This window comes from Onychostoma macrolepis, chromosome 07 (assembly GCF_012432095.1).
Source record: "Onychostoma macrolepis isolate SWU-2019 chromosome 07, ASM1243209v1, whole genome shotgun sequence".
Lineage (NCBI taxonomy): Eukaryota > Metazoa > Chordata > Actinopteri > Cypriniformes > Cyprinidae > Onychostoma > Onychostoma macrolepis.
Genome location: NC_081161.1, coordinates 42,981,743 through 43,053,831, shown reverse-complemented (window position 1 = coordinate 43,053,831; position 72,089 = coordinate 42,981,743). Strand labels below are relative to the sequence as shown.

At 36.4% G+C, this 72,089-nt stretch overlaps 2 protein-coding genes across 6 annotated transcripts in view; both read left to right on the top strand.

The window, feature by feature from the left end:
• Positions 1-22,389, top strand: part of actn3b (actinin alpha 3b) — a 37,734-nt gene extending 15,345 nt beyond the window's left edge. The window contains exons 4-21 of the mRNA XM_058783252.1: positions 587-673; positions 794-881; positions 1,811-1,889; positions 2,397-2,478; positions 4,645-4,730; positions 5,005-5,097; positions 6,395-6,625; positions 6,867-7,014; positions 8,286-8,436; positions 9,389-9,497; positions 9,660-9,800; positions 13,241-13,423; positions 13,523-13,657; positions 14,671-14,850; positions 16,607-16,753; positions 16,826-16,891; positions 18,212-18,370; positions 20,121-22,389. Of these exons, the coding sequence (XP_058639235.1) occupies positions 587-673; positions 794-881; positions 1,811-1,889; positions 2,397-2,478; positions 4,645-4,730; positions 5,005-5,097; positions 6,395-6,625; positions 6,867-7,014; positions 8,286-8,436; positions 9,389-9,497; positions 9,660-9,800; positions 13,241-13,423; positions 13,523-13,657; positions 14,671-14,850; positions 16,607-16,753; positions 16,826-16,891; positions 18,212-18,370; positions 20,121-20,279 (2,324 nt within the window). The 3' untranslated portion in view covers positions 20,280-22,389. The remainder of the gene's footprint in view (positions 1-586; positions 674-793; positions 882-1,810; positions 1,890-2,396; positions 2,479-4,644; positions 4,731-5,004; positions 5,098-6,394; positions 6,626-6,866; positions 7,015-8,285; positions 8,437-9,388; positions 9,498-9,659; positions 9,801-13,240; positions 13,424-13,522; positions 13,658-14,670; positions 14,851-16,606; positions 16,754-16,825; positions 16,892-18,211; positions 18,371-20,120) is intronic.
• Positions 22,390-30,084: 7,695 nt separating this feature from the next.
• gal3st3 (galactose-3-O-sulfotransferase 3) lies at positions 30,085-68,637 on the top strand. 5 transcript variants are annotated; one of them, XM_058783298.1, is made up of 3 exons: positions 30,085-30,184; positions 61,906-62,003; positions 64,008-68,637. In XM_058783298.1, the coding sequence occupies exons 2-3, from the start codon at positions 61,921-61,923 to the stop codon at positions 65,257-65,259; spliced, it is 1,335 nt and encodes a 444-aa protein (XP_058639281.1). In that variant the 5' UTR covers positions 30,085-30,184; positions 61,906-61,920; the 3' UTR covers positions 65,260-68,637. The 5 variants fall into 5 exon arrangements, with proteins under 5 accessions (XP_058639281.1, XP_058639278.1, XP_058639279.1 ...); XM_058783295.1 differs by lacking the exon at positions 30,085-30,184 and adding an exon at positions 39,466-39,707; XM_058783296.1 differs by lacking the exon at positions 30,085-30,184 and adding an exon at positions 44,152-44,278.
• The last annotated feature ends 3,452 nt before the right edge of the window (positions 68,638-72,089 follow it).

Sequence of the window (72,089 nt, the reverse complement as noted above, 5' to 3'; positions counted from 1 at the left end):
TTTTAAAATGGTTTACCTTCTAATTAGAATAAATTTAAATATTTCAAACTGACAGACAACTACCAACTAACAAAATATTTGTAAACTGTAAACTGCAACTATTTATGTAAATATATATATATATATATATATGTGTGTGTGTGTGTGTGTGTGTCTATCTATCTATCTATCTATCTATCTATCTATCTATCTATCTATATATATATATATATATATATATATATGTGTGTGTGTGTGTGTGTGTGTGTGTGTGTATATATCACACACATACATATACACATATACACACACACACACACACACACACACACATATATATATATATATATATATATATATCACACACACATACATATACACATATACACACACACACACACACACACACACACACACATATATATATATATATCACACACACATATATACACACACACACACACACACACACACACATATATATATATATATATAATATATATATATATATGTATGTGTGTGTATATATGTATGTGTATGTGTAAGTATGTACACATATTATAATGTTATTTTAACTTTATCCAAAATTCTGTCTCTTGCTCTGCAGAAATTGTTGATGGCAATGTGAAAATGACTCTTGGAATGATCTGGACCATCATTCTCCGTTTCGCTATCCAGGACATTTCTGTGGAGGGTACGAACACACATTTGCATTGTGTCAGAGACATTGACGACACGACGTGACTGATCATGTTACTAATTAAACACTCATTATCGCTTCATACGGATGGTTTTCTGCTGTGTGACTCCACAGAGACGTCTGCTAAAGAGGGTCTGCTGCTGTGGTGTCAGAGGAAGACGGCCCCCTACAGGAACGTCAACGTACAGAACTTCCACATCAGGTGAGAGACACGACAGACAGTCAAACCTGAACACAAAGTTCAAATGGATGGAAAGTTCAGGACAGCGTTTATTTGAAATAAAATCTTTTGTAACATTATAAATGTATTTGCTGTCACTTTCAGAGAAGTGAATGCATCCTTAATTAGATTAGATGTAAATATTTAAAACTAATACTATTCACTATACTATAACTAAACGTGACAATACTTTTTTAACCAAATATAATAAACATAGGTTTTCAAAGCTCTTTGTGTTTTCTTTATGCTATCTTTGCCCTGTCAGTAACATCTACAATTCAATTGAACTCACATTTGTTTAAAAACATTCTTTATTGTACTTGTAGCATTTTCAGTTCTGATACCAAATACTGTCAACAGCAACATTGGCAATATTTATTATTATTATTATTATTAGTATGATTTATTACAAGTACTAATATATATATTTGGAAATTTTTGTTAAATTGTGAAAACTAATTTTTAAGGTCATCATTTACAATATTTAAAAGACTGGAAATAATCAGAATTTATTTATTAACAACATTATATTTTTCAGTAATTTTGATTTTTAAACAGTCTTTAAGTTAAATTTAGTTTAATTTAATAACAATTCCCAAAAATTATTTAAAAATTTTAATTGTTTTCATATTGCTTTGCAATTGGCATCACGTTTATTTATTTATTTAACTTCAAATCAGCATTAGTTTTCATGCTAAAAAAATACTTACATGACTGGTAAAAAACCCCACAGATTTTTCATTGTTAGTTCTTTTGAACTAATGCATTTAACTAATGTTAAGAAATGGAAACTTATTGTAAAGTATTCCCATTTTCATTATTTATTTATTGAATTTTTGTTTGTTTTGATCAGTCCTCTTTATATAGCAGCATAGTCAGGTTTCCTAATATGCTTTCTGTGTTGTTGTCAGCTGGAAGGACGGCCTCGCTCTGTGTGCCCTCATCCACAGACACAGACCAGACCTCATCGATTACTCTAAACTCAGAAAGGTGCTCTTTATCCACCAGTTTGCCTTCAAATACTTTACAATTATTCCCTGTGTGGATTTCACAAGGTTTTTTTTTTTTACATTTAATCATCAAAAGGTTTATCCTTGATTCCAAAGCTCTTGTTTTATCCAATCAGATTATGATTTTGCAGGCTTAAATGACTGATTCAGAAATCTCAAATTAATCATTATATAACTGATAGATCTGCTTGGAATCTGTTCCAAACATCTATGATTGTTCTCTCCATTTTGCTTGAATGGCTTAAAATAATTAATGTTAATGAAATTTCAGATATGACTACAAGAAAATGCTATTATTTATAACATCAGGAAAATTTGTAGAAGCTAATATAAGGCACTGTCTACAAACAGTGTACAATATAAGGCCCGAACTCTTACAAGTGACAGTATGTCTGTAATGCCCTTTAAAAAAAAGTCACAGAGGAGCTAAATGCACGATATTGTTGGGAAGTGCAATAGAGTGAATGATTTTGTCGGTCCTCTGAAGGACGACCCTATTGGAAACCTGAACACTGCGTTTGAGGTGGCAGAGAAATACCTGGACATCCCGAAGATGCTGGACGCTGAAGGTGAGTGAAAGATCGCCTCTGAAATCAATCCTGTTCATCAGGAGGAGATCCTGTAACACACAATATGGCAGATTAACATCACCTTTCATTTATAAGAGCCAGTCATCTTTTTTTAGTTTAATGCACAGGGTTGGGCTTTAAATGACAATTAATATTCAGTAATATTATCATTTCAACTGCACTGATAATATTGGATGTGAGCAAAATATGAACTGAATTGAGCTGAATAATGACACTAACTTATAACATCAAGGGCCAGATTTACTAAACAGGGCAAATTAGCGTTAGAGCGCAGTTCCATAACAGCGCCGATGGGAAGCCAGGGGGAAATTTTGCAGGTGATTTACTAATAATGTGCACATTAAAGAACACAGATGCAGCAAGATCATTTTCATAATGACCAGCGCAATAAACCAAATTACCGCCTGCTTTAAGACAAGTTTTTTTGGGCGTTAAATAATGGCGCAAATGCCAATAATTTGGTGAGCGCAAACGTTAGTAAATCGCGATGTGTGATTCAGCTGAATACTCTCCTCCCATAAATTTTGCGTCTGAAAGGGAAACTCCTACACAGGGCCGTTTCTAGCCATTTTGACGCCCTAGGCGAAATCCCTATTAACCCCCCCATCTATCTATCTATCTATCTATATATATATATATAAATGATTTCTCTTTCAGACACACATTTAATTGTCGAATTAATTGATTCAGCATTTCGACACTTCCGTAATGCATTAAATTTGACAAAGCGGTTTAAGTATGTATTGATCTTAATTGTATTGATTTTAATTGGCTGTAAAAGTTTTATATGGGAATATTACACAACACACTGAACCTTTAACTATGCATTGGCGCAAAAACGCACACCTTTTAGACCAGTTTCACATGAAACATGATTTCTCGACTGGCACAAATACTGCCTAAACAAAATACTGATTTTGTGCACTTTTTATGTACCAATATTTTAAATTGGCCTTTTAACTTGCATGGCAAAAAAAAAAAAAAAAAGCCTTATCTTGCCAAAACACGGGCAGAACCCATTGATCTAATGGCATTGTTGAGCGCTCCAAATCCAAACTTTGCATGCAACAATCAGAGGTAGCAATTGACAGCTCTCTGATCCAATGGCATACAGGCATCACCAGAATGACAGTACTCTAGCCCAATGATGTTGGGGGATCCAGTGGGGGCGGCAGTCATTTTTCTGTGCCACTCTTGATCACAACCCTGTTAAAATGTAGCGGCAGTACATGCGCTCATTGGCGCCCCTCCAGCTGGTGGCGCTCTAGGCGACCGCCTAGCTTGCCTATGCCTAGAAACGGTACTGCTCCTACATGTGTATATTCAATAAGGGCAGGAGCGAAAATAACTGTCCATGCCTGTTCAGCGCAAATTCTTCACTGCGCGTCTTTAGTAAAACCTGACAGTACAATTTTAACACCAAAAGACAGTTTGCGCTGGCACAAGCTCTTAGTAAAACTGGCCCCAATACTGTTATTCAACTTAACTAAATTAACACTGAACCGAATTGAGTTGAATAATGAAATATTGCCTTCTGCAATAGAGCTGCTTTACAGTTTAAATAGAATTTGTTTGATAATTGATAAACTTTAATGAATTGAATCAACACTGAACTGTATTGAGCTTAAGATAAATACTATTGGATTCTGTAAAGCTGTTTTAGAGTTGAAATTGAATTTGTTTAATAATTGATGAATTTTACAACATTAACACTGTTATTGAACTGAATTAAATCAATATCAAACTAAACTGAGTTGAATAATGACACTCTTGTCCTCTGTAGAGCTGCTTTACAGTGTAATTAGAATTTTTTTCATAATTGAGTTACTAAATAAACGCTGAACTACATTGAGCTGAAAACTGAATATACTGTTATCTTCTGTAGAGCTGCTTCAGAGCTGAAATTGAACTTGTTTCATATAGGATAAATGATTTTACAACATTAACACTGTTATTTTCCTGTTTCGTCACATTTTGTACTGTATTGTAAATATGACCTAAGATTAAAATTTGTGGTGTTACCAATCTCATCTTGACAAACAGATTGTTGAATTTTCATAGAAAATTGGCCACAATGACCGCAGACCTGCTGGAAAGGGCCTTTGCTTGAACTCAACTTGATTCTATGTTTCTTTTTGTCCTCAGACATCGTCAACACCCCTAAACCTGATGAGAAAGCCATCATGACCTATGTGTCCTGCTTTTACCATGCTTTCGCCGGTGCCGAGCAGGTAAAATTCGCCTCAAATCAGATTTAGATTCAATTTCCCAAACTAATGTTTCTTTTCATTATTACAGTGTAAGATGTATAAACTGGGATCAGTTTGTGTAAATGATTGAAGGAAATTGATTTGAGTAATGCACTGAGCTTCCAGACGCTCTCCAGTGTAACGCAGAGTAAATGAACATGTAAATGAAGTGAGGAGACTTGGATGCAGGCGCATTAACTCTAAACTGAATTTGTTATGGCACTAAATGAGCTGATTGTTTTCTCCGTATCTCCAGGCTGAGACCGCGGCTAACAGGATCTGTAAGGTTCTGGCTGTGAACCAGGAGAACGAACGGCTGATGGAGGAGTATGAGAAACTGGCCAGTGAGGTGAGAGTTTTTCGGACATTAACAGCAGAAGCCAGTGGGATTTTTGCTGAAAATAATGTCTGTGACCAACAGAAGTTTATGATTCTTATACACTTTAATCATCATGATGATATTCACAAACAAACACAACTTCAATTTTGAAGAGTAAATACAACTGGAAGAAGTAAAATGCTAAACATTAGTTTGCAAGAGCAGAATCATAAACACAACAAATACTGTGAAAGTGAGTAGATGAGTTTAGCTGTTTGGCTTGATAATGTTTAATGTCTCCAAAAACCATTAAAAACCCCCCACTGACTTCAGGACGATAGAACTGGAGGTGCTAAAATGTTACGTCTCTGGGTTTTAGGACTCGGACCTTAAATACGCATTACACACAAATATTGGTTGAAATAGTCCATTTTAATAAATGTATCTGTTTTATATTAATAATTTTCAATACTCTGTTAAGAAACAACTTAAACCAGCCTAACCAGTCAGCAAACAGCTCACCACTTTAGGCTGGTTTAAGCTGTTGTTTTCAGTCAGATACTAAGTTTTTCTGGTGGTTTAACCAGTGCTAGCATTGCTAAATGGCTGTAGCCTGCTGAAATGAACAGCATTAATGCACTTTAAATAAAGGTGTTTGCCAAATGCATAAATGTAAACTATATCTACAGTTCCCATACAGCAAACAAACAAACAAAAGAAAAACTAATATATTTAAAAAATATACCAAAATGGGCAAATGTTTGATAACATGTTTCAAAATATATTTGTGTAAATAATATATTTTCTACTAATATTTATTTGTTGGCTTTTTTTTTTTAAATATATTTTAAATTTACAACAAAAATTGTAAAGCATTTAAAAATTTAATTTGCCCTATATTTTGAATCCAAGAAAATACATTCACATTTCACATTTGAATAAAAATTGTATTTGTTGTCTATAACGTGAACATTGAAAAATTAAACATTAATGAATCATTTTGATCTCTAGTGGGCTACTCCATCCACATTTGCATTTAGAAAATTAATTTTCTTGCCACTGAAATACATTTTGAAGTATTTAACGTTATTGTTTAGAACGTACATTTAACATATATTTTGACCAGAATTTTTTTTCTTTTTTTTTTTGATGTATGGGTTGACATTTTCCTTTAATCTGGAGTCAGTGTTTTTGAGCAAATGATGCAGACAATACAGCATAATCTTCTCACTAGGGTTTGGTAACAGCCCTAATTTTGTTCCCTCTAAGACCTACATCATGCCCATCAGTCCATCTCTCCGTCTCTAACTGCTCCACCTCTCTGTAGTTGTTGGAGTGGATCCGTCGCACCATCCCGTGGCTGGAGAACCGTGCGGCGGAGCAGACCATGCGTGCCATGCAGCAGAAGCTGGAGGATTTCCGCGACTACAGGCGCGTCCACAAGCCTCCACGCGTTCAGGAGAAATGCCAGCTGGAGATCAACTTCAACACCCTGCAGACCAAACTCCGCCTGAGCAACCGCCCGGCCTTCATGCCCTCTGAGGGCAAGATGGTGTCGGTAAGTCGCGCAAAACATCTGAAAAGTTGTGTTTCCCCCTCCGGTTGTTTTTTGACCCTTATGAAGCATCTTCTGCACATTGGTCCTCCTAAGAATAGATCTCAAATTGGTAGAAAACGACTTGTAACTTGACTCTATGAACAACAAACTGCACTCCTTAGAAATTCAGCCAATCAGATCAATTGACTGCGATTTGACTAATTGGTTCTGATACAGAAACTGTCTGTTTGTTTGTCTGCAGGATATTGCTAACGCATGGAAAGGTCTAGAGCAGGTAGAGAAGGGTTATGAGGAATGGCTCCTCACCGAGATCCGTCGTCTGGAGAGACTCGATCATCTGGCGGAGAAGTTCAAGCAGAAATGCGCCCTGCATGAGTCCTGGACCACAGGTAAACATACTTAGTGTACACAAGAGCTTAAACATAACGCATAATGTGTTAGCATTCCCATTCCCAAAAATACAAGTTGATTTCACACTTTTAAGAGTCTTACAAAAAAAAGAATCGGTCACTAGTAAAACATCTACCATTGTACTACAAAATATGTTTAATTTTATGCTGCATACACTGCTATTTAAAAAAAATTTGAGCTCTTGACACCAACCTGACTAAATATGTGGTCAAATTAATGCAAATGAACACAACTTTTATGAATTCTGAAACCTAAATACAATCGACAGAAGTAAAAAGCTAAAGTTAGGCTATAAACAAACTACAAGAAGGTCACACAGGTTTTTTCCACCACCAATCTTCCGGCAACTCTTTACTTAAAAGATAGAATAATTTGAAAAAGCATGCATATAAAAAGTGGACTATTGAGTTGATGAATTTTACTGTGCACACGAAAGATTTCCCCACACAGATTTCACTGGTTTAAACTTAACTCATATATAGGATGTCTACAATACCTGGAGAAAGTTATGCGTTAGCATTCCCATTCCCAAAAATACATTTCACACTTTTAAGAACCTTACAATAAATAATCAGTTGTTGGTAAAACATCTGCCATTGATTTTTATGTTGCATACATTGCTATTTTGCTACATTGGCATTAAATCTGAGTTCTTGACACCAATTTGCCTTAATGCGCCATAACATTTATCATTGTTGAGCCAATTTTTGCAGTCGAAATCCAGCAATTTCAATCAAAATCCAAACGATTTGGAATTTCATGTGAGAGGCAAAAGATTTCGTATCGGGCGTTTATGATTCTTACATGTTCTGTGCATCAAGATCTTCATAAATGAACCACTATTTGAATTTTGAAGTCTAAATACAATTGGCAGAAGTAAACATCTAAAGTTAGGCTATAAACAAACTACATCACGGTCACATGTCAGCATCACCTACACTAAGCTCCCAATGACCTTCAATCTGTTTCTTAAATCTATAAGATGGAAAGTTTAAGTTAAAGTAGTTTGCAAGAGTGTGAGTATAAAAATGAGGCTGTAAAAGTGCACTCGTGTTTTAATGCAAATTTGCACAAATCCAACAAAAAACCAACCAACCAACCAACAGAAAGCTGCTTGTAAACTCTCTGTGAGCCGAGCTTCATATATATCTATGCTATTGTCAACAGACCTTTACAGCAAAATGCACATTCACACATTTCAGAAAGCACGGCCATGGTTGCTTTTCTGATTTGACGTCTCTGTTTGCAGGAAAGGAGCACCTGCTGTCTCAGAAGGACTATGAGACGGCCTCTCTGATGGAGATCAGGGCTCTGATGAGGAAGCACGAGGCGTTTGAGAGCGACCTGGCCGCCCACCAGGACCGAGTGGAGCAGATCGCAGCCATCGCTCAAGAGCTGAAGTAAGAAACACAGAACGCTTCACTGGGTGCACCTCACAAAACCTACTGAAATCAAGTCCGGGATCATATTTCACTGCAAAATCAAAAACATTTTTTGTATAAAAACAAAAAAGCCTATTTTTTTTTTTATTTATTTATTTTTTTTTTTTGATTTGCAACATATAGCTGTAGAAATAAGCATTGAGAGTGAAAGAAACTCAAAAATAAAATGTTCCATCGTGATAACTGATCATTTATTTAAAATAATAATAATAATTTTAAAAAATCTATAATTAAGTATTCTAAGTATACTTGGCTTGTGTTTACATACAACTATAATAAAACAACTATTAAACTAGTAGTTTACTGACAGTATACTTCAAAATGTATTTTAACATGGACTAGATGTTTATAACTTGTGTGTATAAGTTCCCTTGTAGTATAGTTCACAGAATAGTTTCAGTACTAAAGAAAAACTAAAATTTTACCACTGGTTAAAGTTCACTACTGGAACACTTAAAAGTATACTTTTATAAACTAAACAGTAGGCCAATTTAGTCTGAAGAAGTATCAGAATAGTGCACTTATAAGTTTGCTACTAGTACATTCATATTAGTATACTTCCTACATTCTTAGAAAAAAAGGTACAAAAGCTGGTGCCTTTTCCAAAAGGTACAAATATGTACATTTAGGAACTAATATGTACACTTTAGAATCTAAATGGTGCATATTAGTATCTAAAGTTTAGATACTAATATGCACTATTTAGGGTTAAATAAGGTACAAGGTGTACCTTTTGAAAGGGTACCAGCTTAGTGACAACTTTTGTACCTTTTTTTTCTGAGAGTGTATGGTATACTACTTTAATTTTGAAGATAAAACCTGGACATTTTCATGAGGTTCAACATTTAAAACACCAGGATTTATGCAGGAACTCCATACGGTGCTCAGATGTGTTTATCTCTCTGTGTAGTGAGTTAGACTATCACGATGCTGCTACAGTGAACACCCGCTGCCAGGGCATCTGTGACCAGTGGGACAACCTGGGAACCCTGACCCAGAAGAGAAGAGACGCTCTAGAGGTGCACAAACACTTTACACACTCCAGACAAACTCATGCTGCAGAGTGAAGCCAAATATTAGCTGCCCATAATAAACATGCAACTGGAATACCAGTCATATATGTAAAAAAGTAGCTATATCTTGCATATGACTCAAGCTGATTATTTTCTTTCATCCTCCAGCGTGTAGAAAAACTCTGGGAGACGATTGATCAGCTGTACCTGGAGTTCGCCAAGAGGGCGGCGCCGTTCAACAACTGGATGGACGGAGCCATGGAGGATCTGCAGGACATGTTCATCGTGCACAGCATCGAGGAGATCCAGGTCAGCTGCATGAAGATTTATGAAAAACAAAAATGATTTAAAATATATTTACATATTTTAAATATGTATTATTTAATTATTTTAAGTATTTATATATTATATAATGTAATATATATTAGATTGAGATACACTGAAGAAAAGTACAATTAAGTATTCTAAGAATATTTGGCTTATAGTTGTGATTACTATTATAATAATATAATATAAAAGTATAACAAAGTACAATATAAAAAAGTACTAGTAGTTTAATTCAAAATATACTCTCATAAGCTAAACATATTTGAAATTATATAACTAGTAAGCTAACAGTAAATGTACAACTTTACTTGTTGTATAGTTCTTATAGTTATGGTTCAGTTCACTTAAAAGTATACTTTTAACTAAAAAGTGGGCCAGTTTAGTTCCAAGAAGTACTGAAATAGTGCACTTACAAGTATGCTACTGGTAAATTCATATTAGTATACTTAATACATAAAGTATTCTTGGGAAATATACTTTAACTTCAAATTTACTAAAATTAAATTGATTGATTGATTTTAGAGTAAAATGTGACATGTGACCTGAACAATGTCATGAGGTTCAATAATGAAACTATACATGCAACATAAATTAAGATTTTGTTCCCTCACTTTAGTAAATTGTGGCCAAATTGTATAATTTCTTTCCTTTTTTTGTATTAAATCAAAACAAGGGAATGAATTAGTACAACATGGCCACGATTTACTAAAACGAGGGAACAAAATCTTAATTCATGGCCACAATAAATATATTTTTGTCTGCATGTCATGTAAAATGCTGTACATAGCGAACACAAAACTGCATTAGAAATATTAAATTTCAAATAGTAAAATAAAATAATATTTTTCTCCAGCCATAATTTCTTCAGCAGAAAAGAAACGTCACTTCAGAGGTGGAGAATGCTTTTACTTTTGATGAAAAGGCTTATAAAAGCTTGTTTTGAAAGACGTGCACTGAAAAATTCAGAACAATATGACCTGTTTCATAATAGTATTTATTTCAGTGCCCACATTTACAGGCTGCATTATTCACACTGACTGCGTACGTAAGCTCCGCATTTGCAGGTGCGAGTAGAACTTTAGTGTCTATTTTTGTTGCATGTAATTGAAGCAGAAAACACTGTAATGCACTGCAAACCTATTTATCAACACGGTCTTGTGCAGCGCAGGCTTTTATGAAGCAGCATGAAACTACTCACCCATTATTAGATAAAAGACATGCACATGAACAGCACTTTCTATTCTGAATAACCATTTTATAATTTATGATGTAACCCAGAAAACACTATATTTTCTGTAAAGAGCAGCAGCTCATGCACAGACTGTCTGTGGCAAAGTGGTTTCCTGCTGTTTATGCATTAGCAAATCAAGCCAGTGACTAAGCGATCAATTTCACACTGTTCCTGTTAGTAGCGTAAAAACCTTCTGTTATCGATATTTTCTATATATCTATAAGATTGTTCTCTTTATAATCGCTGAAGCAGCGTGAGCCTATCAGTGATTTGATTTCTGCATTTTTGCCAAAACTCCCATTATAATCAATTAAACAGTTTGTAAACTGCTCAATGATTCTCTTATTTACGTTGCGTTTTACCTGTGTTAGTTACGATGAATGTACTGGTGAGATTGCGTTGCATTAAGGAGATAATTCGCTATGTTTCCATCCACCTGTTTTTATGCACATTTGGGGATATCACATTAAAACGCTAAATGTAAGCGCAGAGATGCGCATGAATCCTAAAAATGTGCATAAAAATATTTGCTCTGAACTGAGTCAAATAATTCTTTATCCGATACGAAAACATGTGTATAAACTATAATGGAAACTCATTTAACAAATAAATTCCTCAGTGCGCATAAAAAAAGTCTTTGCATGATGAGAAATGTTGTTTTGGTCATTTTGAAGCCAAAGTCTGTCATCAAAGTGCTGTTCCCAAACAGCAGTCATCTGCCTCTAAAAGCAAGATAACTTGACCATGTTTATTGCATTCAGTCTGGGCGCTCTGAGGAGCAAGTCATTTAATATATATACAAAATTATTCGCAAATGTTTTAAGCAATATTCCAATTTTTCATATAAATTATTACTTTAGATGGAAACATAACTACAGTGATCATTGTGTGCCCAGTAAACATAACAGTGTTTGGCTGCAACCTTTGATGCGATGGAAGCAGTTCTAAATATATAACGATATAATCAATACTTTTCACCATTAGTTCAGCTTGGCGGCTGTTAAAGTAAAAATGCAGTAAAAGTTTTCAAGAGAGTTCAAGATGTAATGCTCATTTCATATGCACAGATGTTAGCCAATCACAACAATGGGCATTTGCATTAAGTCTCACAGCAGACACGCCCCCTTTAATGGATCATTCAAATCAGAGGCTAAAATCGGGGTAGAAAATGACTATTTATACATAAATTGTGACTGTTTTTGATTAAAAAAAAACATAGTAAGATTATAAATGTGCCTCAGGAAACATTCTAAAATCCCTTAAAAAATATATTTGGTGACCCCTTTAAAGGGGTCCTATTCCCTTTTATGAAGTCTTGATTTGGTTTTTGGGGTGTACTAGAATAGGTTTCCATGCTTGATTGTTACAAAAATGCAATATTGGTCACATATAGACTGGGGTAACTGAGTTACTGTCGCTACTGTATGTCTGACAAGTCATGGCACTCTCACGCCACACATCATGTTCTCACGCAGTGAAAAATACGTCGCGGAGCAAAGAGAAACCTGACAACATGCTGACAAAATCTCAGTTTTTAAATTTGAAATGCAAACAATAAATACTGTTTTATGGATTTTAATTGTGTCATTAATGGCACATGAACCGATCAACTCTTCCTCTTTGCTGGTTATAGCATGAAATAAACATGAATGAATATCAGAGGGTATCTTATTTTAACCACAGAAAGACGTCAATACAAACCATTTTCAAGTTCAAGTCCACCGACATTAATTTACTATCCTGTGGTGCGTTTCTCAAAAGTATCGTTCGCTAACTATGGTCATTAATTCCATAGAACTCTATTGGTGATGACGGAACTTGTGACCATAGGTGCTTTTGGGAAATTTCACAAAAGCATCGCAAGCCCAAGTTGATCTTAGCTCCATTGGTTTCAATGGGTGTACGATGTACTTAAGCTTATGATGCCTTTGGAAAACGCAGTTCTGGCTTTGCCAGGTTTTTTTTTTTGGTGGGCAGGAATTATTTAAAAGAGTGATATTGTGAAGAAGTGCACTGCAGTTCTTGTAAAGTGTTTTCAGTTAAAGAGAATATCTCAGTGTAGAGTGGACTTTGAGCTTTGCAGATCTTTTTATGCTCAAACAGCAACACTAAACACTAAGTACTGTTGAAAAAGTAAAAAAGCATAATAGGACACCATTAACTACACCTTTAATCTCCATTTGTCTTTCAGAGTCTGATCACAGCTCATGATCAGTTCAAGGCCACCCTGCCAGAAGCCGATAAGGAGCGTGTTGCCGTCATGGGCATCCAGAATGAGATCACCAAGATCGCTCAGACCTACGGCATCAAGCTGGTCGGAGTCAATCCCTACACGGTCCTCAGCCCACAGGACATCACCAACAAATGGGAGGCTGTGAGTACAGACACTCAAAGCTCATGGCTAGTCATTTACTTCACTTCTGGATGCACGAAGAGACTCTCATGTGTGTTTCTGATCTGTCGCCCCCTGCAGGTGAAGCAGCTGGTGCCCCACAGAGACCAGATGCTGCAGGAAGAGGTTGCCAGGCAACAGGCCAATGAGAGGCTGCGGCGCTCCTTCGCTGCTCAGTCCAACATCATCGGACCCTGGATTCAGACTAAGATGGAGGTGAGCTTATTCAACACGAAACAATCAGGTGATGGGGTAAAGAACAAGATTTAAGGAAGTTACATGGGTATCAGGGTGGAAAGTTACTAAAAGTCTAAGTCTAATTCGCTTTAATGAACTGATTCATTCAGACAGCTCATGTAAGTGAAAAAATCTGATGCAACATGATGCGAATGAACACTTTTCATATTTTTTATATTTTTCATATTTTTTTATTTTTGATCATATAACCTGTACAGCCATAATAAATTTAATTTAGTCCTGCTGGGGCATTTTTTGCTCCTTTATCTTAAATTTGGGGGCCATTTTGGTTGTGTTTTTGCCTTGAGTCCCATTAATTTCCAAAAACATAATTTTCAAGTTCTGATAAGGGTATCAGTGCAAGGAAGTAACGTTTTTTTCCCCCTTTATTTTGAATGATTTTTATATTTTTGGTTTCATTATAATTTAAGTTAAAGTTCTGGTAATTTTGCGTTGTATTTTTGTCATTTTTATTATTATTATTTATTTTTAATTTCACTTTAATCTCGACAGCCATAATGGATTTAGTTTAGTTGGTCTGGGGCTCTTTTTTTGGCTCCTATATCTTGAATTTGGGGGGCATTTTTGTTCATTTTAGTGGCACTTTGCCTCAAGTCTCCATTAATTTCTGAAAATTTAACTTTCAAGGGAATCAGTTTTGGAAAGTAACTAAAAGTAAAGCATCAATTTAACTAAATGAAAATGCTTCCTTGCCAGGTAGCTTAAATAGAATAAATTAATTTGTAGAGTTGTTTTTTTTTACTGTATTTCAGGTAACGTTTATTTTTAGAAAAATAATTATTTTAATAATTTTAGTTGTAGTTACTAGCTACTTTTAGTTTGATTCCTTTTTAAGTATGAGTATCTTTTAGTTTTCAGCTTGGTTAAGCTTCTTGACATTGCTGATTCCTTTTTTTATTTACAGACTTCTGTTCTTTCTCTTCTAATGCACATTTGTTCACCAGCTCTCTCTGTCGGTTTGCTGTTATTAGGAGATCGGTCACGTGTCGGTGGATATCACCGGCTCTCTGGAAGAACAGATGAATAATCTGAAGCAGTACGAGCAGAACATCATCAACTACAAATCCAACATTGACAAACTGGAGGGAGATCACCAGCTCATTCAGGAGGCGCTCATCTTTGACAACAAACACACCAACTACACCATGGAGGTATTCTGTTACAAACACAGGCTTCATTTTCACAACAATCACAAAATTTAGTTTTGTGTTACATGGGGGACCGGGACTAGTTTCATGCTACCTGTGAATATTTGACAGGCTGGATTTAAATTATAAAATAAATTTTTGTACAGATACACAACTTAAACTCTTCACAAAAGCAAAGCTTTTAAAAAGATACATTGGTCCTTTAGCGGGGTAAGCTGTCACAGTGGGAACCTACCGTGTTATTGACACAAATTCAAGAGGAATGCCTTTATTTAAAATATAGATAATATAGCTAAAGTAAAAAAAAAAAGAAAAAAAAAAAAGAAATTTTCCATAACAGATATGTATTTAATGTTTTTAATGTTATTGATTTTGTTTTTTTTTTAAATAATTATTTAATGATCTTTTAACACAATCGCAAAGAAATCATTTTTTTTATTTCTATATCGTTTTTTTAAATTAACTTTTATTTCCTTTTTAGTTTTATTTATTTTAGTACACCAAGTAAACTGAATTACAGAATTACTGAATTGAATAAAAAAAAAAAAAAAAAAAAAAAGCAGAATTACAATGAGAAATGTTTTTTTTCTGGTTTTAATTTAGTAACCCTGGTAATAGCAAATGAAGGTAAAAGAGTCCAAACACATATGTATTTAAAACCTCTTAACTGTCACCAGTCCCCTCTGTGGGACGCCTAAGTTTACTTCACTATATTACAAATAAATCCTAATCCAATCATGACAAACTATATAGTGCTTTTCACGATGCAAATCATTGCAAAGTAGCTTTACAGAAAATTAAAGTTTCTACATTATATTTAGTAATAGCTTATCAGTGGTGACTATCTTAAATTGATGCCCATATGGCAGAAATGTACGGTAAAAATCAAGCAGTTAGTTAATGTCATGTAATCAAACAGACTGTGAACACTATTAGCAGCAATGATTATATATTGCGATCAAACTTATAGCAAATGTTGGTAGTTTTGTATGTTGTCTGAGGTCTAAGACTCCCAAATGGATATTTTACCACTGCTTTTTGCTACAAATTATGTAGGAACAGTAATAGATTAATTTATGACAAGAGTGCACCTCAAAAATCTACATCATAACAGGAGTTCTACAAAAAATCTTTCTGTTGCCTTTTTCCCTATCACGTTTTAGAAATCATCATAAATTATATATCACTTAAACTTAAAACCTCAAAATTCATCCTGTGAAAGCCATTTTAAAATCATACATTGCATTACCATGGAATTGGTACTTCAAAATCATATTACAAAATGTATTCGTTCATGAATCATAACAGTTTACGTTTAGATAGGGCATTTTCACGTTTATGTTCAAAAATCGGGGTGACAGTTAAAGGGCTAATATGTTTTTAATTTTCTGTTCATTGTTTAAAATACATTTTTAGCTAAATTTAAATAGCAAAACTATAATGAATAAAATAAAAATCTGGAAAGAGCAAACAAGCTAAAGCTAATTTACTTTTTATTTATTTATTTTTTACTATGCATTAATGATTACCCTGGTCTCTCCTATATATTTTAGTGATGTGTTCATAATAATATTTAGTTTAATAATAATAATAAGTTTTATTTGTATAATGCCTTACCCGAAAATAAAACCATTAAACAGAGCTTGCATAACAAATACACAGAACAGTAAGCATTATGAGAGGAATGATGAATGTTCAAGAGCCTGCAACGATTCACGATGGCTCTGTTTCTGGCATCATCCGTCATTGCCTCCTCCAGCACATCCGTGTGGGCTGGGAGCAGCTGCTCACCACCATCGCTCGCACCATCAACGAGGTGGAGAACCAGATCCTGACCCGCGACGCCAAGGGCATCAGCCAGGAGCAGCTCAACGAGTTCAGAGCCTCCTTCAACCACTTCGACAGGGTCAGTGAGACGCACATACACATTCACATCTGACCGTATGCAAGGGGATTCAATATTGTTTTTAACTTGCAGAAGAGAAACGGCATGATGGACCCCGACGACTTCCGCGCATGTCTGATCTCCATGGGTTACGATCTGGTGAGTGACGAGAAAACTCACTGTGACCAAAATCCTTCATCCTCACCAAATTACATACACATACAATTCAAAGGTTTGGAGTCGGTATGATTATTTCATGTTTTTGAACATAGTCTCTTCTGCTCACCAAGGCTGCATTTTTTTAATAAAAACAGGAAAATCAGTGAAATATTATTACAATTTTAAATAATCGTTTTCTATGTGAATATATAGTAAAATGGGTTTCACTTTATTTTGATGGTCCCTTTAAGACATTCTATTGACTATAAGTAATGTTGCACCTACATTTCTACTAACTCTCATTAGATTGTTAGTAGTGTATTAGTTGACTGGTACAGTTAGGGTTAGATTAAGTTGACACGTTCTTCCAAAGTTACTTATAGTCAGTAGAATATCTGTTGGGAGACCAACACAATAAGGAGTTAGTAGATATGAAGCAGACGGTCTACTAATACTCTTATGAGAGTTTGTTGACATGTAGTTGCAACATTACTTAGTGTCAACAGATTGTTCAAAAGGGACCATCGAAATAAAGTGTTACCGTAAAATGTAATTTATTTCTGTGATGCAAAACTGAATTTTCAGCATCATTACTCCAGTCTTCAGTGTCACATGATCCTTCAGAAATCATTCTAGCATGCAGATTTTCTGCTCAAGAAACATTTCTGATTATTATCAAAGTTGAAAACTGTTGTGCTGCTTCACAAATTTGTGGAAACTGTAATACATCTTTTAGGAAAGTTCAAAAGATCAGCATTTATTATTAATTTTTAACATATCTTTTTTTTTTTTTCTGTTACTTTTGCCCAATTTAATAAATCCTTGCTGAATATGCATATTCCTTTTTTTAAAACACTCAATACATTTGAGCAGGAGTTTCAAATTAAGATTTTTTTAAATTCTCAAATATTTTGAACAGAAAATATGAACAGAATAAATACATTTTTGTATATTTTTTGGAAACACTTAAATAAAGGTAAATAAATAAACAAAACATAAATAAATTATTAATTAATGTCCAAAAATGTAAGCCTATCACACATTTGAATATTTTTGTTTTGAACATTAAACAAATTAGTTTGTTAGAATAAATAACAAATTTATATATAAATTGTTATTTTTACATAATTTTTAAAGGCTTTTTTCTTTTTAGTTAAGCATGGCTTTGCAGAAAACCTCTCTTTCATACTGAATCATTTATTTTTTGCTCAAGCCCTATGTCAACCAGGAATAATTTAAATCTCAGTAGGTCCTGTGTTGGACACCAATAAGCACAAAAGTAAATGTGATATCTTAAATCTCATTGGTTGTTTCTGTCAGGGTGAGGTGGAGTTCGCCCGTATCATGACCCTGGTGGACCCCAACAACACTGGTGTGGTGACCTTCCAGGCCTTCATCGACTTCATGACGCGCGAGACCGCTGAAACCGACACTGCCGAACAGGTCATGGCCTCCTTCAAGATCCTGGCCTCCGACAAGGTGAGATCAACGTCCAGTGCTGCTGCTCTTTAATCCATTTGTGTTTGTATGGCAAGCTAACTTAACATTTAAGCCTTTAAATTGTAGTATTTTCATGCTACTAGTACTTTTTTTTAGCTACTAGTATCTATTATTCATTAGATACTAGTTCCTATTTATTAGATACTAGTACTTGTTTCAAGAGTGACTAGTGACTGTTCTGTTATTACTAGTAGTAACACATTTCAAATTTTTGCCATTGACTAGGGATCTGTCATTTACATATCAACTATTCCGTTCTGACTAGTATGTAATCCTATAGTGACTGCTATCTTTTTAAATATTACTAGTTAGGCATTCATTAAATACTAGTACATATATCAACTATTATTACTTTTTATTAGATATTAGTATCTATTTAAAATATATTAATAGTTATTCATTAAGCACTAGTAGCCTACTTATTTATCAGTGTAATTGTTACTAGTAACCATTCTTATCTAACTAGTCACAATTGATTTTTTACTCTTCTTAGGTTATAACTAGTCAGAATTGGCACTGTAGAGGCCAATTAAATATCTTACTAGTAAAATAAAATCGTACTAGTAACATTTGGAATAAGTATTAGTCTCTAATAAATGTGTACTAGTATCTATTCAATAAGTATTAGTTGCTAATCAATAAGTAATAGTATCTCATAATAAGCACCACTATTTAAAAGGTACAAATATCTAGAACTAGTATCTAACAATTAAATACACTAGTTTTTATTTATTAATATACTAGTACCTGTGAACTAGATACTAGTACTTATTGATTAGATACTAGTACTTATTTCAATAGTGACTAGTAACTATTCTATTGTTGCTAGAAACACATTTCACATTGTTGCCATTGACTTCTATGGGGATCTGTCATTTAGATAGCAATTCACTTCTCACTAGTATGTATTCCAATTGTGTATTCCATATTTTTATATACTAGTAGTTATTCATTAGGTAGTAGTACTTTTTTTCTTTTTTCTTTTTTTTTTATAGATATTATTGCCTATTATTATATACTTTAACTGAATAGGTATTAGTATCTTATGAATGTACCAGTATCTTATAAATAAAATAACTAGTAGCTAATGAATAAGTACTAGTATCATTTTAAAAGGTAGTAGTACCCAAAGAATAAGCACTAGCAGCTAATGAATAAGTACTATTAGTTAATGGAATAGATACTTGTATCTACAAATTAAGTACTAGTAGCATGAAAATAGGACTACACATTATTGTAACAGGTGTCCCTGTTACAGTATAATTATACATTTAAGTACTGAGTAATATTAATTAACTACATGTACTTACTATATGGTTAGGATTAGGGTTACTTGCATGTAATTATGCATAATTTATTGTTATTATAATAGTAAGTACATGTAACGTGTAACATGGACACCTTAAAATAAAATGTTACAAAAATAGATACTAGTATGTTTTAAGGGTCAAATGTTAAAATGGCTTGCCATATAAGTATTAGTAACTAATAAATAAGAACTAGTACCTAATGAATAAGTACTAATACCTAATAGAATACATACTAGTATCTAAAAAATAGAATAGATACAAGTAAGTTTTAACGGTTAAATGTTAAAACAACTTGCCATATTGTCTGGGAGAATTCAGAATTAATTACGCTCTGTGTTTATTTGCACACGTGTTAGTACCAATTTTAGTACAAAAACACAGTGAGAGTTGGTGTAAAAATGTCTCTTCTTGTCCTTCAGCCCTACATCACCGTGGAGGAGCTTCGTCGTGAACTCCCACCAGAACAGGCCGAGTACTGCATCAGCCGCATGACAAAGTATGTCGGCCCCGAGGCAGCCCTTGGAGCCCTGGATTACATCTCCTTCTCCAGTGCCCTCTATGGAGAGAGCGATTTATAAACGCTCTGAATGTCTTTCTTTTTCCTCTCTCCTCTCGTTATCTCTAAGCCCCCAAATGTAGCTTTCAATCTACGAGGGAGTCAATAATATCCCTCGTTTCCCCTCTCTGTTTTTCTGTCTGCTAGCTTTAACATTATATTGTACTACATTCACCCTGTAAAGGACGCGTAACGGGGATTTTAATCTTGCGGTCACTCAAATTGTGTCCAATTTGGATGCCAAACCCTCCTATATGCATCTGATATGATGAGTCTAAAGTCAGCATGGAATTAAACCAACCCTATTTATGTTTCTAATTTCACGTTTTTGTGAATGATTCTTCAGTGCAGTTTAGGATCTTTCATTGAAATATAACTTGCTCCGCCTCTAAAACGACTTAAGTTTTCAGAGACAGTCAAAAAGCTGCAGTTACAATGCCCAAGCCCCATTTTCCCTCTCTGTGCCAAATAAAACCTTCCAACACGATAAAAGATATATTAAAAAGTGTGTTTGTTGATGCTAAAGAGTGCTTATGAAGATGCATGCTGCGTTTATTCTACAGACATTAATATGCGAGAGAACCCCCTTTTCGTTAAGTCTGTACTTTATTTTAAGACCCCAAAAGCACTACTGCTGTCCAGTGTCGTCTTAATATGAAACTGTGAGAACAACTGAATAATCTCTACACAGAACATGGTGTCTCTGTATGTTGTGTTGTCATGTTCACCCCTTAATATTGTTTATGATGTACGTCTTCACTGTTATTTGGAGAGTTTGTGCCAAAATTATCAACAAAAGCCAGTAAATGAACTTAAATATGTTATGGCAGAGTGTATGTGTTGTACTGACCGGAAAGGTTTCTGCTAGTCAAAGAGCTAAATGAAAACCAGGTTTGCCTTAAAACCGACTGTAAGCACCAGGTACGTACAAGACAGTATTTTAAGAGTTTTGTTATTCACACACCTGTAATTTAAAAAGTAATAGTTCACTCAAAAAATAAAGTTCTGTCATCATTTACTCACCCTCATGCCATTGGAAACCTTTGTGATATTCTGTATGTCTAAATCAGCTGACCAGGGTCTGTCAAGAAGTCTATGACTCCATATTCTGCTTTGAAGATATAACCGCTTGCGAAAAACAGACCCTAATAAGGCCTGTTCACAAGAAGGATAACTATATTAGCGTCCACACCAAGGGACAATAACAATTATAAGCGCGTGCTTCCTTTTCTAACGCTTTAAATGTTCGCGCGCTTTAACGCTGGGTGGATTCTGATTGGCTATCAATGCTTTTTAACGTTCTGAGAAAGAAAAGAAAAAAGTTCTGAAAAAGTTAACAAATTGGTCCCCTGTGTGTTACCGTTATATTTGTGGTGGGAACGTCCCAATTTTCACTGAAGAATTGTATAAGACTTTATAGTTATTTTGTTTAGACAAGAAAAACATTATGGTTTTGAACGCGAGTAAATGATGACAGTTTTTATTTTAGGGGAACTATTCCTTTAAGAGCAGTGTGTGAGGAGATCGAGGAAGTTTTGGAATGTTCTGGAAGTTTTGGAAGGAGGCAGAAGGTTCTGATACTGCTAAAAAAAAAAAAAAAAAAATAGAAGCCCAATAGAAACCATCACAGAATTCTATTTCCATTAAAATACCATTATAAACCATTAGCTTTTTCCAGTAAAACCATTACAAAATTTCTTTTTGTGGTGTGTTTTGGGCATTTTTCCAATAGGATTTAACATCCCACCAATAGAATCCATCACATACCAGTAGACACCATTATAGTTTCCATTAAAACCAATACAATTCCCATTATAACCATTACATTTTCTATTGTATTTTGGGCAGGGTTCTATTGTTTTTTTCTTCAGCAGGTACCTTCATCCTCAGGCAGGCCTTGACATTATTTAAAAATATGGTCTACTTTCTATTACTATTAAATAATTTCAATTACAGATGTTGTTTGTTGATTATTATCCATCATGATGTGATTTCTGGGTAAAAGTATTTCACTGACCTTTCAGATCGCCTTGTAATCACCTCTCTGTCGTCTTCATTTTCCTCATTCGCTTTTCAAACACAGAGTATTAGAAGTTAAAACGAAAAACCCAGAATAAAACGTCTCAATCGGCTCTTTCTGTATGTGTCGTTTGTTGTCTGTTGGTATGTTCATCTCGGTTGACTCCAGTAGGGGGAGCGTTAGGATGAATTTACAGTAGATAGGCCAGCCGTTCTTCTCAACGGTCAGCTGTGGGTTTCAGGGATTTAAGCCTGGATATTGTTGACAGCTCTCAAATTTTTTATTTCTCTATTTGTCTATCAAAACAGTAAAAAAAATAAATAAAATCACGTTGAGTTTATATATATATATATATATTATATATATATATACACAGTCATGGCCAAAAATATGGACACCCTTGGTAAATATGATCAAAGAAGGCTGAGAAAATTAATCTGCATTGTTAATCCTTTTAATCTTTGATTTTAAAAATTCACAAAAAACTAACATTTCATTGGATAATAAGAATTTAAAGGGAATTTATTTTCTCAAATACACGTTGGACACAATTATTGGCACCCCTAGAAATTCTAATGAGTAAAATGTCTCTGAATTATATTCCCATTCATATTCACAATTTTGAGCACTCCTGGGTGATTATGAACATGAAATTATTCAACCATGGCTTCCTGTTTCACAGAAATATAAAAAGGAGGGGAAAACTAAGCCCAAATTCCAAATTAAATCACCCATCACAATGAGAAAAACCAAAGAATATATTTCTGATGTGCAGCAAAGGATAATTGAACTTCACAAATTAGTGAAGTGGCTTTAAGAAAAGAGCTAGAGCAGTGAAAATTCCCATTTCCACCATCAGGGCAATAATTAAGAATTTCCAATCAACATAAAATGTTACGAAACTGCCTGGAAGTGTGTCTATATCGTCCTAATGCACGGTGAGAAGGAGAGTTTGAATGGCTAAAGACTCCCCAAGGACCACAGCTGGAGAATTGCAGAAAATAGTTAAGTCTCGGAGTCAGAAAACCAGAAAAATTGTCAAACAGCACCTACATCACCACAACCTCGCTCATCCAAAAACAAACTCCAGCATATTGAGTTATCAGACACGACTGGAACTTCAAATGGGACTGACTTCTATGGTCAGATGAAACAAAAAAATGAGCTTTTTAGCAGCAAACAGTACCTCGTGTGTACAATGAAATATACTGCTGTATTTTTGATGTTGTGGGCCTATATTTCTGCTGGTGGTCCTGGACATCTTGTTTAGACACATGGCATCATGGATTCTATCAAATACCAACAGATAAAAAATCAATAAGTGACTGACTCTGTTAGAAATCTTATAATGGGCCATGTTTGGATCTTCCAACCGTACAATAATCCAAACACAAACCCCAAAAACAACACAAAAATGGGTCACTGAGCACAAAACTAAGCTTCTGCTGCCATTCCAGTCCTCTGACCTGAACCCTATAGAAAATGAATGAGGTGAACTGAAGAGGACCAATATTCCCAAGCACCAACATGGAGCTGGGAATCTAAAGGGTCTGGAGTGATTCTGGATGAAGGAATGGTCTCTGATCTCTTGTCAGGTGTTCTCTAACCTCATCAGGCATTATAGGAGAACATTTAGAGCTGTTAAACTGGCAAATAGAGGTTTCAAAAAGTATTGAATAAAAGGGTGCCGCTAATTGTGGCCAATGTGTATTTGAGAAAAACATTTATTTCATAATGATATCCCCCATTTTAAATTCTTATTCTCCAATGAAAGCTTCGATAAAATATCAAAAGGATTAACAATGCCGATTAATTTTCACAGCCGCCTTTGATTATATTTACCAAGGGTGTCAATATTTTTGGCCATAACTGTGTGTGTGTATATATATATATATATATATATATATGCATGTGTATGTATATATATATATATATATATATACATATATATATATTTATTATTATTATTTTTAATTAAGTACAAAATATGAATACAACAATATGGCATTATTTAGTGTACAAAAATAATCTGGAAGGCTCAACACAATGGAACCATGTTAATTCCAGACAAAACATATAACATTCCAAGAAACATAATAAAACATAAAATAAAAAATATATAAAGAAAATATAATTACAAGAAGTTATATAATACAAACAAACAGTTTTAATGCCTTTTGATTTTTCATTTTACTAAGAGCATCTGAAAAGTATTTTAGATCATTTCTAAACACAATAAACAAAGGAGGAGATTTAAAATATCTACATTTATGTATAAAGTATTTTGCTGAATGTAATATTATTAATTTAAATCATACAATCATTGTAAGGTGAGAGTGAAACCATCAGCAACCACACCCCTCTCTACCATCCAGTCCTGCAATGCTAAAAAGACAAATTACATGTAAAAAATATATCTGTATCTTGAGTTTTCATAAATATTCACAAGTCCTGCTATTTTGGTGACGTCACAAGTGTGCATGTGCACTCCTACTTCAGATCTGTTTTTCCAGCCAGGTGTTTTCTGTTAATTGTACCTAATAAAAGAAGTGTATTATTTATTGCATTTAATCTATGAACACCTTGGTCTGATTTATGCACATACCAGCATGCTTTGATTGTAGATAAGGTTATATACTAATGAGAAGCTGACACTGAATCTTGATGTGCTTTATTCGGTAGAGTAACATCTATCAAAGTCCATTTCATTCAATGGTCTAATTGAATTGGGAGGATTCTCGTAGAGAAAGGTCAATAAAAACAAGGTCGGAGTTAATTATACCCTGCAGAAAATAATTTTCTTATCGGCAGAGCAAAATCCAGACTCCAGCGATTTGTTTTCATGTCATGAACTGCTCCATTGTGTCAAAGAGCCCCCAATCCATTCACCGCAGCTTTATGGTACTTCTAGACCCATTGCTGAAATCAACCTGAGTTGAGAGGATTATTTCCAGAGATGTGTGTGCGACCAATCTGAAGAGGATGATGTGTGGGGTGTTTTCATAGATAAGCTGGTTTGAATGGCCCTGGCTGGATGCGAGTTGTGGCCAACACCAGACTGGCCTTCATTATGAAGATTGGCTGCTGGTCTTAATCTAGATTTCCTTTTTCATCTCCAATCCATCTCATTTGGGAGCGACGTAAAGGTTTTATTGATGCGATGGGAATGCTAAGCTGCTCTGTATGTGAACGAGTGTGTCTGGTACAAGCCGTGCTGTGACAGTGAAGGCGGATTGATATTACGCTGCATAATACAGGAGTGTGGCTGCATTCGTAATAACTACTATCACACAACTCATACTATTGCAGTATTTTTTGTATGCATTGAATACCCAGATGATCTACTGCTTTAGCTGAAATGTGCATTATACAGCGAGTGCACAATGCATGAAATTAGGATATGCTTTTTCGTAAATGTCTTGTTTTGATCCCTCTGTCCTCAAATATCATCCTTGCATCATTTCCTTGAGGAAAGGAAATGAGATGCACATCCAGAATCTTGCACACTACATATTTAACATTTGGAATACCATATTGCTAGTCTATTGCTGCCATGCACTCAATATGGCCTTCCGTTTCCAGTGTGAGGAATGAAGATGAAGAAATACGATTATCTCTTATTTGATAATTATTTGATTAGACTTAAAAAGTATTTTTAGACAAAATTGGATCAAAAAAGGACCATTTTTATTTCCGTGACGATAAATGGATGGCACACGCTGAATTAAACATGCAATATAGTGGTCATGTGACATCAGTGTTTGAAATATTTGTATTTGCATACTGTTGCACATACTATTTAAATGTAAGCAAGTTTTCTAAAATATTAAATATGCAAATGATGCATTATCTAATTGAATATGCACTAATTTGCATACATTTCCAGAAGATAGCTTTGAACATTGTAAAAAGCCACAATTCTTGTTTTGCTTGTTGACGTTTTAGATGTAGCTTTTTGCAGAAGGGATTTTCAATTTCTCTTTTTAATCGGTCCATAAATCAGAAAATACTGTCATCAGACAGTATAAATAATGTTAACAGTTTTTATATATAATGTTCCATGAAATCAGGCAAATGATGTAAAAACAAACCTCTCTGTAAAAACCTTCAGAATATAAATTCAAAACTCATTTTGAGAAAACAGCCTTTAAAGATATGCACTGAAAATAAAATTTACAGATGCAAATAGATGCTATTTACACTACTTGCAAATAGTGGCAATTATCTGCACTTCAGTATTGTATTACATTATAAAACAGTACACAATAATAACGTGTCGAGTGCAAATTATAATTTTAATTCTAATTATTAAATGCATGCCACCTTATTGGGACAATAAAGCCCTCCCTACACCTATCCGTAACGGGTGGAACGAGACAAGAGACGTGCGGATCCATTTGCAAGCTTTATTATACAGAGACGTGGTCAAAACACCAGCAAACAACGGCGAGAAGTACACTTGAACCCATCTTTCATACACTAGTACACTCAAGTGTACTACAAGTGGTAGCTAAATAAATTTTTTAAATACGCAGATAGTATGTTAAAAGCGCAGTTTAGTTCATATTCACGGTGTCTCAAAATAGCACAGTTGAGTACACTTAGATGATCTTAAGTTTATCTTAAGAAGTACTAAAGGATAATTTTTAGTATATTAAGTACACTAAGTAATTAGTGTGCGAAAAAAGAGCACTTTAAGTACATTATGGAAGAGTACTTATTTTTCACCTGGGACTATCCTAACCCTACCTGATACTTTATTTTCAACTTTTTGATTATTTCCTTCATTTCTATTGAAAATAAATGCCTTTCCAATGTGATATGAGATTTGATAAGGGAGGAATAAAGTTTGGCAAAAGGTGGATTCAAACTTGGGTCAATCGTGTTTATAAGTACACGCCTTACCATCTACGCCACTAGAACTGATGGTACACAAGTGTCTTTTGTAGTGTTGACCAGCCCAATCACACGTTGGTGGGCGAAGTTAGTGTAGATAGCCTCTGCCAACAAGGCGGGCTATTTGCACTTACTGTATATAGACACTGTATATAAATGTGTATTCTGGATGTTTCTTTACACTAATCTGAAAGAAGACATGGAATTTTATGGAAGTAAAATAGCCCCAATGAATGAATGAATTTGTCTTTTTTCTTCATAGAAAATTCTATTAATTTGATTTAAGATGACAAAGTCAAAAAATAAAATGAAGAATTATATACATGGATGAATCAATCACAATAAGACCTATAATATGCATTAGCAAACTTTTTTTTTTTTTTTTGGCATTCCGACTTGTAAACTCAACACACAGTGCAGCCTCATCTCTGTATTAAAGCCAGAGACTGTATTTTCCTCTCTTTTTCTCTCTCATTTTAATCCCAAAAATGCTGTCATTAGACAATCACAATCAAGTATTTTGGGAGCAGTGTAATACTGAATTATACCATTTTTCCCACGGTTTATTTGATAAATCCTGTGAGAAGCAGTGGCAGATGTGGATGGGTGGAGTCCGAAATGGGACAGAGATACTGATTCATTCAAGTGACTCACACACCTGTCTGATCACTTGTGAGAGCGGCATCTCAGGAGGTTCACAGAATTCTATCAGCAAAGGTAGTTCTGTTCATCTTTAACTAGTTTCTAATCTCACCATCCACATTCATTCTCACCCAGGACTCATACACAAGATCTATTCTTCTGACAACTCGCACTTAAACAAACACACACACACACAGAGAGAGAGAGAGAAGAGAGAGAGAGTCTCACCCAGCCCTCATTGTTGTTAACAGTGCTCTATGTGTGCTGGGATACTTGATCCCACAAGGACAAAGTCACTGCACAGAAATAAAGGGAGAGAAAAAGAGCAGCAGGGGGAGGATAAGAAATACAGCTGAAACCACAGGTGAGGAGCCCTATTTGAATTTTTTTTTTTTTTTTTTTGGACTACAGTATTTGTGCTACATATTAAGATCTGGTGGACAATTAAAATAAATAAATAAATAAAAAAGTTTTTCCAAAAATTGGAAAAAAAGGAAAAAACAAAAAGAAAATGAGCCAAAATATAGAGACCAGAGGTAACACTTTATTTTAGGGTCTAACTAGTTGATTATTAGCATGCATATTACTAGAATATTAGCCATTTAGTAGTACAAATTAAACACATATTAATGCCTTATTCTAAATGACCTTATTCTACATCCCTAATCCTCCCAGTACCCATCTATTAATAAGCAGCAAATTAGGAATTTAATGAGGGAAAAGTCGTAGTTAATAATGAATAAGTGTTCCTTATTCTAAAGTGTTACCTTACAAGGTAACATGCTAAAACCCACAACTTAGACACGGCACATAGCAACACTCAGTGCAGCCACTAGACACCATTTAGAAAATTTAGCAACCATTGAAGCAAATTTTTTTCATTTATTATCATTCCTTATTGCTCTGTAAATACGGATACCTTCTATGGTAATATAACCCTGGTTCACTTTACAAGTAAGTAAGGAAGTAAGTCAAATTTATTAATATAGCACCTTTCACAGACAAAGAGTCACAAAGTGCTTTACAATAAAAATTTTAAATCAAAAAATTTTAAATACCAGCTGTACAAATACCACCAAATATCGCAAAAATTTGCTTCCAGACCATATTGCTAATTAAAGGCTTGTCCAAAAAGATATGTCTTTAGGTGTCTTTTAAAAGATTCAACAGAACACATAGTTCTCAATGACAAGGGGAGAGAGTTCCAAAGCCTTGGAGCCACAACACAGAAAGCACGGTCACCCCTAGTCTTAAGACGTGTTCTGGGAATAGTTAAAAGGTCTAGGTCAGAAGACCTCAAAGACCGGACAGGAGAGTGTGCATGTAATAGATCATGGATATAAGGTGCCTGACCATGCAGGGCTCTATAAGTAATGACCAAAATTTTAAAATGCACTCTAAAACCAATGGGAAGCCAAGGAAGGGCCTTAAGCACAGGGGTAATGTGCAACCTCCTTGTGGTCCCAGTCAGAAGCCTTGCAGCCGCGTTCTGTACAACTTGTAATCGATCCATAGAAGATTTGTTCAAACAAGTGTACAGAACATTGCAATAGTCCAACCGTGTAGAGATAAATGCATGAACAAGCATCTCCATCTCTTTTTTTGAAACCAAAGATCTCATCTTCGCAATGTTCCTAAGATGAAAAAAACATGAACGAACTACAGATTTTACATGACTGTTCAGACACATGGACCTGTCAAAAATGACACCCAGATTCCTTATGTCACTGCTATCAGATGATGATAGACCCCCAACAGCCTGCCTAATCTTAGGAGTAATGTTGTCAGGGGCAATAATCATCACCTCAGTTTTATCATTGTTTAATTGCAGAAAATTGTCCGACATCCACTTATTAATGGATGCCAAACAATTCTGTGTATAATCTGGCACATGCTATCTAAAGAAATAGTGTGACATATGAACAGAGGTGGGAAGTAACGAATTACATTTAGTCGCGTTACTGTAATTGAGCACCTTTTTTGTGTAGTTCTACTTTTTAAAGTAATTTTTAAAATCGGTAATTTTACTTTTTGTTTGAAGTATTGTACTTCGCTACATTTTAAAACACATTAATTACTGAGTAAAAAAAAATAAAAAAATCGCTCCCTGGAAACTACTACAGTAAATAATAGGCAGGAGAACAAATTGGTGCTAAAATCAGAAGAAAGATGCAGACGGACAAGACAGGCATTATGGTGCAGACCCAGCTGAAAACCAAAACCCGTCGTATTCTGCTGAAGTTGAACTCGAAGGAAATGAAGTGAACCCCTGGCCACGTTTATGCAGCGTAAACTGTGTTTGCCTAGGGAGACCGAACTAACAGCTTATAAATATCGACACCAACCCTTCGCACGCATGTAGAGGAAAGGTAAATACTTGCATCGTTGCACTGGTGGTTAAAATGAAGCTTTGGCAGTTTAGCAAAAGGTTTTGCACAAATTAGCCAACAAGACAGTGGTGCAGGGTGTGCAATAATATCGTAATTGTTTTAACGATGTGCGATTTGACATTATCAGTATTTAGCCAAAACCCAAACAAAACACTCCTACAGAGTGCAGTGAAGTCTAGTGGATTAGACTAGTGTGCGCGTGCGCATTTAGAGTGTGTTCTTTCACTGCCTGATTCAGTCTGTTAAAATGCATTTAAAATTATCACGGAATTGAAGATATAGGGGCAGAAAATGTATATTTATGTAATAAACACGAAGAGTGCCGTTTTTCTCCAAAAATCAGCATGATTACATATAGATTTTTTTTTACAACAGTTCAATAAACAAGAAGTTAATTAAGAGACTTGCATTTTAGACACCATATTGCCTGGTTTTGCTCTATTTCGATAACAAAAATAATCCCAAACACAGCCACAGCACTGTTGTCACGAATCCGGTCTATGAACTAGTGATGGGTTGTTCTTGAATGATTCGTTCTTTTTGAACAAATCTTTAATGTGACTCGGGAAGAACGAGTCGTCTCGGAGAGTGATTCGATCAGTCGCGCATGCGCAACATCCTATAGGTTCTGCACTGAATTAGTTCACCTGTTTCGAGTCTTCGGATCTGAGTGTTCGTTCATCACGTGACAGCCCCATACGCGTAACCTATGCAGTCAGAGCCGGAAAGAGAATTGATTAGTTCGTCTCCCGAGTCTTCGGGTTTGAGTCGGAAAATTAGGAAAAACAATAATAGCAGGTCTGCAATACCTGATTAGAAGAGTAAAATCAGAGCGGTACCACACTGTAGGTCTCCATAATTAACAACAGATCATCATTGTTTTCTGTCTCCTCTGAGTAAGATATTTTAGACAAAAACATAGCTGAAATTATTCAAATAACCTCCTTCAAAGGTTTGGGTGTGGTTACCTGGATGATTTACGATTGTTTTTGTTTTGTGATGGTTGTTCATGAGTCCTTTGTTTGTTCTGCACCGTTAAACTGAGCACTGTTCTTCAGAAAAATCCTCCAGGTCCTGCAGATTCTTCAGTGTTACGTACTTGATGTTAAAACGGGATGATACCATAACATTTATATGAGACAATTGTTACTGGGTGTGGTGCGGATCAAAGATGGTACTGAGAAATAGTATTGTGAAGAAAAAGATCTTTACTGGACGCTTTGTAAACAAATACAAATAATATGTACAAAAGGAGAAAGAAATTATGAAATTTAACATCTAACATTTAACATTTTCACATTTAAAGTATCTTTTTATTCAACATTTCATGTCTTATACAGTGAAGAAAATAAGTATTTGAACACCCTGCTATTTTGCAAGTTTTCCCACTTAGAAATCATGGAGGGGTTTGAAATTGTCATCGTAGGTGCATGTCCACTGTGAGAGACATAATCTAAAAAAAAAAATCCAGAAATCACAATGTATGATTTTTTAACTATTTATTTGTATGATACAGCTGCAAATAAGTATTTGAACACCTTAGAAAATCAATGTTAATATTTGGTACAGTAGCCTTTGTTTGCAATTACAGAGGTCAAACGTTTCCTGTAGTTTTTCACCAGGTTTGCACACACTGCAGGACGGATTTTGGCCCACTCCTCCACACAGATCTTCTCTAGATCAGTCAGGTTTCTGGCCTGTCGCTGAGAAACACGGAGTTTGAGCTCCCTTCAAAGATTCTCTATTGGGTTTAGGTCTGGAGACTGGCTAGGCCACGCCAGAACCTTGATATGCTTCTAACAGAGCCACTCCTTGGTTATCCTGGCTGTGTGCTTCGGGTCATTGTCATGTTGGAAGACCCAGCCTCGACCCATCTTCAATGCTCTAACTGAGGGAAGGAGGTTGTTCCCCAAAATCTCGCAATACATGGCCCCGGTCATCCTCTCCTTAATACAGTGCAGTCGCCCTGTCCCATGTGCAGAAAAACACCCCCAAAGCATGATGCTACCACCCCCATGCTTCACAGTAGGGATGGTGTTCTTGGGATGGTATTCATCATTCTTCTTCCTCCAAACACGTTTAGTGGAATTATGACCAAAAAGTTCTATTTTGGTCTCATCTGACCACAAGACTTTCTCCCATGACTCCTCTGGATCATCCAAATGGTCATTGGCAAACTTAAGTCGGGCCTGGACATGTGCTGGTTTAAGCAGGGGAACCTTCCGTGCCATGCATGATTTCAAACCATGACGTCTTAGTGTATTACCAACAGTAACCTTGGAAACGGTGGTCCCAGCTCTTTTCAGGTCATTGACCAGCTCCTCCCGTGTAGTTCTGGGCTGATTTCTCACCTTTCTTAGGATCATTGAGACCCCACGGTGAGATCTTGCATGGAGCCCCAGTCCGAGGGTGATTGACAGTCATGTTTAGCTTCTTCCATTTTCTAATGATTGCTCCAACAGTGGACCTTTTTCACCAAGCTGCTTGGCAATTTCCCGTAGCCCTTTCCAGCCTTGTGGAGGTGTACAATTTTGTCTCTAGTGTCTTTGGACAGCTCTTTGGTCTTGGCCATGTTAGTAGTTGGATTCTTACTGATTGTATGGGCTGGACAGGTGTCTTTATGCAGCTAACGACCTCAAACAGGTGCATCTAATTTAGGATAATAAATGGAGTGGAGGTGGACATTTTAAAGGCAGACTAACAGGTCTTTGAGGGTCAGAATTCTAGCTGATAGACAGGTGTTCAAATACTTATTTGCAGCTGTATCATACAAATAAATAGTTAAAAAAATTTTTTTTTAGATTATGTCTCTCAGAGTGGACATGCACCTACGATGACAATTTCAGACCCCTCCATGATTTCTAAGTGGGAGAACTTGCAAAATAGCAGGGTGTTCAAATACTTATTTTCCTCACTGTATATCAAAACATTATTTCTGCATTTGTAACTGCAGGTTAAGTGCATTCATATCCTGCATTAAACAGTGTGTAAATACATCTAAATGCCACGTCAGATGAAGCTTCTATGTTTCCTCTGCATTGCAAAGATGAATTTTGTTGATACTGATTTAATTTGCCTGGTAACAGCCCAAATGTCTTATTCTAAATAACTGATTCCTTTAACTAAAAACAACTAGTTTGAGATTTATAGGCCTGTCCCAGGGGTGTCAAACTCAGTTTCTGGAGGGCCACAGCCCTGCCGAGTTTAGTTCCAACCCTGCTCCAACACACATACCATGTAGTTTTCAAATAAGCCTAAATGATTAGATTAGCTGGATCAGATGTGTTTAATTAGGGTTATAGCTATACTGTGTAGGGCTGTGGCCCTCCAGGAACTGAGTTTGACACCCTTGGCCTATTCCAGTTTTGCGTCCCTCCCACTGTTAAAATGTAACTATGCAATTTTTACTCTGAGCAAATTTTAAATGAGCTACTTTTTACTTTTACTTGAGTAGATATTTAGACTGGTACTTTTACTTGAGTAAAATATTTTCGTACTCTTTCCACCTCTGCATATTAATGTTGACTTTGTGCCAAACTGCACACACCTCCAGTGATAAAGATGCACAATCAAGAGCGTTTAAAAATGCTGTTTAACTTGCTTCAACCATGGCATTTTGTGGGGCAGAATATTTTACATTAGATTTACATTACATTTACATTTAGTAGACGTTTTATCCAAAGCAACATGCAAATTAGGAAAAACAATAATAGCAGGTCTGCAATACCTGATTAGAAGAGTAAATCAGAGCGGTACCACATTGTTGGTCTCCACAATTAACAACAGATCATCATTGTTTTCTGTCTCCTCTGAGTAAGATATTTTAAACAAAAACATAGCTGAAATTATTCAAATAACCTCCTTCAAAAGTTTGGGTGTGGTTACCTGGATGATTTACGACTGTTTTTGTTTTGTGATGGTTGTTCATGAGTCCTTTGTTTGTTCTGCACCGTTAAACTGAGCGCTGTTCTTCAGAAAAATCCTGCAGGTCCTGCAGATTCTTCAGTGTTACGTACTTGATGTTAAAACGGGATGATACCATAACATTTATATGAGACAATTGTTACTGGGTGTGGTGCGGATCAAAGATGGTACTGAGAAATAGTATTGCCAAGAAAAAGATCTTTACTGGACGCTTTGTAAACAAATACAAATATGTACAAAAGGAGAAAGAAATTATGAAATTTAACAGGGGAAAAAAAACAGAGTGTCACCCAAATTAAAGAAATAAACAAAACAGAACAATCCTTATAACTAACCTCTAAACTGACTAACCAAAAGAAATATGAAAATAAAACCGAACTCTTCAGCGTATACGATGCTCAAACTAAACTCCTTTAAACTACAAACAAATATACAAGGGTGGTGTAACACTCGGAAATCTAATCTAACAAAGTTCAAACTAACCTAATCAAAAACAAGCGAACAGTATTATCACAACAGTTGACTAGGTATTCGAATCATCACTAAGAGACACGTTTGATTAAGTAGTTCTATACGCCAAACTGCATTCTTTACTCTGAACTTGACCCGTAATAGGACTAAAACTCCAACACTGACATCGGCGTTATCTTTCACGAAGGATTCGATATAAGTCAATAGCCAAAGAAAAAATCTATAAATAGAGCAAAGCATAACTCCATAAGGCAAAATACATTAAGGGAGACAATTGGCGTCGACACAAGGCTGCTGATCGCGGTGGAAGCACAAAGTACGCTGGCGTGGCGCATGCACACACAATCAACTCGCGTCCTCAAATACAGCTGGCACTTCAGCAGATGGGCAGAACATAGTGACGTCAGAATGATGATTGACAGTCAAGTCCCCCAATAAACACCAACCTAGAAGTGGAGCAAAAAAGTACAAAAAGACAGGAGAGCTAGAAAAAGAAACAATATACACAAACACAGGTGGAACGTAACACTCCCCCCCTTAAGACAAAACTATATGGATTTTTTTTTTAAAAACATAGTTTTAACAATTCTTACTCCAATCTTCTTTTCTTAAGCTCTTGACAAAGCATCAGCCATTATATTTTCTGAACCCTTCTTGTGTTCAATCATCAGGTGGTAACCTTGGACAACCAACGACCAGCGCATCAGCCGCTGATTCTGGTTATACATACGAGACATCAAAATACTGCAATGCCAACAGTAAAGCTAAGGTTTCCTTCTCGATTGTAGAATAATTCAACTGACTTTTGTTGAACTTCCGTGAGAAGTAACATACAGGATGGTCAATACCGTAGATGTCTTCTAGAATAAGCACTGCGTCCGCACCAACAAAGCTTGCGTCAATCTCCAACTTGAAGGCTTTCTCGTACACTGGTGCTGCAAGGACAGGAACACTACATAACAAAGCCTTAACATTCTCGAAAGCATTCTGACATTCATCTGACCACAAAAATGTGCGCGAAGGACTGATAAGTGACATCAAGGGACTAACAACTGTAGAGAAGTTCTTACAAAAATTCCGGTAATAAACAGCCATCCCTAAAAATTTGTTCTTTACGCGAAGCAGGGACCGGAAACTCCGCAATAGCGCTTACCTTCGCCTCTATAGGTCGCACTTGTCCTTGACCCACTTCCCTACCCAAGTACGTGATGGTGGCTTGACCGTAGTCACATTTGGCAAGATTTAACGTTAAAGCAGCATTCTCGAGGCGTGTAAACACTTCATGAAGAGTTGAAACGTGTTCTGACCAATCTGTAGAGTAAATCACAAGATCATCCAAATAAGCGTTACAATTAGGAACTCCTGCTAGTACGAGGTTAATAAGTCTTTGAAATGTAGCCGGCGCGTTGCACATGCAAAATGCCGTCACGCAATATTGCATAAAATCGTCTGGAGTTACAAACGCAGAAATGTCCGAGGCACGGGCTGTTAAAGGCACCTGCCAGTAGCCTTTTAACAAGTCCAGTTTACTGACAAATTTTGCTGGTCCAAGTGTGTCCACGCAATCCTCCATGCGCAGCAACGGAAAGCAGTCGGGAACGGTCAGTGCATTTATCTTTCGATAGTCTGTACAGAATCTAGTGGATCCATCACTCTTAGTTACAAGTAGACATGAAGAACTCCACGGACTACAACTCGGCTTCGCCAACCCATTTTCGAGCAAATACTCCACCTCGGTTTTCATTACAGAACGTTTCAGAGCGTTAACTCGATAAGCATGCTGCTTCACCGGGACAGCATTACCAACATCGATGTCATGTTTCAGTACAGTGGTACAAGGAACATCGTGAAAAAGTGAATGAAAAGAGCCAATCAACTCATTAATGTCCCGTCACTGAGGATCAGTCAAATGAGATAAGTGAGAATTTAAGTCAGCTAAAATCTCAGAGTTCTTAAACCTAGCGCACTGTTGGTGCGTGTGTCTAATGATTACTCCGTCATCTTCACTATCAGGAGTAACGTCACAAACCAGTGCAATAACCGGTGCATTAGTGACTTCAGGTTGCTTAACCGTTGCAACATCTTTCAACAACGGCTCTCGAGCATGAAACGCCTTCAACATATTCACATGACACACGCGTGATTTCTTTCGGTGATCAGGAGTGCGGATGGCAATCTGTGTTACTCAATTTTTTCAGCACTTCGTACGGTCCCGAAAAACGTGCAGAAAGAGCAGAACCGACAACTGCCAATAAAACCAGCACTTCATCACCTTCTTTAAAATCGCGCAGAACAGATTTACGATCAAAGTGACTCTTCATTGTGAGTTGTACGTTCTTCAACGCCTCTTTTGCCGCAGAACAAGCCTGATGCAGTCGTTCGCGAAACTTACTGACATAATCCAGTACATTCATTTTGACACTTGTCTCCACAGATAACATGTCCTCTTTGAGCATCTTAATTGGACCTCTCACAGAATGACCAAATACCAGATCCGCAGGGCTAAATCCTAAACTGTCCTGTACTGCTTCCCTAACAGCAAATAAGACTTAACTTAGCTTAAAGGTGTACCCTCGTCCCAGTCCTTACCAGTGTCCATACAGTATTTACGAAGCATAGCCTTTAATGTTTGATGGAACCTTTCTAAGGCGCCTTGACTTTCTGGGTGATACGCACTCGAAGTCCTGTGAGAAATTTTCAAGGTTTTTAACACTTGAGCGAAAAGATTTGACATAAAATTTGTACCTCGGTCAGTCTGTATAACTGTGGGCAGTCCAAACAATGAAAAAAAATTTCACCAGCGCCCTAATTACTACAGGCGTTGTGATTTTCCTTAGCGGGATCGCTTCAGGAAAACGCATCGCTGCACACATCATTGTCAGTAAATATTGATTACCAGCTTTTGTTTTGGGCAATGGACCCACACAATCAACAATAACATGCTCAAAGGGTTCCCCCAGAACCGGTATAGGAACCAATGGAGCGCGCGGTATAGTCTGGTTCGGCTTACCCGAGAATTGACAGATCTGACATGTTCTACAGTACTTCGAAACATCAGTTTTTAATCAAGGCCAGAAGAAATGCTTCAATATCCGATGGTATGTTTTTTTAATACCCAGATGTCAAAAGTTTTCCAGCATCTTTTGCATATTTGATCCCTTTCCAGCAGAGACTGTATGATTTTGAGATCCAACTTTTCACACTGAGGACAAATGAGGGACTCAAACACAACTATTAAAAAAGGTTCAAACATTCACTGATGCTCCAGAAGGAAACATGATGCGTTAATGAGCCGGGGGTGAAAAATTGTACTTGTAAGGTAAATTGTACTTAATTTGTCTTCGGGGAAACATGCAAGTATCTTCTGTTGCTTCCGAAGGTCAGTACTAAATGGAAAAAAATGATATTTCAACAAAATAAGAAAAATTTGGACATCTTCATCCTGTTTCAAAACCTAAAACCCCCACAGGTTTCAGGTTTCATACATTGTTCAAATAAGTACAAGCTAGACTGGGAATAAAGAGAAGCAAAAGTTTTTTTTTTTTTTTTAGGATGAAGTAATGCGAGATATATCTTTGTGACTGGTAAAAATCATATATTTATTTTAAAAAGTTAATTGCAGACCCTACTCGGCTCGTGTGCTATCTTACCTCCGTTTTTGGAATGAAAGCTGAGTTTATCCCCTTATTACCCTTAAACATACCCGGGTATGCCACATAACCTGCTTTCTGGAATACCCCCTGGCGTTAAACCACCAAAATATATACAAGGAGGAACATCAATGTTTTAAATGTTTTTTTTTTTTTTTTAAGACAGGTGCCCTTTCATAGAGAAATTTACTAGTTTTTATATAGCAGTTTGTGACACATTGGTTGAAAAACAGCAATATACACTCTTAAAATGAAGGTGCTTCACGATGACATAGAAGAACCTTTTTGTCTAAATGGTTCCATAAAGAACCTTTAACATCTGAAGAACCTTTCTGTTTCACAAAAGGTTCTTAGTGGCAAAAAAGTTCTTCAGATTATAAAAAGGTAAGAAAGAGATGGTTCTTTAAAGAACCTTTGACTGAATGGTTCTTTGTGGAACCAAAAATGGTTCTTCTATGGCATCGCTGTGAAGAACCTTTTAAGCACCTTTATTTTTAAGAGTGTAATTTTTACATTTAGGACAAAATAAGGGTGAGTAACGGATGGATTTCATGTTTGTGGCAAGCTATTTCTTTAAAACCAGGAACATGTCGCCGCATAGATTGATGGCACATTTTCCTCAGAAGTACAAATGTGTCCCTGGAGCAGAAAACCAGTCTTAAGTAGCACGGGTATATTTAGCCATAGCCAACAGTACACTGTATGGGTCCAAATGATTAATTTTTCTTTTATGCCAAAAATCATTAGGATTTTATTAGGATTAGGATTGTAAAGATCATGTTCCATAAAGATATTTTGTAATCTTTCTACCATAAATATATCAAAACTTAATATTTTGATTAGTAATATGCATTGCTACTTGATTTGGACAATTTAAAGGCGATTTTCTCAATATTTTGATTTTTTTTGCACCCTCAGATTCCAGATATTCAAATAGTTGTATCTCGGCCAAATATTGTCCTAAATATTGTGACCCTTATGACTGGTTGTGTGGTCCAGGGTCACAAATAACCAGAAATATGCAAGGGAAAACATCTAAATAATTATTCTGTCAATGAGATGTATTGCGAGATATATCTGACGAGATATAGCTTCGTGACTGGTAAAAATCGGGTTTATTTTCTCAACTCACCAGCCAAAAGTTAACTGCAGACCCTGGTTGGCTCTCCGCTTTTTGATTCGTGCGCGTGCGTCGTGAATACGCGGGCGCGCGAGAGAGGCGGCGCGCGGTGCAGCCAGTCGCGTGAAAACGCCGATGACAGACAGCGGCAACCGATGCGCCGGTATTTATCAACGCTGAGATGACCTACCGAACACCAAAGCGTCTCGCGTCCGCTGATTCTGAGCGCAAATAACCGCGGAGGAGCGAATCTGAAGCGGCTCGGATCGTTGTTTCACTGCGCGGATCGAAAACTACATCCATCCATCCATCAGTCGCGGAGCGTGAGATGACAAAGGTGGGTGAGAATACAACCGGCTACCGTATTGCTTTATCACCATCAGTGGCCTGGATTGACAGCACACCTGTCTCCTGTCACATCCTAATATTAATTCACGGGATAATATGATGCATTTACATTGTTCGGTTCTCATGGTGCGTTTGCAGCAGAAAGCAAACGCGTCGCATCGGCGTCCCCTCATTCACCTTTCTGATTTACAGTGATGACCAGCTGATTTATGGATATTGATTTCATTGATATGCATGCTATAAATAAGGTTTTAAGTGACAGATTTACCTGTGAGGACGTGTTTGGCCAGCCGGTTTCATTCATGATCTACATCGGACATCACCTAGTTGATTTGAATGAATATAATGATGTTTATTAAAATGTTAGTTTTGCATTGAAATAGCCTCTATTGAAAAGGCTTGTTTAGTGTGGTGTGAAAGCTTGTGTTTTTTTTTTTTGTGTGTGTTCAAAAAGTTTCCTATTTAAAGCTGGTATTATGATTCAAAGCTTATTTGGTATAATGGTTTACAAGAGTTCAATTCTGTTGAAACGATTTAGCATTGAAATATATTTAAAAGGCTTGTTTAGTGTGGTGTGAACGCTTGTGTTTTTGTGTTCAAAAAGTTTTTAAGTATTTAAAGCTGCTATGATTCAAAGCTTGATGATATCAATCCATTATCATTTGGTATAATGGTTTACAAGAGTTCAGTTTTGTTGAAAATGAAAAATGGAAAGCTATTCCTTCCTCGAATGCTTTTATCAGTTGCTTTTTTTCCATTTAACATTAACACAAAACTGGTAAGTGTGAAACAGAGTTGTCACTTGTGATTTGCCATTCAAATGGCTTTGAATAGTCACGCCAATCTTTAGCACATCAGGCTTGCGTGGCATGAGCTGATCTGATCTGCTTCATGTTGTTTATCTTTTTCTGTTTGTCCTGCTGTTCCTTATTTCCCCCTTCAGAAAATGATTAATCATTTTTAGCACAGCAGATAATTGCTTGATTTAGAGGCTCAACATCATCTGGTGGAACAAATGCAAGAAATACAGAGAGGTAATAATAAAACAATATAGTTATAAAATCTGAACTAAGAGGAACTGGAATTTGAATCTTAATTGCAGATCTTGATAAAAAAAACATGGCAGTTTAGGTCCCACTTTATATTAGGTGGCCTTAACTACGTTGTACTTGCATTTAAATTAATCATTTAATGCAATGCACTTATTGGGTACATACATGTTTTTACATTGTAATTATATTTAAAAAAAAATACCTGTAATTCTGTAATTAATTTCTGTAATTACATTTATAGTTACACTGTTGACCCATCCCTTACACTTTAACCCACCCTTAAACCTACCCATCCCACCAAACCTGTCCCTAACCGTACCCGTATCCCACCTCAATAGCAGCAAACGTGTTTTGCAATATAATATGAACACAATTCATGATACACGGGGCAACTTTGGGCAATGTTGCTGTCAACGGGCATCCAGGTGAGACAAGGGGCCCATGACCGATCTAAAGTATGCAGATAGAAATATGTTACCCATTCTCAATGGGAAAGTGCCCAAGCAACCTGTCTGAACCCGAAAACAGTTTTCAGCCGCAGAGAGCGTCTGATTATTAAAGGAGTAGTTCACCCAAAAATTTTAATTTGCTCAAAATGTGCTCGCCCTCAGGCCATCCAAGATGTAGATGAGTTTGTTTCTTCATCAGAACAGATTTGGAGAAATGTAGCATTACATCACTTGCTGAGCAATGCATCCTCTGCAGTGAATGGGTGCCGTCAGAATGAGAGTCCAAACAGCTGATAAAAACATCACAGTAATCCACACCACTCCAGTCCATCAGTTAACGTTTTATGAATCTAAAAGCTGCATGTTTGTATTGGTGCTTTTCCACTGCATGGTACGGAACGGTTCGACTCACTTTTGGGGGTTTTTCCACTGGGTACAGTACCTGGTACCTGGTACTTTTTTTAGTACCACCTCGGTTGAGGTTCCAAGCGAACCATACCGTTACCAAAACGTGACATATAAACTCAGCTGATCACTGATTGGCTGAAGAAAATCGTCACTGTCTGCATCATTGAATTTGCGACTCGAGACACAACAGACCTGCTAGATTTAAATCAGCACAGCCAGCGAAGGATCGAACGCAAGCTACTCATCACTTGAAAGTATACGATCAGGCAGGTCATTAGTTAGGATGGATATTATCAATGAGATATTCTGTAAGATGTATAATATGAAAGTTATGGGTATTTCTACACGTTTCATTTAGGTTCCTGCTCATGTTGGTGTGGAAGGAAATGAGAAGGTGGATATTCTGGCTAAACAAACTCTAAGATTAAAGCAAGTAGATTTTCAGGTCCCATTAAGTAAAGCAGAAGCTAAAGTACTCATAAGAACATATGCACAATCAGTATGGCAGGTATATTGGGATGATAATGAAACAGGTAGACATTTATACAATATACAAAAACAAGTTGGTGCTGGGAGGAGGGAGAGCAGGAATCGAAGAGAAGGAAGTATCATAACTCGGATGAGAATAGGTCATACTGGACTTAATAGTACACTATATAAAATTGGAAAACACCCAACTGGGGAATGCATACACTGTAGCCAACAAGAAACAGTTGAGCATGTACTACTCCACTGTAGGAAATATATCAATGAGAGACGTCATCTTATTCGATCATTGAAGAAAGTAAAACATCATGACTTTACTTTATCAGGTCTATTAAGGGAAACAGCTAGTAAGATATATGATGATATTATTAAATTTGTGAAAGAAAGTAAATTATATAAAAGAATATAGCGTTTTGATTGTTTTTCTGTTTATTTATTGTGTTTCATTTTCCAGTTTGTTTATTTGTTTTGCTTGGTTTTTATGTTCATTTATATTTAGCATACAAGCAAATATCATGAACCATACTCCATTCCAGGTGGTGGCGGTAATGCACCAATAAGCTAGGTTGCCAACCGCCAATAAACACCAAAGAAGAAGAAGAAGGATCAAACGCAACTGTTTTGAATGAGCGCACCTTTCTTTTAACAACCAAAAAATGGCTGTTTCGTGGTCTGTTGAGGAAGTACAGACTGTCCTCTCGTTGATAGCCAAGGAGCGGATCCAGCGAGAGCTTAATGGAGCGACGCGGAATGAAAACGTTTTTCAGGAGTCACGGCAGTAGAGGCGGCGCAACTATAACGACACGTGAATAATCCCATCCACTCTAAAGCGGTACTAAGCCGAATTGAGCTGTGCCAAGCCGAGTCGTACCACGCAGTGGAAAAGCGCCATCAGAAACAAATTTATAATTAAGATGTTTTAACTTAAAACCATTGCTTCCGGATAAAATTGCATTCTACAGTGGAAAAAGTTCTCATCTGAATCAGGAGAGAAATATGCACAGATTAAGCACAGTTTACAAGCCAAACAGCTCTAAAAAAAAATTGTGTGTGGATTTTGATGTGAGAGGACAACAGGGGATGGACTTTATTTTGGATTATGGACTCCTACTTTGACCAGAAGCAACGGTTTAAAGTTAAAACACCTCAATGATGGATTTGTTTCTTACAAACACACAGCTTTTCTCTTCACAAGATGTTAATTGATGGACTAGACTGGAGTGGTGTGGATTACTTGTGACCTTATGATGCTAACCCTGGAACAACATATAAAACTTAAAATTTTTTGTAAAGCTGCTTTGCAACGATTGGTATCATGAAAAGCACTATGCAAATAAACAAATTGAATTGAATTGAATTGTGGATTATTGTGATGTTTTATCAGCTGTTTGGACTCTCATTCTGATGGCACCCATTCACTGCAGAGCATCCACCGGTGAGCAAGTGATGTAATGCTACATTTCTCCAAATTTGTTGGCATGAATAAACAAATTCATATACATCTTGGATGGACAAAACTCTGGTTAATAAACACTCTTCATTTTGATTGGTGAATGAAATTGTGCAGCTTTCCATTAGTTTTTACCAGTTGGAGCCACCTTATGAACAACTCTTCCCGAGTAGATTAAACAATGGCCATGTGTTACTTGCCATTTCTTTGTAATTGTGAATTTCACCAGCAAGTGAACAACAAGTGAAAATTGTTTCTACACCAATTTTTTTTTTTTTCCAATGCTGGTTTATGAAAATTTTAATTTACCAAATTGTTTGATGTTGCAGCTTGACTTGGTTAGACTAAACGTAATTACAATCTTGGTGCTTTAATATCGCATTACTACAGTAATATATCTTGATGCAGCTTTGTTTGTGAGAGTCTGATTGCCACTCTCCCTGAAAGTCAATAGGAGAACGTGTGTTCAGCTGAGATCAATTACATGATTCTCTTACATTATTAATAGACCCTTCACCTGGTGCTAATCTAGTCTGACGGTGCAAAGTACGGCGACTCTTTAAAATAACATTTATGCCATAGATTGTGATCTTTATGAGTTGTTAAACATTAGGCCAATAATAATAATTATCAATTGCAATGACACCAATCAATGTGATGTCAAGGCTGCGTTGCCCCTGTATTATTCTTTCATGTTTTCTGGGCACTTGAGAAGGTAAGGTGAGATACGAGACGGTCTGCGGCGCGTCTGGTTGCTCGTCTGCTCTTGTGTTTCTACTGTACTGGAATGTGTTAGCATTTAAAGTGGGAATCTGAATAGATCGCCTGTGATTAAATATTTACCGGTGGCTTCTCCGCTGCTCCACAGAAAATTGAAAGCAGGAAAGTGTGTGTTTTTTGCTTGCATGCATCTGTCTGCCTGCTTGTGTGTGTGTTTGTGGGACTAATTTACTGCACTCATTAAACTCGCCATGTTTTCTCTGCATCCCCTTTGGTTTCCCTGGTCGCAACCTTTTCTGTGACCCTTGCGTTAATTTTCCTCTGAGGATGCTCGCTGCTTTTCTTGTTTGTCTTTTCATCTGTGCCTCGCTCTCGTTCTCATTTTCTTCTGCTTGACTTTTAATGTCCGTTTTGCTTCATCAGGGAGCTGCATGTTTATTAATATGAATCTTATCCTCCTACAGCGTATCTTGTGTTCTCAGTGCAAATCAGTCATGCGTTTGTTGTTCAAACTGAAGGGGAAAAGATATGAATTATAAACCGGACAATAAACGTGGTGTTTTTTTTCCAAGCCACAGTATGGGAAAGAAAAGATTTAAGACTTTTATGGTTTTACTATATAGTTCACTATTGTATGGAAGACAGTTTCCGCCACTGAATAAAAAATAAAACAAGGTAATTGGGACTTTTTTCCCCTCACAATTCTGATTTCTAAGAATTCTGAGATATAAACTTGCAATTATGAGTTATAAAGTCTAATTCTGAGAGAAAAAAGACTATTTTCTTACATTTGATTATATTTCGCAATTCTGAGGAAAAAGGTCAGAATTGCTAGATGTAAGGTTTGCAATTGCAAGGAAAAAAGTCAGAAACTCAGAATTGTGAGAAAGTCGCAGTTACCCTTGTTTCTGTTTATTCAGTGGTGAAAACAGGCTGCCATATTACTGTATTGGACAAAGGTTTTGGATCAGTGTTTTTTTTTTTTTTATATGACCCATGATGCATTAAATTGATCAAAAGTGACATTAAAGGTATTTATTGTGTTACAGAAGATTTTTTTTTTCTTTTCAAATTTTTTGTTTCGTTAACTTTATTTTTTTTTAAAGAAATTAATACTTTTATAAAACTTTTATTCAGCAAAGACCCATTAAACTGATCAAAAGTGACAGTAAAGACATTTAAAATGTTACAAACGATTTCTATCACTATATTACAATTAAATGCTGTTCTTTTGAACTTTCTATTCATCAAAGAATCCTGAATAAATTAACTACGGTTTCCACAAAAATATGAAGCAGCACAACTGTTTTCAACGTTGATAATAATCAGAAATGTTACTTGAGCAGCAAATCAGTATATTAGAATGATTTCTGAAGATCATAAGACACTGAAGACTGGAGTAATGATGCTGAAAATTCAGCTTTGCATCACAGAAATAAATTACATTTTACTATATATTCACATAGATGCAGCCTTTAAGATCATGAGACTCAAAAACATTAAAAGAATCTTACCAACCCCATAGTTTTGAACAGTAGTGTAGTATATTTATCAGTTTGTCCACTACTAAATACATTACTCTGGAAAATGCATGTCAATGTGCCTAACTGTTATTGTTTGTTATAGTCAGTGTAAATATACTGTCAGTCGGTCTGTTATAAGTGATTGATTTAAAACACCTCACATTAGCAGCAACTCACATTGATTTAAGTTTGACATTTAGCTAAGCTAATGATCACCCTGATACACATGCGTTAGCAAACAACACTAATGAGTTAATTACAGATAGCCAATAGCTTTCCAATGAACATTTTCAACATTTTCTGGTTCATTGGTGAAGTACAGACAAGCTTGTTTTGATAGACCGATTAAAGAAAACTGTCCGTCAGTCTTTAGAAGGTTTAATATTTCCCTCTTCTGCCATTGACAAACTTCAGTTGTCATATCAAACGGCTCCACTTTGACCTCAGTGTTACAGCGGACTGAAATTAGCCGCTGTTGTGGTCTCGGTGATATTGCATTTCAAAGCAGCGTTTTTCATCCTGTCATCTCTGTGAATGGAGAAGGGAATCTGTACAGTCACTCCTTGTTTTCTCAGAAACTTCATATGTGCTCGTATGAAAACATCGGAGGCTGAGCTGTTGGTTTAAGTATCGGGAAAATGCAGCTGGTTTTCAGCCAGGGCTTTTTCCGGCTGTCATGCATAGGATTTCTTACATGACTTTACTATGTTTGACGTCTAATTTATTGGGAGTTGGATGTATGTCAGAAATTAAATTTTTTAAAGTATATTATTATATTATTTACTTTTTAAATATTTTGTTATTATTATTATTATTAAATCCAATTATGTGTAAAAAAAGAAAATAAAAATCCTTTGTTTTCAGCCAGGGCTTTTTTCGGCTGTCATGCATTGGATTTCTAACATGACGTTTTGACGTTTGATGTTTAAGTTAGTGAGTCACATTTATCTCACACATGAGAATTTTACAAATTTTATTTATTTTATTTTTAAAATCTTAAATTATATTTTTAAATATTTAAGTTATTATTATTATTATTATTATTAAATCTAATAATGGACTTCAGCCATGGCTTTTTATTATTATCATCCTAGAAATTAGAATTTTCTTGACGATTTTTTTTTATTATTATTCTAAAAATACATAATATTTAATTAAATATATTTTACTATATTCAATATCAATATTTTAAAATATTATTATTATTATTTATTAAATCCAATTATGTGTAATTTTTGGTGGTCTGATTATACATAGGGAGTCAGATCAAATTTGCACATCTAGTTTTAAAGTCATTTGTAACACTGAAAGGTTAAAAGGTTGAGCAATTTGCATTGTGGGATATTCAGTTGTGTACTGAAGATTGTTTTATTTTTGCTTCAGTTAGTTGCATATAAAACAGTTGAATGCTGTGCAAAACTAGTGTGTAGTACGTCATTACAAACATGCCCATAAACACTTTTGTATTGTTGAATTTTATCCTCAGATTTGCGGCGGATGACCGGTTGCTCAGGGGCCGCTGAAGGATTAATTAAATGCTCTTTAGAAAGGGTCTTGACTATCGGTCTGTTACAGATGCTCCTTCCCAGCAACAGATCCCATAACCCCATAAATGTGCGGGTGCAGACACACGGCGGTGCACTGACCCCCTGCGGGTCTCTCGCTGCTCAGACAGCGGGAGTGTAAGTGGATATCAGTGACGCTCGCGTTAAACCCCTCAGACACCTCTTTCATCACTGATGCTGCTGCCAGTGCTGCTTTTTCCTCTTTTTGTGTTCTGCATGCTGCATACAGAAATGCAAATTGACTTGAATGTTAGTATTAGTGTAAACTAGGGGTTCCCAAACTATTTTGTCAGCCGAACCCCTTAGACATAAAATATTTACTTGCAATCCTCTTGATATTTTGTGTTATGTTTAATATTTCAGTAATTTAATGAAAAATTTGTTCAGGGTTTTCTAATGTCAGTTAATGATCACATGATCATGTCATGACATGATCTAATGTCAGTTAATGTTCAACTTTGTTTTTTGTTTTGTTTTTGGTAAGTGCTTTTATTTTGACTTAGTAGCTGGATTTTAAAGTGGACTCAGTCCTCTTTTCAGTTGTGATAGTTGTGAAGTCCACAACAGGTTCTGGTGTTTTAGAAACCCAATCAAGGTGAATAATAATAGTAATAATAATAACAATAACAATAATAATAACAATAACATTATTATTATTACTACTACTACTATTTAATTTGGTTGTGTTCCTAAAACACCAGTGTTAATAATAAATAAAGAAATAAATTCAATCAGTTTTTATTATTATTATTATTATTATTATTATATGTTTTAGGAACCCAAATTTAATAATAATAGTAATCATGATTAATAATAATAATTTTAACTCTAATAGTTAAGACATAAATGCATTACTGTTTTAAGTTACAATTGTACTATAAAAAAAAAAAAAAAACATTTTATAATTATTTTATGTTAAAATATACAATACTAATATTTATGTTTTAAATTCTTCACTTTTAAATGTTCAAACCCTTGAGCTTTTAGCTTTTCAAACCTCAAGCTTTTATTTTGGCAGACTACTGCTGAAATGCTGGATCACGAGCTGCTCGATCACGTGTAAATGAACACAGTGCTGCGCTTCACTCTGAAATGACAAACGCTATATCACTCAATATCCTTAATTAGCTCTTCATCAGCTTACAAACCTCTGTTTATGAAACACTTGAGTAAACAAGTGCACTTCAGCAAAACAGTACTACGTTCCTTTTAGTTCCTTTTAACCTAAACAAGACATGTTTGTGAATGCAAACACTCACAGCGCATTTGACATTTGAAGGAAGCTCTGTCGCCCCCTCGAGCCCTGAGTTTATCTGAAATAATGCACGACTGTGAGCTTATAATGCGTTGTCAAGCAGCACCGTCTGCACTCATGTGCATGTTTCTGGACGTGATGTTCCCGTCGTTCACTCATTGTTCCTCACACACACACACACACACACCTCCTGATCGCTTTCATTTATCTCCCCTCAGCATTACACCAGAGGTTGTGCCATCTGCTCGAGTCCATAAACACGACCGGCGCTAGCGAGGGACGAACAGATCTGCGCTGATTGTTACATCTCGCACAATAATTCAATCTCGTGCTTGGCTCGTCTGGAGCTGGAGGAGCGGATCTGTCTGCCTCTCGGGATGTTTTGGTCTGCGGGGATTTAGTTAGACGAGCGGCAGGGGATTTGAACCCATGACCTGTCGGGATGCTCTTGCCGCTTCGGTCGCTCTGCGCAGGGCACATCAAATCCTGTAGCGGATGCTGGAAATTGATTTGGAAAGGCGCACCTCTCTGAAATCTTTCTAGAGTTGAAGAGTGCAATCTGAAGGAGTAGTTAATCATGCACTTCATGAATAATTATCCTCGTTCTCTATTCATTGTCACTGATGCAAGAAAACAGACTGTTCCCTTATTAACCAGAGGAACATTTTTCACTGTTTTGTGCTGCATAATTAGGAGCGACCTGAGACATTTAGTAGCAAGTCAATGAAATGTCTTTGTGCAAACAATTAAAATCTGCTGTTTTCATAATTATATTCAGTTTGAGATTTGCACGTAAACATGAAGTAGGTCGGAATTAGGTGATTTGTGATTTTTTTTTTTTTTTTTAAATACATATATACACACACACACATACACATATACATATATGGTTGCATGACATTAAAGTAAGCAGATAAAATATTTAATCTCTCTTATATAATCTTACATAATGTTAAGTGTTTTATTTGGACTTTAACTGAACTTTAAAGTGGACTAAAATTTATTATTATTTTACAATTTGTTTGGGTTCTTAAAACATCAGTGTAAATGTATTAATGATGTTTTAATTATAATCTAATAATAATCTAATTATAAAAATTAAGACATATTACTGTTTATAATTACAGTTGTACTATAAAATAAAAATGAACATTTCATAATAATTATGGTTATTTTTAGTTACGAGTTACAATACTAATTTGTTTAAAAATATTAAATTCTTATGAACACATAATAAATCCTATTTATTATCATTCTTGTTTTAAATCATTGTTAAAATGAAGACCGAAATATTACTGTTGAAAAATGTATAATAACGATAAAATCAATCAATAATGAATAAAATAGAAAAATTAATAGAAAATGAATTAATAATAATAAATTACTACTATCAGTTATTATTATTATGTTTTAAGTTACTGTTGAAAAATATATAATTATAAACAAATGTAGAAAATAAACAATGTTTTAACTCATAATAATGAAATATATTATTGTTGTAAAATGAATTTATTATTATTGTAAACATTTTGTTTTGCGGTACAACTTACAGTACTAATATTTATTTTTAATTTCTTCACATTCAACTTTAATTTTGGTGGAATATTGGTGAAATGCAGTAAACTCCTGTCCACAAAAAGGTTGGAAATTATGTGAATGTGTCAATAAAGCGAACATAGCGAATTTTGCAATCACAAATCCATGTTGAAGCTGCAGAGATGGAGTTGGCTGCATTGTCTAACTGTATATTTGCAGCAATAAATTAGTAGGTTTATGCTATGAAGTACAGTATAGAATGCTATTTGTTCTTGTCTTTTGCAACTATAAAAATAGCACAGAGGATTAGCTGAAAAAATGTGTCGTTATTTAAAATAGAAAGGTCAAGCGGTGAATGCTGCGCTACTGTAAATGGTCTCTTTTAAACTGAAATCCTACAAGTCAAGAACACGAGTAAACGTCCAGCTTAGAGCAGGAATTAGTGAAGAGACGTCTGCTCGTCTCTCGGGGGTGTTTGGGGTGGATGATGGGACGGCGGACGCTTCGTGGGGCATCATGACATGTTTGGCCACAAGCTGTGAGGATGTGCTGAGATTTCAGAGAAAGAGATGTGAAGAGAGCTGTTATAAGTGCTGCGAAAACAACTAAAAACCCATTGTTTCTTTGTGTTCTTAAGGTCTGTGCTTCATGTAACTCATATAAGTTGGGTTCAAGCAGCCAGTTGTGAGTGTAACAATAGTCTCCATCTCAGACGACATGCCTGAGGACTGTTCATAAATCTGATTCTAATGTTTGCTTTGTATCTCTAACATGTTTTGTGTTTTGAGTTTTTGTAGTTAAGCCGAGATACATTTATAATATATAATATAGGTGATGTGGCCAAATAACAGTATCGTGTAACTGTACTATATCACAATGTATCTTTTTTTTTTTTTTCTTTTCTTTTCATGACTGGACCATTTATATAGGTTTATAGTGTCTTATTTTTACTTTTACTATTAGGAGTACAAACACTAATAAAGTAGTTCTGTGGTGTAGTAAATACAATAGAAAATCAAATGTAATTCAGACAATAATTTAAAAAAACAAACAAACAAAAAAGTAAAGTAAATTCTATATTGGTACTCAGTTCAAGCTTGTAGAAGTTAAAGCATAAATATAAAAATTATAAAAGTAAAACCTACTCAACTTTTCTGATACTGGTGTTCCCATCATGCACTGGGGCATGAATAATTATGTCCCAGTGCATGCATTTACACTGGCTGTATTTACACTGGTTTATCATTGCTTTTAATAACTTGTGATTTTCTTAGATCTGGAGTTTATTTTCTACTCAAAACTGAACCACAGAATGTCACCTGTATTGTGTATTGAAGGCTCTGTGTTTGAATGCGTGCCGCATTACTAATTATGTAGATAGATGCCTACATGATATCTATTGTATTATTTACTTAGATGTTTCTAAGTAACATACACTTTAAAGGCATGATTTTAATTGTGTGTTATGTTATGTTAAGTAAAGTCAAAATACTGCAAAGTAAGCTTTGACTAAGTAAAAATGACTCATACTGGCCAAGCTAAAGTTTCTTGTTTTCTTTGTTAAATTTACGTAACTTTGGTAAGTAGATTTTTCTTAATTTTATATGTGAACATACATACATAATGCAATATTTACTTAATTTCTTTATGTTCAAGTAGATTGTACAGATAAGTAGCAGTAAAATGTACTTAAAATGTTAGTGCAAATTATGAAGTTTTTTTTCAAGTAAATCCTACAAGTTATTGTTTTTGGGGTTTTTCAGTGTAGAATCTAAAAACATTTTAATCTTTTAAAATCTAATCAAATAGAAGTATAATAATTTAATTTATTTTTTGGCAAGTTAAAACATGAATGAATATGGAACAAGGAAAAATTTGTAATATACTGTACCTTCTAAATAATGTTTTACAAATGTATTATTATTGATTAATAAATTATTTAATTAATAATAATACTTAAATTATTAAAGAACTTTGAGTTTCTTTGTTTTAATTGTTTATTGTTGTTGTTGTTGTTGTTATGTTTATATAATGTCCCTCAGAAATCCTTCAGAAATCATTCTTATGCTGATTAGCTGCTCAAAAAAAAAACTTATTGATGATAAAAGCTGCTGTGATTTTTTTTTTTTGTTGTTGTTGTGAAAATGAATTCTTTGAAAGTTCAAAACAACTGCATTTATTAAATGAATAATATAATCTTTTGTAACATCATACTGTAAATGTCTTTACTGTGACTTGATCGAGTGGCAGCAGTTCTTTTATATTATTTACACATCAGTCAGCAACAATTACCCTCACACACCTGTGGGTGATCGATAGGTGCGTAGGATAAATGACCAAAAACAAGCTAAACATCTAAGCAAAAAAGATATTTCCACATGAGAGGGATATGGAGTGTGATGTGGGCTGTTGTGGTTTAAAACGGCCAAGCATTATTGCAAACATTGATCGTATGCGCTTCAACTGTGGCTCATACATTCAGAGTGGGAGCTGTTTTATAATATTAATTATTTGCACTGATGTCAGACACATCATTTGTTATAAAAGAGTTGTTCTACTTTCACATGAAAAGAGAAAATTATTTATTTGTGAAATACTTAATTCAAAAATGATATTCCCACATGGTTTATATTTCCCCAAATCAATTTGAGTTTGATTAAACCCATACACTGATATCCAGAAGGAACACAGAGGTTTGGTTTCTGAGTCAGAAAAAGACTCTGCAAGTCAAACATCTGCTCATATCTAAATAGAAAGAGTTCATTTTTTAAAAAATCATCAACTTTTAGGTTGCGTGTGTGGGGATGGATGTGGATGTGGACGGTTGGGGGTTTGCTGATGCTCATTTTCAAGCTTCATTTTCCCAGATTGATTTTTTGGGGATTTAGACAATAATGCCGCATCTGATGTGCAGACAGAGAGAGAGAGAAAGGATGTTTCATGCTTTACTGAACTGTGATTAGAGTAAAGTACTCTAGAAGTGCTTTGTGGTGTGATATAGGAAGAAAAACTCTAATGTAATATCTGAGTTTAGAGCCGCACGGTTAGTTTAATTAGTGGCTTCTGTCTCCATTCTCACAGACGTTCTTCACAGTTATTTCTTGTTGAATTCTGTCCAATACTCAAAACGGCTTCCTTTTCTTAAATAGGGACACTTTTAGAGTTTAACGTATTGTTAATAAACTTTAAGCTTTATGGACCGAACGGGTTTAGCATCAGTTGAATCGTCAAATGGCGTTCAAACTCCATTTCAGGACCTTTAGATGATTTGAACAGAATTCGTGTGTTTTAAAGGGATAGTTCACCAAAAAAGGAAAATTCAGTCATCATTTACTCACCATTGACTAGTATGTAAAAGTTTGTTTAAAAGAATACAATATCGGCAGCTAAAGTTGCTAGAACTTAAAATATGTGAGTAACATTCTATGTTTTTCAGATTTAAAAAAAATATGCATTTAAACTTCTATATCCAAGTCCAGTCACTACTGTTACTATTAGATGTTTTCTTTGCCAAATACCAGCAATTAAATCAACGTCATAAAGAATCCTGCGTGCTAATCACATACCACAAAAAATATCACATTTACATTCTCCACATGCTGCAAATTGCAGTCAGAACAAACAGATAGTAACAGTAGGCCCACCCAGACAGGTGAATGTAAACAGTTTAAGCGAGTGTAAAGACTCGTGATGGTAGCAGCTCTCGCTGTTTGCAGACCTTTTCAGCATGGTGCAATAAAAAGTGAGAAATACACTTGCCTTCTGTACAACGCTACATTCCTGTTACTGTAAGCTTGTGAGAATGATGTTGTTATGTCGGGCGTCTCTCAGGACTTGACCCTATATTTGGGATTGAACTTGTAAACTTTGTCCTAGAATCCCAGATTTTTTAAAAGGAATATTCTGTGTTAAATACAAGCTCAATTAAAAAGTATAAATATGCAAATATTATACAGTGTATATATACAGTTCAAGATGTCTTTGTCTTTTTAGCTGTATTTTGTAAGCTAGAAAGGTGTGACGCAGATGTGTGGGATGATTTGAGGTGAAAGAAATTAAAGGTAAATTATGCTTAAACAATTTGTGTGCATTTTGCATGATGTATTCTTCATAATATTGTGTTTTAGCTACAGCAGGACTCATTTGGCGTTGCATGCTCATATAAAAGAAAAGACGCCTCTATAGAAGAGTCCATCTTGACCTGTGCTTAGAAAAGTGTCCATGCATTCACTTTAGAAAAGGCCTGGAAAACAATTTTGACCTGAGTAATGACCTGGAGAGATGTTCATATGGTTTGAGCTGAAAACGCTTTGCGAGGAATATGTTCAGTGGTTTAAATCTTTAGATTTGTTCAGTCATTGCTGTTCTTTGTAAGCTGCTTTGGAAAAAAATATGTGTTGAGAAAATGCTATGACGATGGAATAAGGGAATTATTATTTATATCTTTTGTACCTGCTTAATAAAATAAACCTTTGTCAGGATTGATGTTGCAATGAATTTTACGCAGATTAAACGCTTTCAAAACTGTTTATGGAGTCTTGAATGTTTTTGGAAAAGCCTTTCGTCAGCTGAACAACTGACATGTTCAATCCATTGAACGCACTGTACTCCTCCATCCTCACAGCCGCGCTCCTGTCAGAATGAAGAATGGTTCTAGGTCCTTTCTGCCCGCTTTGTTTTTGTGGTCAACCCTAAGAGCAAAACTGATTAGCGGCAAAGATGCTGTGATTCCTCGAGTTCCTTCTGCCCTCCAGACATCATCGCATGAAGAAACGCAAGTAGAAAGAGAAAAGTCAAGGCAGTAGCCTCATACATAAATGACACTATTCCTACACTCTAAAACTAATTTCAGGAGACCTTTTACCATAGCTTAAATTACTGCATGGTAACAAGTTAAACCTTCTATTGATTTAATTGAACCTTTTAAGTTGCGAACATTATTTTGATCTTTTGGCATAATGTTACAACTTTGTATTGTGTGTAAATTTAATAAAAATTCTTGCATAAATAAAAAAAAAAAAAAAAGTTGCAGAGCTTAATAAAATTTTATAGATAACTGAAAATTGGCCAGTGGGGTTTTAGATCCAAGCGTGCTTTGCATATTTATTTTGAAAATAAATATTGAAAATAAGTGTTATGTGATGTCCTTTTTTTAGTAAAGGGGAAGCCCTGTTAGTGTAGCTTTTATGTTTAACATTTATGAGTTTACGTTGACATTTTTGTGGTTAGTAGCACTCATGAGCCGTGTTTCCACTGTCGGGCCAAAAGCGGGCGTGCTAGTGCGTGCCAGGGCCAGTCGCGTTTCCACTGTCACTACCGGGGCTTGATCGTGCCTCGTCGGGGCTTCCTCAGAGCCAACGGCCGGGGTTTTCTGGCCCGACGAAAACCTTGGGCCAAAGCGGACCAACTGGGACTAGAGGAGTGGTTATGAACAAAGGCGGAGTTTCTCCGCATCTTGAGAGCGTCAGCGCTGCAGATCATTTCATAAAGTTACAGCTATAACACCAGCATTAAAGACTTTTAAAATAATTTTAGCTCAAAACTCACTTTCAGACAGCAGCGAGTGTTTGAAATAACTTGATCCGATGTGGATTATGATCACCAAGGCAGAAATATTTATAAGCGATGCAAAAGACTATGCACGCTAGCCATTAACATTACCATACTAAACATGGTAAATACCACCGCTTGAAGAAATCAGACGTCAGCTTCTCATTCTCTATAACAATCGTGTATTTATTTAGTAACATATTTTATCTGTCATAAGTCTTGTCTCGAGACTTTAGCTCCATGTGTGTCATAAAAATATATAATGTTTTTTGTTCGGTAGCTCCCTCTGCTACTCAGGTCGTATTTTTGAAGAAAAATATAGAAATTATCATTCTTACTTAACGTGATGTATACTGTGACTACAAATAAACAGAAACAGACTCTACTGAATAAGTAGGGTAGGCCTATTTCTCCTCTTTTGTGAAATAGTGGTTCACATTGCTTTATTTCTGTGTGACTAATTTTCAATCCTGATAAATTAATTCATTATCATCAATGTATCACTTAATAGGCTATTGTAAAACATCGATGCTTTTGGATTTAAATCTAACAAAACATGCAAACAAACGGCCGCTTTTATCATGTTCGTTTCGTTATCACGCTAGTTCCAGTGACTTATTTCTGATTAGTTTTCTGATAACTTCTCTTTGTTGATGAAATGATGGGGTTGCGTGACGTTGTTCCAGAGAGGTGTGTAAAAGGCGGGTTTTAGTGAAGCACAGCGGAGCTTCTGGCCCGACGGTGGAAACGCATCGTGATTTTGGGGTCGGTGCTACAGGTCTGAGGCTATTAGCCCCGCCGGCCCGTTTAAAGCACTGGCTCGCACTGGCCCGACAGTGGAAAAGCGGCTATGGTTAAGTTGTAGGTGGCTAAATAATGGTATGCACTACTTTTGATCATATTGAGCAATGACTGTGCTTTGAAAAACAAGAGGGTTTTTTTTTAATACAAAATAAGCGTATACAAATTTTAATAAATAGATTCTTAAATTGCTATGTGTTACATGCCTCCCTAGTCTAGGGTCAGGAAGGGGCTATAACAAGGAAATTTACAAATGCAAGCCAGAGGAAAAAAAAAAAAATTTTAATAGGCAATCAGGAACTCCTGTCTCCTGTCCCAGCACTCCACAAACATCACACAGATTGTTGTAACACTCAGGAAAGATGGTTTATTTGAAAAGTTCAAAGAGGGGAGCAAATAAAGCGTCGGGAGGGGACCAGGCCAAAACATCAAACAGTACTTTCTAAACTCACAAAACAGTAAACTACAGAAGTCTTACCTTTCTCCCTTTCTAACCAAAAACAGGAGAAGACATGGACAAACTGTATCTACATAGTAGCAATATCAAATGGTACACAAATATAACAACAAAATACAATAAATAAAAATAATTACGCCTTGGGATGTAACATATGTTTTAGCATTTAACTGGTTACTCGCTATGGAAGGCATTTAAGCTCCAACCAACCAACAGTGACATAATATCTAAATTCATGTTAAATTGTATTTAGCATGTGCTACGGTAACTGTTAATGTGAACTGGAATTGCTAAGATTAATTGGTTCCAGAGCCACCACTCAATTACACTGAAATGTGTTAATTGTTAAAACAGTCACCCCCCCAAAAAAAACTAAAACAAAGCAGCAGTGCAGTCACATCACTGATGTACATTAGCCTCTGACCAAGTTACTGGAAACCCCTGGATGTGCAATTACACCTACTGAACATAAAACGAGATTACACTCATTAAAACACACGATAAACTCCCATCATACATACCAAGAGAGATTTACCATGTAGCAAGATGCATGGTCGCTCGCCACCAAAGAGCACAGCCACTAGCATGCTGATGACCAAAAAAGACAAACAAATAAAGCCTCTCCTTATAAAAGGCAAAATCCTTTTTGACACTGGGAGAACAACCTGAAAAAGGCCTAACTGCTAAAACACAACAACAGGAGGATGCACCAACCCCATCCCTTGTTCATAATGACGTACTTCCACAAAGGTACCAAGGACGATGCATCCTGAGCAATCAAACCCTTCCCTTTTTACATTCTCAATGCCAACACTGATAGGTTCATATGAGTTAAACCATGTTAACCAATCACAAAAGAGTAGGAACACTGATAGGTTCACAGGCTGGCATGACATCAGCCAATCATACCTGGGCTATACCTTACCTGGCTACATTCGTGCTACAAATTAAGTTCCTCTAACCCAGTGTAGTTTGTTGGTTGAACATGATTTCATTTAGAAGTCATCATAACTTCAAAACACTTGTTTTTAGAGTATATATCTGACCTATCGTGTCCTCTTGGCCACCATCTGTCCCAGACATCTATAACGTTGCATGCCTGGCTGGACGTTGCTCACGACACTGCTGGATTGGTAACACAAGCTTGGCTATATCACAGTAACTCAACGCCTTCTCCAGAGAGCGTCTTTCCACAATTGCACAATAGCACCACTCAGCACCATAGGATCACAGCTTGACTCTCGGTGTTTTCCCCCAAAAGCCACATTTTGATTCCAACAAAATAGCACAGATCGGATTCTAATCTCCTTGCCTTCACCTCGACTCTGGCTTTGTGTGGCTTGAATGACAGGGAATGATGGGGAATCTGTTGCGGTATTACTGGTCTTAATGTACCACTAAAGCAGTGGTCTCAAATGCAATTCCTGGAGGGCCACAGCTCTGCAGAACTTATGCTGCCCTCACGTGCTGTCTGAAATTTCCTATTTCCCACTTATGAAGTCGTGATTACGAGCTTGTTGTATTCAAGTACTTAATTTCGGAAAGAATAAAATGTAGCATCCCATTGGTTGACAATCATATAAACATTCACCACGCTATTCATGCAGTTTGCTGACTGTAACACAGTTCGTAGATCGGGAAGGAGGAGGTGGGAACCGGCGAATATTCAAACACTGGTTTTAATAATAAAATAAACAAACATAAAAGTAAAGCGGCAGCCCCTCACGGACGACTGCCGCACACAAAACACAAATTAAAGTCCAGGCCTGGTCCTCTCTTGTCTTCCACTTTCGTCACTCCTCCTTTTATCCTTCTGGAGCTCCTCCGTGGGACTCGAGACTGGTGAGTGGTGCAGGTGTCGCTCATTATCATTAACTCCACCGGCCTCGCTCCGTTCCCACGGCTCTCGGCCCCGCCCCACTCGTTACACTGACAATTATGGAATTTCGGTCAAATACATACTTATTTCACTGCTTATAAAACATACAATATGCTTCGAATGATCGTTCATATCTAGCCTATAAATACACTACTTTAGCGACAAGACAAAGGGATGTAGTTGTTGTGAGAACAGCATTGACCACAGCAATGGTTGTTCCCTCCACCATGTTTAAAATTTATGACCCACCCAACTCGGAAGCTCTGGTTTCAAAATTATTTCCAAATTTCCCAGTAGTAAATACGACTTGAGAGGCCGTTCACGTCCAATTTCCGATTAGGAAACTCTTATTTACAATAATTCCAATAGCACGTGAAGGCAGCATTACCTCCAACCAGCTCCAAATCACACCTGCTTGGAAGTTTCTCGTAATCCTGAAGTCCTTGATTAGCTGGATCAGGTGTGTTTGATTAGGGTTGGAGCTAAACTGTGCAGAGCTGTGGCCCTCCAGGAATTGAGATTGAGACCAATGCACTAAAGGGATTAGCTGTTACTTTCAAGGAAGATGATGTTTTTAAAATATATAAAATATATATTAGTACAGCTTCAACTCTTTTGAAGTTTTTACACTAGATATTGTAACATTGGATGCAGGAATTTGCTTTACTCTTAAACAGACTTTCCAAAAAAAAGAAAGAAAGGGATTTAGCAGCCATAGAAGAACCATTTGGGTTCCCCAAAGAACATTTCAGTGAACAGTTCTTAACGTGTGAAAAACATTTTAATAATCTGAAGAACCTATTTGTCCGCTTTTAAAGAACCTTTGGTGGAATGGAAAGGTTCCAGGGATATCAAAGTTTCTTCATGGAATGCCAGTAAAGAACCTTTTATTTTTTTTAAGAGTGTTCCATTCTGATCAGTGAGACACTGATGTTGGATGATGGGTTTGCCTTTTTTAATGAATTAAATTTTTAATAAATCAAAATCAAGTCATCTTCAGGCCCCTTTGAAGTTTACTGAGGCCCTCTGGTTTGGAAACACTGCTCTAGATATTGATGTTGTCCTCATATACAGGGGCTATAATGGTACTGGGGTAGAAATAAACAAGAATGCATTAGAGTTGAGGTTGTGTTCATTCGGCATCTAAATTCTCTTTGATGTTATCAGGAATATGATTGTTCCTACCCGAGTCTGTAGTCAATGCACATGTTTTTAAAATGCATGACCTAATCTGAAACCACTGTAGATCTGGGAATTTATAATGTAATGTCTTTTATCTCGCACTGTGGTGTTGCATACTTGAGGTGTGTGTGTGTGTAGGTAGGTGGATGGTTGCGTGGGTGATTCGTGTCTTCCTCTGCCTCTAATTTAGTCTTTCTTCTTGCACAGAAAATGCACAATACCTTTACCAAACCTTCCCTCCATGTACATAACCTGAGCAGCTCTCATGTGCTACCAGATCTTTCTGGATCATTAGAAACACGCGCAGTTTAATTAAAGAGCAGGAAATGAGCTGCATCTAACTGTGAGACTCACTAGCCAAAATAAGAGCTTCTTAAAGTAATTTGAAGTTTTATTAGCACATCTCTTCTCAAGCTGCATGGCTTGAAGTATCATTTGTTCCCGTAGCACCAAAATTTAACAGGTTTAAAGGATTGGTGCAAATTACTAATTTAAAGTATGAGGGATATTAATTATGCCTTAACAAACCTAACTATTAATTACTTGCTGTGTCTTTAGAGCCTTTTCCTATGAGCTTTTTCATGTGCTGATACATGACACTGATTGGTCCAGTACCAGACATCTATTCTAAAGGACCATGCACTCATACTGTAGGTGATGGTTTATATTACCATTGGAAAAAGAGGCCTGGACAGCCAGTCGGTGTTGAACTCTGACCTGCAGTATTCATTTGCATCTGCATTTTAAACTTGAATTTGCCTTTAGTAAAACTAATTTTCTTGTATTGGTCATAGAAAACAGTCACTGTAATGCATTTATATATATTTTTTGCTCAGTGTATACTGCTTTACCATCCAATTGATTTTTGTGTAGCAACCATTTCGATGTCCATTGCACTGCTGTAAAATCTGCAAACAGTCCAGACTGCTATAAAATCATAAAACCAGAAGCAGGTGGGGTTACACCATTTCGATAGTCCACATTAGACATTCTACTAACTATAAGTAACTTTGTAACTACATGTCAACTAATTCTAATTCATTTGCAACAACATGTATACTAACTCTCAGTAGGGTAGGTTTAGTAGAAATAAATAAATAAAGTGTTAGAAGATATTAAGAAGACAGTCTACTAATACTCTAATGACTGCTAGTTGACATGTAGTTGCAAAGTTACTTACTGTTAGTAGAAATAAAGTGTTACCGCAGGTGGTATCAGTTTTTCCGTGATATTTGTCAGTGGTTTGTATTGCTAATCTTGGACTAGCATTTCTGCAGTGGCGCTTGTTGTGACATTAAAATGGAAGTCATGTCAATTAATTGTCTTGGCTCTTTTTGAATGGCATCAGGAGTGAAATGGCTTACCCTTTTTGTAATGCTAATGCTAATTAAACTACAGTAGTATCAGGGCTTGATCAGGGGAAATAAAGGCAGGTTGTGTAGAAGTGCCATTCGATATAGTGAGAGAGAAAGGGAAAGCGAGATGAGATAACTGTAATTAGAAGCCGAGGGAAGAGGTGGCCCGGACTCGTATGGAAGATATCCAAGACTTTGTTAGCGTTAGACAGGCAACACTGTCCGAATGCTAATACATGACACTTGTCCTGTCCTGTTCTTGTTCTAGGTTTGCTTGTTGTCTTCGTCTCTAAACGTGTGTGTTTGAATGACCCAAAACATTAAAAAAGGCACTTTGCAATTTAAGATCCAGCTTGAAAGAAAACTGTCAACCAAACCAATGGTTTGCATGATCAGTGCATTTTTGTGCTCATGAATTTGTTGTTTGTTTCATGCAGAGGGTATACTTGGTGTTCTGGATACGTGTTAAATGTATGAGTAATGCACACCTTTGTAAAGTCCTATTCTTCTCTTTTGCAGTGAAAGAACCTGGAGATGTCACAGAAGAAGATATTCCTAGTATTGATTGCAATCAGTACGGTCAGCTTGCTTCTGCACCATGGGGGTCACTTGAACTTGTAAGAGCCTTTGAAGAACGATCCCTCCATTTGTCCCTACCTTATTCCTAGTGATGCGCCAAATTTTTTTTTTTTTACCAAAACCTATTTCAGCCTAACAAATTTTACATATTGCAACTGTAGCTCATGTAGCTTATCTACGGTATATTGTGTGCACGAAGACACTGACATGGTCAAAATGCATCTTTGAAGAAGTGTCAATTAAACACATTGTTTTGGTCATGTTTTTGGACTTCCAAAACTAGTTTGGCCAAATATTTGTGGTTGCCAAAATTTCGGAGCATCACTACTCATTCCTCTTTTCTGCCACCGTTTGTTAGTCTATTCCATTTGATTCCTACTTTACCTTGCCGAAAACATGACCTTCAAGCAGACTAATGTAATTTGTTGGTCTTGGCTGGTTTAGCTGCTTGGCCAACTGGTCTCCCATCTTGACCAAATCCCAAAAATGGCTCTAAAGCCAGCGTGCCAGGCCAGAAGTGGCCAGCTGAAAAAAGCCAAAAGGTCGTTGCACACAGAGGCTACATCCACACGAAGCCAAAGCTTTCCCTATCGGATCCGATTTTTTTTCCCTCGTCTCAAGAAATATCTGCGTACACACGAATCCATGAAACCAACACAAAACGATGTAGTATACATGCCAGACCAGTATGTGGCGCTGTAATTCTGCCACAGAGATACGCTAAAAATGGAGAAGACTTGGACTCGGTGCGCGCGGTATACAAACGAACATGGAACAATACATTTATTAATCTGTGTTAATGTTAGTTAATAAAAAGACAATCGTTCAGTGTTTGTTCATGTTTTTGTTGCTGTTACATGACGTAGCGGTGTCTGACTAGGTCTGACTGGAACGAAAACGCAAAGGTGTCATTTTCAGATTTATCCACTCTGGGACCCGGTTTAAAAAAAATAGCGGTTTCACGCTCCCAAAACGCTTGATCTGTCTGGACGAAACGCCAATGCGATACAAAATTTTTGCATATACAGCTAAACGCGTCTCCGTGTGGACGGGGCCTGAGTCCGAAATTTTTGTATTCATCACACACAGAAACCTTGAATCCACACAGAGCACACCGAGTCCGATGCGTATTACATTTACATTTACATTTATTCATTTAGCAGATGCTTTTATCCAAAGCAACTTACAATAGGAATGCAATAAGAGATTCATCATAAAGAGGCAAATAAATGCAGGAAGTGCTTGCAATACAAAGTTTCAGGCATTGTTCAGAGTAGTACAAGCTAGACAGGGAGAGATTAAGGAAAAAGTTTTTTTTTGTTTAAGATGAAGTCAAATAGTGAAAAAAAGGGATGAGTTTTCAGGTGTTACTTGAAAATTGTCAGGGATTCAATTAGGGATAATTAGTCAATACAAAATAGTCTTCAAGCATGATTTTGTTGTCCTTTCTCTTCTTAAAATGAGAAAAAGAAAGATGAAATATTGAATCAATCCAATCCTGCGATAGCGTAGAGAGGAAGTAGAGATCCACCTTTATCAAGGAGCTGTGGGATTATAGAGTGATTCAAAGTTTACTTCTGGATGTCGGTGGCTCAGTTTGATGCTTTGCTAGCGATACTGGAGCCAAACATTAAAAAGAAGAAGACCACTAATTTCCGTGAACTCCGTGAACCACTCATTTCCGTGAACTGCTACAAGTCGAAGTGGATCAATATGTCAGGCGCCATTCTGGATTTTGCCGTTCACATGTACGGTGGCTTTCTATTGTCAAAACACCTCTCAAAATGCTTGCTACGGATGTGAATTTTTTTTTTTTATGACAGACTAAAGTTTCAGTGGCAGCGTGTAAATGTGATTGACACAATGTGACACAACATATATCTTTTTTCATGTCTGAAAATTTCGGACAAGAATTTCGGACTCAGTGTGCAAGGACCTTAAGGCTTGATAAAGTTTTATCAGTAGGGTATATTTGTTTTTGCATTACCATTTTTCTTTCAAAATGTCTTGATTTCTGAATTAATTCTCCCCTCTGATTGCAGGACACTGGAGGCATTCTGGTTGGGCTGCCCATCCTCCATGGTCTCCTCAACCCAGGGCAGCAGTGGACCTTCTGCTAAACACACCAGTGTAGCCTTCCTTAAGACGCACAAAACGGCCAGCTCCACTGTGCAGAACATCCTCTTCCGCTTTGCTGAACGCAACAACCTCACTGTGGCGTTGCCTATTACCACCTGTGACCACCAGTTCTGCTACCCTCGACCGTTCAGTGCCCACTTTGTTCACCCACACACCACGCCACCTGACATCATCACCAATCACTTACGATTCAGCCGGACTGAGCTACGACGCCTCATGCCCAACAACACAATTTACATCACGATACTGCGGGAACCAGGAGCGATGTTTGAGTCTCTGTTTACCTACTTCAATCAGTACTGTCTTAGCTTTAAACGTGTCCCAAATGGCTCTTTAGAGACTTTCCTGGACCACCCTTGGAGCTACTATCGTCCAGAAGAGAAGGATTCAATGTATGCAAGAAATACACTGACTTTTGACCTAGGCGGTGATAAAGACCGGCCATCTTCAGAGGCGCCAGCATACGCGAAACGTTTCGCTGCAGAAATGGAGCGAGTTTTCTCGTTGGTTATGATTGCGGAATACTTTGACGAATCCTTGGTGCTGCTTCGCCGCTTGTTGTCTTGGGATCTCGACGACGTTCTGTACGTCAGTCTCAACATGCGCACACCTGACTCCAAGAGCAGCCTTTCCAGTGAGAATACGGCCAAAATCAGAGCCTGGAATGCTATAGATTCGGTAGTGTATGATCACTTCAATGCCTCGTTGTGGCGACAGCTGAGAGCGTTGGGCCTAGCGTGCGTTGAGCGGGAAGTCCAGCTGTTGCGTCAGTCTCGTGACCGACTTGTCCGCAGCTGCTTCGGAGGGCATTTGCCACCGCTTCGCTCTGCTGCACAGATCACGAATAAGGAATTACGGCCTTGGCAGCCCAGTGCCAAAGTGGAAATTGTTGGGTATGATTTACCTGTTAACATGACACAAAAAGGCCATGTTCCTCCACGAGACGAGTGTTTAAAGATGATAATGCCAGAAGTGCAATATACACGGCTGTTGCTGCGCTCAGAGTCCCTACGTATTCGAAAGCGATTTCCATTACGGAGCTCCCAGCAGACTTTACGAACCGTGGGACAAGTACGGGCACACAAAGAATCCCCAGCTCCGAGTTTGAATCCGCGACCCTCAGAGACTATGGCTCGGCTACGGCTTTCCCAATAACCAGTGTGAAAGGATAGTTAAACTTCTTTTCTTTTATTCCCCATTCCTTGAAGCTAAATGTCCATGAGATGTTGGAATTACTTGAAAGCTTGAGGTCATACCTCATTTGTATTGGATGTGAGCACAACCAAACGTACGCTCACAACTCTTGTTCTAAAAGTTAGAAAAAATCTTTGTGTTTCTCAAATTGAAATGTAAAAAGGTGAAAGAAAATATATATTGTAGTTTAAATGCCTGACATCTGGAATGTGTCTCAATCTCCCAATGACTCTCTCTCCGCTTATATACCATCCCTTAGCCTACTGTTTGTATTTAAGCCATCATTACCCTGCTGGAAAATCCCAAATCAGTTTAAGTTGGTACCTAGTTTTACATGGTTTCTAGCTAATTGAAGCTAATCTCTTCTGGTCATTGCTGGTCCAAGCTTGTCTAGAGGGTTAATCAGCTGTATTACCAGCTGGTGATGTTTAGGTTGACCTGGCAGGTCATCTTGGTCAAGCTTGGTTAGGACCACCTCGATAGACTACAAGCTACAAACCAGCTTGGTGTGATCTTGTTTTTCCAGCAGGGTCTTAGAATCTGCTTCTCTTTGCTGGTATTTGGAGTTAAGACTTTATTTCTGGTAATTGCATCTGATCATTGTTAGGCTTCTTTTTTACCAGCAGCACTCTGTTTGAGTGTGATCTTTTACACATGCGAATCAACATACTGACAGCTGCACCTGAGCCACAAATCACCATAATTGACTCTTCAGTTGTGGTCCAAAAACCCAGCATCATGTGTCGATGATAATGCAACCATCTCGAAGGACTTTTAAATATTTAATCATTTATTCTTTAGCCTCTCCTTGGGCAGCGCTAGGGTTACACAGCCCTGCATTTTTATGAGGCCACTATGGACCAGGCCAGAGAGGTTCAGAAGCCGGGAATAGTGACAATTCGTCTACGTGGACCCAAACGAGGTCAGTGATGAAGAATCGCTATACGTTATAAGCCAGAGTAAGCAGAGTGTTAGTTTAATTTTAATGGTTTTTTTTGGGATAATGCTTATACTGCAGTGCACTTGCAAATATCTTAACTTATGTAATTAAATTATAGTAGGAAATACAGCTCCACATTGTGTTTAAGACATACTCTACACACAAGTAAGCAAATGCAAAAACTTCTAGCTGTGTGAGATTGATTTTAATGCCTGTGTTTGCATACTTAAGTAGAGTGTGCTTTTGGCCTAACTTTTCTTTACCGGAGCTTCACTTAACAAAGGCACTGTGATGTAGAGGTACTGGGTGGTGACCGAGTGAATGGTAGCCACCCACACAGAGTCGTGCCAGTGGAATGTAAAAGCATAGTCTGTCGACTCTGTCTTTGTACTTAAAACGCAACACTACCATCTTTTAAGCCAGTGCTTTTCAACTAGTTTGCTTTTGCAACACAGGATTGACTTTGAAATAAATTGACACCAAATTACCATCGAGCATGACTGGACGCAAATCAGACCTGGAACCAACTGGTTGAGAACCACTGGTTTAGTGCTGTGTTTCCCAACCCTGTTCCTGGAGGTACCCCAACACTAGACATTTTTCAGTGCTTCCTGATCAAACACAGCTGACTCAACTCTTCAGTAGAGACTCCAAGACCTGAAATGGATGGGTCAGATAAGAGACGCATCCAAAACGTGTACTGCTGAAATCATGGGCGTAACCACCATATACTGTACTTTGGGGGGACGTGTCTAAAAGAAAGAAGCAGGATGAACAGGCGGACATTGGCCCTTTTTTTCAGATGGTAAGCAAGTAGACACCTAAAAAGTAGTGCCATGGTCAAAAATACAGCGGCAATTTTTGAATAAATGTGAAAAAATATCACGTTTAAATGGCTCAGTATTATAGCTAGGTAGCTAGCATGATATCCTGAAAATAGGCTGAATAATGAACTGCTGGAGTCACAGACCAAGGAGTTCCCGCACTTCCCACTCGATTGATAAGCCTCTATTCATTCGTTGATGGCCTGACCTGTTTGTTTTTACGATCTGATCCGCAACTGAACGTGTGTGGGGTGGGGTTGTAAGTTTGATTTCATGATTGATATGATTTCATTCACACGAAACACACAATATTTAAACCAAAATGCTTTAGGTATGTACGTTTTCCTCATCGGAAGCCATCCTATTTGCTGCTATGTCAGAGAAATTGCAGACTGTTCTTTCAATGTTAATTCAAATGGTCAATGTATTCCTCAAAACTATGTTCTAGATGAGCAAATCTTTATCAATATATGAAAATTGTGAATTGTGGGAAATGCACTTTAAGAAAAAATATCTGGGGAAGGGCTCACATTTGGACCCCCCCCCCCCCCCCCCCAGTATCTATACCATGGTTACGCCCTTGGCTGAAGTGCCTCCAGAAACAAGGTTGGGGAAACACTGATTTAGGGTACCAAATAGAAACTGAATACCTCTGAAAGAACATAATTTCTAATATCCGTTTCTTTGCTGTTCAAAGTCACAAGGTTTATTCGGTAGAGGGATATATTTTTGGACAGGATGCTAAATTTGCTGCTCTCTCCCAAACTTTCCGGCAATAAGAATTCCCTTCCTTTTTTTGAAATGAGAAGTCATCCTTCATTTGGTAACATCTCGCTATCGTATTTCTTTAGACGTACTGTATTGTAGAGAATAGTATCTGGAGCAATATAGCAATGGTGTGTACGCCATAAGGGAATTACTAGTCAAATGAAGGTATGTAGATCAAAACATCACGAGCGCCTTGAAACAATTATTCACCCATAAACCAACTCCTATTCTTAGGAGTGCTAGATGATACCTAAAGAAATACTGTTAGTGTTTGTTGTGAACATACGGTCTGGATCTACGAATCCCAAAAGACAACATTCTCATTTCCTCATGTTTCAAAATTAGAAATACCTCGGATAATAAATTAAAACTGTTGATAGTGGAAGCATCTCAGTCCTTAAAGACTGTCAAGCTATTAGACATGTAGAAAGTGCTCTTTGATTGTATATAATGTACTTTCTGTTGAACATAACACAATTTCGAGTTAAAATTTAAAGATGATTTTTGAACACGTGACTCGTTCTGTGTTCTTGTTTGGGTTAGAAAAGCTCTCGGTAGATAACACTGCTGACAATTCAAGGTTTTTTTGTCATCTCTGATGTATTGTAAGAGAAATGAGAAGTACAGCATGGAGTGATTTGCCATAATTTACTGTATACAAAGAATCTGCTGTGCAACCAGACTTCATGAAGACTGAAGAGATATTTTCATGCGTTTTGTGCTGAATAATTAGATGACAATAGATGTTTTTCCATCAAATTCATTCTTTCATACTCTATTTATTTAACTGCTACATATTCAGTGACTTTTTAGGGGCTTTGAATAAGATGCTTCTGACAATCAGAGGTTGGCTTCTGAAGCTGTGTAATGAGACATGTGAAAACATTGACCATTAAAGCTGGAAAAACATCCTTCTGGCTCATGTGCTTCATTCCAATCGTCAGGTTTTCCACCTTTTTGTCTGTTAAAAGTTCAACATTTTTGATTAACAAAGGACTAAAGATTGAGTAGAAAGGGTGGTGCCGTGAAATTTCAGCTGGCCCACTCTGATACACTTTCCAGTTTAAGATGTAAAATATGATATTCTCAAACATGTTTTTGTGCTATTTAGAGTGATGATTATGGGAGCTTAAGTCAATAGCATGATGCATTTGTGTGTGTGTGTGTGTGTAATGTAAGCAAAACGGAGAACCCAACAGAGGAGCTTATAAACACAATCATGTGGTTTAACATGGTCACTTGGGGATGGATGTCAGCCGGTAGGTTTCTTTGTCCGTCAAATGCTCTTTCAATAGTTACATAACCACAGTACTATTGGGGAAAACCTTTAATTAAATGGTTGATATGCTGATGTGTGTTTGTACATTTTCATTAGTTCTTTCAAAGCAGTTTTGTTATTTTCATACTGATTTCAACTTCAGTACTTTAGGTTAAAGAAAATGAGAGTACACATAACATTTACTTGATTTTATTTGACTCATTTATATTTTTATTATTTACAATACAAAAAAAAATAAATGCGATTTTCATACATTAATATTTAAAAATTATTAATCTATTCATGGGTAGTGTATATACAGTAACTTAAGCTTGGCTGATGGAGATACTGCCTATTTTAACTTTAGATAAATTACAGTCTTGGTCATAATATACAAATAAGTGTATCTTTAAAGAAATATCAGAATGTCAAGTATTCTTGTAGAGAACAATAATACTGTTCTGAGGGTGGTTTGTATTTCAAACTGCTGTGCTTGAACTGCTGTGCTTGACATTTTTAAAGACATTTTAGTCTCTATTAAAGGACAATGCCTTTGTCAGCATTTATTCATCATAATTCATCCAGCAGGGTCCTTTTTACATCTGGGTAACAAAAGCTTTAATATAACTGAAAATGAAACTATAGTGCTCATACTTGAAAAAGCACAAAATACACAGAGATGCAAGGTAGACTTAGTAGGGCTGCATTTCCCAAAAGCATCATAAGCTTAAGTACATCGTAGACCCAATGAAACCAATGGAGCTACGATCAACTTAAGCTACGATGCTTTTGGGAAACGCAGCCCAGGCCTTTCACACTGTGTTTAACCCCGGGTTACCATACTTCCAAACTCCGCTTTTAACCCCGGATAAAGGAAATTTTCACATTTTATATAGAAGTGGACATGGCACTGAATAAAATATTATGGCTAGATGCTTAAGCCTCATTCAGACTGTCAGCCCAAATCTGATTTTTGTGCAAATCCGATTGAAATCTAATCTCATTTAGATACTAATATTACATATTTAGAACTACATGATATAAGATTTTTGCACATCCGTTTCAAGCTACATTTATCTTGTTCAGACCTTCAGACCAAATCTGATTTTGTGCATATCCAATTAGAATCCGATCTAGACGTCTGACTTAGAGCCCTGCATGGGCCTTCAAATTTAGGCCCTAACCCGGCCCTGGCCTGAGACGCTCAGGCCCTAGCCCAGCCCATGTCCGACATCTTGGAATTACCGGCCCAAAACAGCTTATACTACTGTTTCAGCTATTAAAATAGTTCAGTTTTGTATGTAATGGCAAAATTATTATATTTTGTTTATTTATTTTTTTATTAAGTTAATTTAGAAAAACGTTTGGAGCATTTTTTTGTTCGTTAAATAAGTTTTTGTTTTTTAAAGTAACGATCAAGCGGCCAGCAGCAGACAGTGAACTGATCATAGCCGATGTTTGATCGATTTAGCCTTCTAAAATCATCACGACTTGCCTAAAATAAAAATTGTATAGGCAAGGCAAGTTTATTTATATAGCACATTTCATACACAATGGTAATTCAAAGTGCTTTACATAAAAGGAAGTGAAATAGTCATTAAAAATAATAAAAATCAACAATAAAAACAAAGTGATTTAAAAATTGATTTTAAAAGAATGTAAAACATTTAAGAATAGAAAGTGATTATACATAGTGCAATCAGTTCGGACGTAGCTGATGTCATCCACTAATCGGCAGTGTAGCGCCACTTGAAGTAGAACACACCTCTACTCACTGTCTGGCAATTTCACAATGCTCTTAATGCCATTTAATTCGAGCGCTGTCAATTTCACAGCTCAAACAGGAGAAGCGCGATTTCGCAGGCTGCAGACCACATCTCTTTTCATTGTAAGAATTAAAATATAATTATAGGCATTAAATAGTTATTTAAGCGGTGCACCAGCACCACTTAAAATAGAAATCGTTATGTTACGTTTCTTGCTGTTGTTTCAAAGATTAAAGGCACAATCACTTTCCCGCTAAAATGTAGGGTTTTAAGGATGTTAGAGTTCTGACACTTGGAATTTTAAGATGCAGAATAGTAAACACCGGTTTGTATTGAATAAACAAACGTTTTTGCGTGGTATATTTTATTTTCGTTTGCAATGTCCAAGAACAGCTTCACATTTAAATGATTTTGTCTTTAATCAGATAATGGTTATTAAATATAGGGTACAACGGGGCTAAAGGCCCACCTTAAGAAAAAATGAGCTATTCACTGCGCCTAAAATGTATAATTGCAGAAATAAATATATATACGTTGTATTGAACATTAATGGAACAACAGATTTTGTGTGAAAATAAATCATTCAAGTTGTTTATTTTGTTTAAAAATCTTATAAATCTATGAGGAGGCAAGGGGCCTTTTACCCCACACAGGGGGTAAAAGGCCCACGGTATAATAAAAATACTTCAGCTAAAATAATGTTTTGTTTTGTTTTGTTTTTTTAAATAATGTCTAAGTTAATACTTGTTCAAAACAATCAATTTAGCAAAGTGTACTATTTTCTGCTTATTTTAAAAAACAAAATAATTAATTTTTGTTCAATAAATATACTGTCATTAAAATGTTAATATAAAAAAATATATTTTAAAATACAGAAACAAAATCATTTTAATAAGTAAATATTTTGAAAGCATTGAAGGAGATCCAATAATAATTGAATATATATTTACAGTAGTAACAACAAATGATATTTTATTATATATGATTAATATCATGTTTTTAAATATGATGGTTTCATTCTAAACATGGTGATTATCTCTAATATGGACGCCCAACATAATATATGATATTTACATGGCCGTTTCTAGCCATTTTGACGCCCTAGGCGAAATCCCTATTAGCGAAATACCACCCACCCCCCCACCCCCCAATCCTACTCCCACACCCAATAGATAATTAATATTACATACAAAATAACATAAAACTGATTATGTAAACACAAATCTTAAATAACA

Coding starts and splice junctions, on each gene's coding strand:
- gal3st3 (XM_058783298.1), top strand. CDS start 61,921: ATGTCACAGAAGAAGATATTCCTAGTATTGATTGCAATCAGTACGGTC. Junction 62,004..64,007: donor CATGGGGGTCACTTGAACTT/GTAAGAGCCTTT, acceptor CTCTGATTGCAG/GACACTGGAGGCATTCTGGT.